The sequence below is a fragment of the Populus trichocarpa genome, chromosome 5 (assembly GCF_000002775.5).
Source record: "Populus trichocarpa isolate Nisqually-1 chromosome 5, P.trichocarpa_v4.1, whole genome shotgun sequence".
Classification (NCBI taxonomy): domain Eukaryota; kingdom Viridiplantae; phylum Streptophyta; class Magnoliopsida; order Malpighiales; family Salicaceae; genus Populus; species Populus trichocarpa.
This window is the reverse complement of record NC_037289.2, coordinates 17,729,650-17,801,738: the sequence shown is the minus strand read 5'-3', so window position 1 is coordinate 17,801,738 and position 72,089 is coordinate 17,729,650. Positions and strand designations below refer to the sequence as shown.

Below are 72,089 nucleotides of genomic sequence, written 5' to 3'. Positions count from 1 at the left end.
TAAATTGTTGAAACAGGAATGACAATACTTACCCAAACAAACCTACCCTAAAAATTCTAGTGCCTTTCTTTTGAAACAGTAGTTTACATTATCAACAGACTTCCTACACATGTTCTTCAGAACAAATCCCCATTTGAATGCTTATTTAACCAATCACCAAATTATAATAAGCTCAGGATCTTCGATTACTTATGCTACCCATGGTTAAAACCATTTAATTCCCACAAAACAGAACCAAAATCAAAACCATGTATCTTTGTGGGATATTCTACCTCTCAAAGTGTATATTTGTGCTTAGACCCTCAAACACATCGCACCTATATATCTAGACATGTCTCTTTGAATGAAGCAGAATTTCCATCCATATCTCTCTCATCAAAGCCTCCATCAGACCACACCATTAATCACTACAATATCTTCAGTCCTAGCCCTACTATTCTGCCATTACATACCACCATTAACCCCAATGTTATCACTATTACTTCCAATGTTAATCCTACTCTAGAAACCTCATCTTCAGATATCTCATCTCCATCCGTGGATACATCTGCTCCAATAACGTCGTTGCCCAATGTAGCCTCATAACCGAGTTCCTCCTTAGATTAACATACTCATTTCATGGTCATCAGAGGTATGAATCACATTCATAAACTAAAAAAGTTTTATTCCACTACTAAACATCCTTTGGTAGACTCCCTTACTCCGACTAGTGTGTGTGAGGCACTAAAAAGTCATCACTGGAGGCAAGCTATGAGTGAGGAATTCATTGCCTTGGTGAAACATGGTATTTGGGACTTGATTCCATCCTCTCCTCATATTCATCTCGTTGGCTACAAGTGGGTTTTCAGAATCAAGAGGCATCCAAATGGTTTAATAGCCACATACAAAGCCAAGTTAGTGGCCAAATGATTCCATCAACAACATGTGATTGATTATCATGAAACCTTCTCTCCTATCATCAAACCTGCCACCATCAGGACCATCTGATCACTAGCCACATCCCGCAATTGACTTCAACAACTTGATATAAACAATGTTTTTCTTTATGACACCCTAGATGATGATGTTTATATGCAACAACCACAAGGCTTTATTGATGTTGACAAACCTCATTACATCTATAAACTTCGTCAATCTTTATATGGCCTGAAATAGGCACCTCGTGCCTGGTATCAAACTTTGAGCAAAGGACTTCACTCCCTTAGTTTCACATAATCTAAGGCAGATCCATCACTCTTCATATATCATCATGAACGCAATATTGCATACTGTTTAGTTTATGTTAATGACCTTATTATCATGGGAAACAACTCCACCAAACTGGATGCTATAATTCAATCTCCGGGGCATCAGTTCACTTTCAAAGATCTCAACAACTTGTATTGTTTCCTTGGTGTTGAGGTGATCTCCACAAACACGGGCTTATTTTTAATTCAACACAACTACATACATGATCTATTATCTAGTTACAAACTTGATGGAGCTAAGCCAACCCACACACCTCTTTTCATATTATAAACTTTGCAACTTCATGATAGTTCTGTTGCCACTGATTCCTCATATGAAGTTGCAAAGTTTCATATTATGACCATTTTCAAGAGTGTCATTAGTGCCCTTCAATACCCATCTCTCATATGACCTGATATATCTTTCCTTTTCAATTGCCTAGCATAATTTATGTATAAACCAACCCACTTTCACTGGCCTGTTGTCAAGGGACTCCTTCGTTACCTAAAAGGCACCTTGTATCATGGCATTCACCTAGGCATTCTTCATCTTTTTCCCTCATAACATACTCAGATGTTGATTAGGCAGGAAATGTAGATGATCATACATCCATTAGTGCCTATATTATGTTCCTAGGACCGAATCCAATCTTGTAGAGCACAAACAAGTAGCGTGCAGTTGCTCGCTCCTTAACAAAAATAGAATACAAAGCCTTAGTTGCCACTGCATCAAAACTTGGTTAGCTCTCTTTATTATTTTGTGAACTCAACTTGACTATACCAGACATTCAAAAAATTCTTTGTGATAATATAGGATCCACACAACTCAGTCACAATCCTATTCACCATTCAAGAATGAAACACATCGCTATTGACTTGCATTTTGTACGAGACTATGTTGTAAAAGGTCTTCTTCAGGTTCATCATGCATCTTCTCACAACCAGCTAGCAGATCTTCTGACCAAAGCACTGCCTCGTGTAAGATCCACCCATCTACAAACCAAGATCAGTATCATTGACGGTAAGCCCATCTTGTTGAGGCGTGTAAAGAATCAATCCATTATAACCTTGGAAATCATCTTTTACCAAACTCTGCTTTCTACAAAAATAAATGATAAATCAATACTCCTCAAGAATTTGAATTCAAACTCTAGGTTTTAACTTTCTATCTATGAAGGAACGAAGAACTTAGCCCACAAATCCCAACATTGTATCCTTATTATACTTTAGTATGTACAAATAAAAATCTCTTCCATCAAGCACACTAGCACACGCACACACAAAAGGATTAACAAACAAAGATCATAGTAGTGGTAAATAAACAGCAGTACACAATGAAAACATGATAGTGACGAGGTGATTTATGTGGCTAATTATACAGAAATAAAAGGCAAATTGATTCATGGATAATTTGGATGTGGGCGCTATTGTTGGAAGTGATTTTCTATGATGAATAATGTATTACATGTGCAGTGTCGCAGTGAGCATCCTCTCAAACCAAGATTTTTGTGATGATAGGCGGAAAGAACAATGAATTTTTGTCTTTTATCACTAAAAAAAGGATAAAGTCACCACCTAGTATTATGGTCATTAGAAATTCTAACTGGTCTCAGAGTCTGAATAAGAGGACTGGTTATGTATAGGGAAGATATATCATCCCTAGTATATCTTACCTAAGGTAAGTTATATTATTTATATATCTGGTATAAGCTAATGTACTTTTATGTTTTCTAAATGTTGGTCAATTTAATGGTTAAAGTCGGTCCATCTTGGTAGAGTTGGCCATAGCTTTAGGGTTAAGCCTAGTCATTCTAGAGTCAAAACATATTTTTTTTTACTTTTCTTTTCATATTGAGAATATATCTTACATATAAGTTCATAATCCTTGATATTGAAACAACCAAAATAATTTTTTTGATATTTTTATAATATAGGCCAAGTTCTCATGGATTTCATAAACTAGTTATTAAATTCAAAAATGCATGCAAAGATATCAACAAAAATATTTTTCTTGAATTAAGTATTTAAGATTTTTTTTCATTTTTTAAAGACTTGGCTATGTGCAATTTAAAATGATTTGAGGTTATGGATCGACCTTTTGAGGTGTTTGGCGTCCAGAAACTACTAGAATCAAGTCTGAAGACTACTGGATGTACAAGAACAGTACTAGAAATCTTCTGAAAGTGGTGGAACATTGGCGAACCATGGTCTCCACGTGTCGCAGCTACTGGTGGTGCGTGGGTTCGAGCGTCACTGCTCATGAAAGGCCAAATGGATTTGGAGCAGCGTTTCTTGCTCTTTCTTCAAATTCTAGCGGTGAAGTTCACTATTGCAAAAACATAAAAATCCACTTGCGAAGTTTTGATTCTCTTTTCTTTTTATGTACAGATTTGCGTTTCTTCTTTGCCTCTCCCCTCTACAAGTTCTGACACAGGCAGAAAGAGTTTTGTCACAGTGTTGGCTGAAGCTGTTGGAGTTCATGGTGGAGATAGGTTGAAGAGGCACTACTGTTGAATCAATGATAAAGCTCACGGTGGCTAGACTTGTTGTTGTCGTTCATAGCTACTGAAGAGAGATAATGCATACGGTGGTTCATGATGGAATTGTTATGCATGATGGAGATTCCTTGTTTGTTGTTGCTCACATAGGAGATCTGATACTGTTGTGCTGAAGAGATGTTAGTGGAGTCAACTGATGTTCACAGTGGCTAGCCTTACTGCTGTCATCCGTGGTTGTTGATGCTGATTAGAGCTACTGAAGAGACTTGGTATGGAGGTTATGTATGGTGGTGAAGGTTACGGTGCAAGCTAGTGGGTTTTTTTAAAAGAGAAAGTGAGGTCACAATTTTTTTTGGATGGAGGTTTATAAAAAGATCGTGGGTCACGGATCTAGTTGATTGTGAGAAGGAAGAGGCTTGAAGATGTTGGCTCTTTTTTTTTTTTATGGTGACAATGGTGAACTGAAGAGAGAAGGGAGGTTGTCTAGGGGTCCTGGTTTTGGCTTTTTTTTTCTTCAGAGATTAAGAAGATGTAGTTGTATGAAAGGTTGTATGGCTAGAAATGTAAAAATAGGGTCTGGAGTGTTTTTTTATGTGTGTGAGCTGGTGAGTGGGAGAGAAAATTGGAGGGGTCATGTTTTTTTTTCTTGTTTTTGGGATAAATATTTTTTTTTTTTTTGCTCTAAATAATTCTTCCTTTTGTGTGTGAGATTTCTTTATTGCAAAATAATTTGTTCTTTTTCCTCGTAATTGCTTGGTTTCCAAGCATACTTGGTGACCAAGTAATTTAATAATCACTTTAGTCTCTTATTTTTTTTTCTTTTTTGTATTTTTGGTTCCCTTATCCAAATATTTTGTTTTTTTTTTAATTTTTTTTAAAAAGCAATGTTAAAATCAACTTGGTGAGAAAAATAAATCAATGGTTTTGAAATGAGCGCGTTAAAAATTAAACGCGTTGAAAGTAAATTTTTGAATTTTTAATTCTTTTAAAAAGACATTGAAAATGCAAAAAATAACGCAAATGCATCAAAAATATTTTTTTTTGTTGTTTTCTTCTATTTTTATGATTTTTCCAAAAAAAATCAAGAAAATTAGGTAAAAAAATCATGGTATAATATGGTATTTAGCCTACATGGCTCACTTTTAGTGAAAGGATCCTCAGTGAGTGTCTAGGATTAAATATTTCTTTGCCCTAAAACATTGTCTACAGTATACCACATTGCTTTTCCATGTAGCAAGGAGGAGGTTAAATATGAGGTCTCTAATTAGGACCATAGTTATTAAACCCGGCCCGAGGATTGACCCAGCCAAGGGGCCGGGTCCCGGGTTTTATGGGTCAACCCGGGTTAACCAGAAAATTCACTCCTTTTTCTTTCTTTTGAAAGCTGTTGACAACAGCTTCAACACCTAAGAAAATTAATATTCCCATAACTTTGTAATTTACCTTCTCTTTCCAGTAAAACATGTTTCCATATTTTCCAGCCAAATGGCTCCAGAAGCTATGGGGAATGCCCCACGTTGCAATTTAATATATTTCCTAGTCAACTAAAATTTTTGAAGGAAAGGCACACAAAAAGCTCTAAACTTTTCCCTATCTCTACCAAATAAAACAACAAGTCGCCGCTCCCCTTGGCTTTAGATTTTCTCTCCCAAAACGGCCAAAGCTTCCCTTTTAGCTTAGCCAAAACAGCTGCCATGCACGACTAACTACCAAAAATTGGAAGATAAAAGACATTCTCTTCCCTTCTTTCTTCACTCTCGTTCTAGAAGGCATTCCGTCAAGCAGCATGGAATGAAGACCCCGACCACAACTTCTTGCATCCCTTTCTCAGTCATCCCCCTGGTTTTTTGGCCAAAACTAGAGAGCCCCTCTTTCATCTTCCCCAGCCGCCTCCATCTCTTGGCCAAACCAGAGCTGCCGCCCACTGACACACCAGCCTGACCAGGCTCTCCTTCGACCAGCCTCCAACGACAACGTCCCTCACTCTCCTTTCCTCTCTGCTGCTGCTAACAACAACTCATTGTAAAGAAGATGATGAAATAAGAAGGGAGATCGAAGGACAAAAAACCACATTTGAAAAGGGAAAAAAAACATCGGGCCGGGTTCGCCCAGGTCGCCTGGGTCATGGGTCGACCCGCTGGGTCGATCGGGTTTTGCCGGGTTGTTGCACCAGCCGGTCTTTTAACAAACCCGAACCAGTCCAGGTCCCGGGTCGGCCGAGTCCCGGGTCGACCCGCCGGTCCGGGTTTAATCTATGATTAGGACAACAAAAGAACCCCACCCGAACGGCCTAAGCAACCAACAACATTGGAGACAATATCAGTTTGAAGTGATGCATCTGGCATAACAACATCGTAGATAATCAGATGATCGACAGATGCTCCAAATCTTGCGGGGACAATAAAACCAATCAACTAAAAAGGTGTGATGGGGCTTCGGTTGGTCATGTGCAATTAGATCGTGCTGTCGGGCTCGCTTGGATATACATAGGAAGGCTCCAAGCTACAAGGGGAGGCACGACATTTTCTTAAATTGCTGAAATGTTAAATATCAATTGACAAGACATGCTTTAAGCACTTATCTTGATGAGTCCAACTCAATCACATGAATGGCTAGTCCGACCCCTCCATCTGTATTTGCTACCTAGGCCCCTCCAAGCCTAGGGACCATGGATCACAACGTTGCTCTTTTATATATATATATATAGAGAGAGAGAGAGAGAGAGAGAGAGAGATGCTTCCAGTAAAAATCAGGTGAACATGAATTTTCAAGAAAAAATAGGATGGTTTTAGCTTTACCCAAACGTTCATAAACAAAAATAATTTTTTACCACTGAAAAAAAATCAAGGTAATTTAAGAATAAAAAATAGGAAAGAAAACGTTCGCTGCAATATTAAGGACAATTTTACCTTCCTCATTAAAGAAAATGGTTGGGTGAAGACTCATAAGTTTTTTTTTTTTATTTAATCCTTCATGTTATATTTTAAGATAAAATAGAAATTTCCACCAATTTTAATCTCTTAATATTTGATGTTATGTGTGAGTTTTTAAAATTATTTAGCATAATTTCAATCATGCGTCTAATTATTTAATATTTATTGTATATAATCTTACTCATGCTCATTTTAGACACCTTGTTTTGTAACCATTTTTTTATATCAAAATTTAATTTTTATGTATCATATGAGCATTATATTTATTAATATTATTTAATTTTGAAACTTTATTTATATTATTCGGTTTGAATTTTCTTGAAAGAATTGGGAAAAGAAAAAAAACTATCAAAAATTGTCAGCCAACGATTAAAAAAAAAAAATCAAAAGTAGAGAAAAGCAATCCCAAAACCCTTGGAGCCCAAACCAAAGCCACAAAATTCCCAGCTTAAAACCCAAGCCTAAGAGGCCCAAAGTCAACTACTCAAGTCAAGGGCCCAATTTGACACAACGATACATATGTTTTTTTTGGCACCTGTTGGTATTGCAGTCAAATGTCGTTTTGTACATGCAAATATCATCTATTTCATATTTTTTAAACTACATTGTATTACAATTACAATTATAAATTATAAAAAAATCTAATTCTGAAGGAAAATTCACGGTAAATTGCCTAATAAACAGTGATTTATATATTTTTTTTGGTTGTTAAGCTCTTTTTTTTTTTTCTAATCACCAAACTTTTTTTTTTTAATTTCATTTTCACACTTGCAAAATTATTTTTTATTTTTTTTCTATGAAATTTTTTAGCTCTTTAACATTTAGTTGATTACTAAAATTTGTAAAACAAATTTGATTTTGCAGCTTGAAAACTTAAAATATATAAACCAAATCTGGCATTGTCTAAAACTTTATATTTTTTATTGTTCAACTTGTTTTATTTTAGACCGGACTGAATTTAAAAACTATAAGAAAAGAGAAGCCACCACAAAAGAAACACATCCTTATCTCTCTCACATATAGAGATATCAAAAACCCTAGCCACCAAGAGATATTTTGGTTTTTTTTATTTATTTAGAATTATAAGAGTAAAAAAATAAAAACCCAACTTAGATGCGTTAGAAAGATTAGAAAGGGACACTTCCAAATTGTGTGGTTTCAACACTCTAAATCCATTTGCTACAAATATTTCATGTTTTGCTAATTTTAAAATATATATTTTTTAAAAATATATTAAAATAATATATATTTTTTATTTTTTTAACATCAAAATAATATAAAAACACAAAAAATAATTTGAAGAAAAAAAAATAAAAAAATATTTTATTTTAAAAACACAAAAACTAAACAGTTTGCACCTTTAAACTGCTGAAAAAGAGACTAAAACATTTCTCAAAAAAAAAGATTAGCATGTAAAGTGATGGGAGAATATACTCTTATGGTTGAATAAGAAACACTCAACGGTTTTTATCCCTATTGAGATTCTTGATCTGTGGGTAAATCAAAATCAAAATCAAAATCAAAATCAAATGTTAGTGACTAAATGAGCACAGGTAAACAGCAAGGAGATAATTTTCCTTGGAAAACCGAGCAAGGCCATCACCAAGTGTAAAAATGTAAACGAAAATGACAAGGCTTGAGCCGTGATTTCGAACATCATCCAAAATAACACTGGACGACAGACGAAGGGATTGTTGGAGCTAACTGTGCAAGAATGCAACGAAGTTCTGGAAATGGACATGCCATCATTACACGTAGCTTTATGATATATTAGTTTCAAAGTTTCACAGATATTTAGACATGCTCACTATTTCCAGAAGGATCAAATCATGTATATTTTCAAGCACCCAGGATTATTGCATACAAAAATTAATTTTAATGTCAAAAGAATGATGAAGCACAAGTACCATACCCTTTAGAACATCGAAATTGAGTGGAAATTCTTGAATCATGCCAAAACCACTTGCATGGATCAGAAACTCAATCTGATTGACTCAGGTAAGTGCATCAGTAGTGCAGATTGATTCTAACAAAATTCAAATAGCAAATTACAAAATACTAAATAAGATCAACAGAACCCACTTGATTAGCGAGGAGCTTTCTTCTTTCCTGGAATAGAAACTCTCTTCCCCTTCAAGGTCCGGCAATTGTTCTTCGTGCGCTGCCCCCTGCATGGCAAACCCTGAATATGCCTGACCCCTCTATAGCACTGAATCTCCTTCAACCTCCTTATATTGAGGGCATTAAACCGCCTCTGCAACATGCGGGCTCAAATTACTTATAAAAGCTGCACTCAAGTATCAAAGATCAGGCACATGAAAGAAAAAAAGATTTACCAAATCTCCTTCGATCATGTACTTCGAAACTTCATCACGAAGAGTAATGAGCTCATCCTCCGATAAGTCCTTAGTGATTTTGTTTTCCATGGTGAGATCAGAAAGGATTTGGCGAGCTATAGAGCGGCCAATTCCATGAATGTACTGAAGAGAGTATTCGACTCGCTTGCTATTAGGAATCTCCACTCCTCCAACACGGGCACATCGTATGCTGAGGCTGCAAACCTAGACATAACAGGAGAGAAATAAAGCAACACATAAATCACCAGGCAATAGCTCACATTTGATTCCTCAGCAAAACATAAAGGGAAAAATGGCTTTTAATTCTTCGATTTTTTTTTATTATACAGGACATTGCAAGGAGGGGAAAAAAAACCCAGATGAGATTAAGCTAATCACTACTGCAACGAGAGAAATTAAGTGTTGAATTACATAATTACAACATAGAAGTTATATTCCTTCAATATAAATGACCTGCCCAATCTATGCTTGATGCCTCCAATTAGAAAGGGACGAACGACAATTACTTAGCTCACCCAAGTTCATATGACACTAATTAATTGGCACACCTGTAACAACTGATTGAAGAAAATTGAAGAGAGAAAAAACATAATCACTCCCCTTTCACACATACTTCTCTAGAAAAAATCCAAATAAAAAACTGAAACTACAATAAAAACAAAAATGGGAGTGCTACCTTAGGAGGGTTTGAGACAGGGGGAGAGATGGAGCTGGAGAGAGAAGTATTCTTGAGTCCGTTGCATATTGCAGAAAGAGAGGGTACCACAGGCATTGCCAGTGTTTGCGCCATTTTCGTTTCTGTCTGTCAAACACTGCTAGTGAGACGAGTTTCTGTTTTCCTGGAGCTGAAGTTTCCAGGTGGCCAAACAGAGTGCAATGAGCTCCAGGGGTCGCTGGATTGCTTATCCTGTAAACGATGAATGATAAGCGTGCTCGCTCAGGTAGAAGAAACAGTGGCCCTCGTCTTCATCAAGGGCCACTTTGGATAACATGTCTCTAGGCCTACAACTCAGGGTTGGGCTGGCCCAATGAAAAATTTATTTCCCTCCGTAACGTAGGCCCGCATAATGTGAGCAATTAGGCCCACGTAATGTTAACGATACAAAAGTAATTTTCCATGGTAATGCTGAAGACATTTTGAACCACCTTCTGCATAAAAGATTATTACCTTTGATTTTCCAAGAATAACTTGATTGCAATAAACAGTATAGTGAATTTTCTTTCTCTGGCCTCACCTTTCCTTTCCAATTTAATGTGACGATGATACATTTTTTTTTGTGTGGTAATGGTATAAGGGTGATGGTTTTATCATCTTTTACAATAATATACTTATTTATAAACTCGTCATGCATTGTTTTCTTATTAAATTTCCTAGAAATTATTAATGTTTCTAAATGTCATATTTGATAACAATTGTACAATCTTTTTTTTGGCTTGGGTTAACTATTTATTTTTTAATATGGATTTAATTTGATTTGAAAACAATTAAGAAAAATATCGAAAGCTTGACTTTTCTTTGAATCAAGATAGTAATTTCTTTCATATTAAGATTTTTTAGTGTATTGTAGTTTTTATATAAACCTTAACCTTGTATAATTTTTTTAATATTGAATTTCAAGATGAGATTTTAAGTGTCTTAAATTTTAGGAGAAAATTTCATTTGTTTTTCATAAATAAAAATTCTAGAGCCAAAATAATTTGAATAGAGAATTTCTTTTTTAAAAATGGTGTTAAATTCACTTTTACAATATTTGTTATCAGAAGGATTTTGAAACTTATAAATAATTTTAAGAATGTAAATATTTCAAAATACATAAAAATATTTTAGAATTAATTTTGGATAGTTAAAAAAATCAAACAAGAAATAAAAATACTTCAGAATAAAAAGAAAATGAGATTTGGGTTAGGTTGAGCCAAGGCGTACCGGGTGTAAGCCTTAACACGCATGAGCTCATCTTGATTAGCTCACATGAACATTTAGACTAAAGAAAAAGTTGTCATGGAGCCGCCTAGAAAATTGAAAAAGAGAGATTACATATCATTTGCTCTTAAACAATATGTATTTTATTGCAACAACTTCAATCAACATGAAAAGAAGTTGGCCCCGCCATCCTTATGCATCTTAAAATACCATTTTCAACTCAGTATATATTGAAACCATCCTTTTAACATCAATAATTTCATTTCCAATATAAACAAATAATTTTAATTTATCTAAGAAACTTTAAAACTTAAATCAAATCAAATCATCAAATTAGAATTTAAATCCGATCTTAGTTATTGGTTTGTTTTTTTACCCCACCTACCACTTAAAATAGCTTTATCATTAATAATTAGTTTTTTTTTATTTAATACCTTTAACCATAGTGTTTCCAACCACATCAATGCCTTATGTCTCCTTCCTTCCCGCTCTCCTCAATTATTCCTTGACAATCAAGGACCAAAATGCAAGATGTTGAATAAAATTAGGGATTGCAATGAACATCATTCATAACTTTTGAAATAAAATTGAATCAATGAATATGTTTCATTGAGGACAAAAACTTGGGGCGGCACTTCATTCTTACGAGGTGTACAGCCAATAATATATTGCAATCTAAGGAGTTGTCATGCCCTCACTTCCATCCGGTTCCTCCTCGTCAACACGTGCATACAGCTACTATTTACTAACAGGCACGTTGTTGCGATGCCCACTAATCATATACAAATAAAACTAGCATAAACAACGCTAGACGCTTTGATTTTTGTTTACCAAGTCTTGCTTATTAAATAACATGGTATCTATTACAAGAAAAAAGAATTTCAAGTCATAAAATATAAATAATTAATAAAATACCAATTACATGATAACAAGTCACTTAATAAAAAAAAATATTTTTAAAATATAAAAATAAATAAGTTTGAAGAAATAATAGATATCTCCCCTTGATTTTTTGCTCTTACCCCTTGTTGCACAGCAATCCACATTTTAATTCCTTGATCATACACGTCAATTTCTTCTGCAAAAGAAGAAATTGGAGATTTTGCAAAAAGAAGATAAAAATTTGTGTTATTTAGCTACAGTGTGTAGATAGAAAAGATTATAACTGAAATGATTGATGAGATTTACACAAAAACTGGGGTTTCTGCTTTCGGAGACTCCCGTTTGGTTCCTGCTATTAATGCGTTTCGAACCCGACATCCGGGCTGCTTCACCATTTTCTTCTGTTACAATTCGCTCGTACACCCATTGCCTTTCTTTTTGCTGAAACATTCTAAGAAATGATTCCCGAATCCTAGCTGGTCCACTTGACCATTTCCATTTCTGTTCATGCATCCCTATTTTTTTTCAGAGTTTGGTAATGCCACTGGGCGTTTACAATGCAGTTACTTCTCGGAGGACATGAAAAGGGAAAGATTGGAGTTACCTTTGACCTCGGCCTAGAGTTCCGTCTGGACCACTCCATGGGCTCGGAACCAGCGCATCTTAGCTCGCTGGCATAGGATAGAAGCTGAGCCCGGCGATCATAGCCACGAGTTCCCATGGTTTTCTTGGTGGCGGGATTATGTTTTTGTTGTAAACGTTTTCTCGGAGATTCAGAGTATATGCTGATGATTACTCTGTTGGTGTTGGCCCTTGCTTTCACAATCTTATCCTTTTGATCCTTCTCTGCCTCGTTTTTGCTCATGGTTCTATTGGGAGGTATATCCATGAACAAGTTCTTTTGATGCAACAAAATCAATTCCTTGTAATGAAAAAACAGTGAAAAATGAAGAGCGTAATGGCTATTTTTGGATATTGTAACACTTATTCAAGAAATTTGCCGACCCAACTCGATTAAAACATCCAAACCTCGCCTAGGCCCAATACTGTTTTAGAATATGGAACAGGAACCAATTGACTTCTTACGTGGAATTTGATTACATCATTATGAACCCTCCTCTTCACAATTTTTTATTGATATTTTTAGATTTTATTTTAATAGTTTTAAGGTAATATGTAAAAAATATAAAAAATTTTAAAAAAATATTATTTTAATATATTTTTAATTAAAAAATATTTTTATAAAAATACATGGGAACACGTAAAAGGTTAAGGCACAAACTACAAATATATGCAACGGAGGAAAGGACACATTTAAGTGTAGAGGGCCATAATGCTAGAAGCCGTGAGAGTCATATGCTTGAACGAGTGCATTGACTATTATTTTTGGTTGGCGTCCAAGCCTACCTACCTGAACAAATTTGCAACTCTGTGCGCCAGTTTTTCAATTTCCTCGGCACTCTAGTACAATTTTTCAAGGCCGTGTCCTAATTTTGAAGGTATTATATGGCTCTAATCGATCGAAGTAGTCAAAGTTATGCCTGGACCTCTAGCCAAAAGGAGGAGAAGACAAAAAAAATTTCTTGATTGGACCCATCGGTGGGCTATACGTGTAAAGTTCAAAGAATCACTTGAAATCAGAATTGATATTACGAAATGATTCTTAATTATTGCTTGCACATAGTCATCCGATGGTTGGCCAACGGTGGGCAGTCCTCAGGCTGTGATTCTAGTAATTCTACTACTCCATGGCTCGTCTGAAAAAAGTGCTGTTTTTCAGAATCTGGATCAAATCATGAAGTATAGATAATTGCATAGATCATGGTGGGAGATGCCTAGTCGCAAACCTTTTTATTTGCTGAAGAGTATGCCACTAAAACGATTTTTCTCAGAATTATTCGACGGGAAGTATCTTTCTTCCGCTCAAATGCACCCTGTGGGCCGTGCGGAGGATTTTTAAGGGTAGGTGCTGACATGGGTTTGCGCCGGTGGGGACTTATTTTAGTTGAAAACTGGTTAATTTACATGTTCTTTGCGCTGTGGGCTTATCAAAAGTTAATTTTTAATAATAATTAAAAAAACATATGCAAGTGTTGTTAATTAGTTTTTGGGAGCCTGTCTATTTTTTTTTTAATAAGATAAAAGGTTAAAAATACTCTAACACTAATTAGGTAGAACATACAAAATGTTTCATTAATCAATCATATAGTAGCATATCTTTCCTTTTACCTACTAGTTATAATATCTCAATAAGTAAATTATACACCAAAAATCCTACCATGCCTTGCTATTTACTTTAAAAGATCATGGGATCCCAAAAAAAAAAAAACCCTAAAATCTTCACTTCCATTGCTATGCTCCTGGTTACCCACAAAGCAAGATAAGGTTTGTAACTTGTTAGCTTTAATGAATGTCTTTTCTGTTTGGGTCTTTAAATGTACTACAACAACATTGTATTTACCATTAGCTCAAATCAAGTTGCTTTTGACATACATCTAATGATATAATTATCTTTGGTGCTAGTCTTAGACTTTTATGACATGAATCTTTAGTTTATTCACCTTGTTGTTAGCCTCTTGCAATAATTTTCTAAAATGAGTCTCTTGCTTTTGGCATGTTGATAAGCTTTTTCTAAATTTTTTTTTGGCATTTTAGGTCTTCACATGCTTCTCTTTCAGACTCTTTAATTTTTCTTTTGCATTCATTACCTTTAAATTTTATCCTTTCAACTAAGTTACCTTAATGGATAACTATGTCTAAGTAGACATACAAATTTCTTCCTAGTGTTTGACATTTTCTTTCAACCATTCCTCATTTTTTTCCTGCTTGAATCCTTATCTTTCTTTTTTCTTCCAATCTTTTCTTCAACTTTTAATTTTCAAGTTCTAGTTGTTCTTCTTGTTTTACCAAGACATCTTCTTCTTCTTCTTCTTCCCCCCTTATGTTTTTGTACGCGTATCCCTTATTAAAGTTTCTTGTTCCTTGTGCATTTTCGTTATTTCATCTTCATCTGTAAGCTTTGATATAGATAGCCTATTTTTAGCTTAGGGTGGTTTATAATTACTCAATTTGTTTTGGTGGCACTTGATATATGATTTGATAACCATGGGGCTCCTTTTAGTCACTTCCAAGATAATTATTCTCAAACCTTCCAATCTTTTATAATGCATCCTAATACAACTAAGCTAAGGACGACTCTTCCTTAAAGTTTCCTATAAACTCAACTAAACTAGAGGTTCTTGGCATACATGTACCCCAATCTTTTATAATGCATCCTAATACAACTTACATACTTGATTTTTCCAATCAATATAAGTATCTTTCTTCCGCTCAAATGCACCCTGTGGGCCGTGCGGAGGATTTTTAAAGGTAGGTGCTGACATGGGTTTGCGCCGGTGGGTACTTATTTTAGTTGAAAACTGGTTAATTTACACGTTCTTTGCGCTGTGGGCTTATCAAAAGTTAATTTTTAATAATAATTAAAAAAACATATGCAAGTGTTGTTAATTAGTTTTTGGGAGCCTGTCTATTTTTTTTAATAAGATAAAAGGTTAAAAATACTCTAACACTAATTAGGTAGAACATACAAAATGTTTCATTAATCAATCATATAGTAGCATATCTTTCCTTTTACCTACTAGTTATAATATCTCAATAAGTAAATTATACACCAAAAATCCTACCATGCCTTGCTATTTACTTTAAAAGATCATGGGATCCCAAAAAAAAAAAAAAACCCTAAAATCTTCACTTCCATTGCTATGCTCCTGGTTACCCACAAAGCAAGATAAGGTTTGTAACTTGTTAGCTTTAATGAATGTCTTTTCTGTTTGGGTCTTTAAATGTACTACAACAACATTGTATTTACCATTAGCTCAAATCAAGTTGCTTTTGACATACATCTAATGATATAATTATCTTTGGTGCTAGTCTTAGACTTTTATGACATGAATCTTTAGTTTATTCACCTTGTTGTTAGCCTCTTGCAATAATTTTCTAAAATGAGTCTCTTGCTTTTGGCATGTTGATAAGCTTTTTCTAAATTTTTTTTTGGCATTTTAGGTCTTCACATGCTTCTCTTTCAGACTCTTTAATTTTTCTTTTGCATTCATTACATTTAAATTTTATCCTTTCAACTAAGTTACCTTAATGGATAACTATGTCTAAGTAGACATACAAATTTCTTCCTAGTGTTTGACTTTTTCTTTCAACCATTCCTCATTTTTTTCCTGCTTGAATCCTTATCTTTCTTTCTTCTTCCAATCTTTTCTTCAACTTTTAATTTTCAAGTTCTAGTTGTTCTTCTTGTTTTGCCAAGACATCTTCTTCTTCTTCTTCTTCTTCCCCCCTTATGTTTTTGTACGCGTATCCCTTATTAAAGTTTCTTGTTCCTTGTGCATTTTCGTTATTTCATCTTCATCTGTAAGCTTTGATATAGATAGCCTATTTTTAGCTTAGGGTGGTTTATAATTACTCAATTTGTTTTGGTGGCACTTGATATATGATTTGATAACCATGGGGCTCCTTTTAGTCACTTCCAAGATAATTATTCTCAAACCTTCCAATCTTTTATAATGCATCCTAATACAACTAAGCTAAGGACGACTTTTCCTTAAAGTTTCCTATAAACTCAACTAAACTAGAGGTTCTTGGCATACATGTACCCCAATCTTTTATAATGCATCCTAATACAACTTACATACTTGATTTTTCCAATCAATATAACCAATAGACATTTTTTGCAATGAGCAACGTAAGGTGTTGAACTCATCCAAACTACTCATTAAGTAAACAAAGTGGTCAACATCTTATGAAATAATTTGACCTACTTTGTTTCCAAAAGCATTTAATTCTAATAAAATCCAGCAAAGGTTTTTGGTCTAGCCACCAAGTTGTTCTGAAGACCAATACTCCAATGATCATATGACTGACCATTTGTACATATAAAAGATGCACACAACGTCATATTGACCCTTTACCTACTTTTCAACCATAGTTTAGAGTCAAATAGTTTTTATCAAAATTGTTGTACCTAGATTAATTTGATCTCTTTCAACCTTAACAAATACACCAGTTGCATCAAGGCAAATCAATTTGGATTTTGAGAGAAATAACACTAACCTAAAGATATCAAATGCCAATAACTAGATCTTGTTGGTACTATCATCTCGATCATTTAGTTTTTTAAGGAAAAGAATCATCCCTTACTTTTTAATGCCGACCTTCAGTCCTATTCTGTCTTTCATTATACCTATTATTTTACCAATATTAAAAGCTTTGAAATCCTTTTACAGCCTCGTCACATCATTAATGATAATAGATGGTGTACAGAAGTTGAGGCATTTGTAATAACTATTGATACTCTTCAATTATGGGTACCATATCGATAATTTTAAGAGTAAAACATCTATATGATGGATCCTAGAATTGTATCATGGCTTTGATAATTAGTTTTTATAATGGTATTTTCATCACCTCTATTATATTATTATACTTCTATTGGAATTCATGTTTGTCATGAATATTCAGCTTTTTTCCACACTTTTGAAGTTCATCAACGTCACTAATGAAAAACATATATTTTAGCATAAGTAATTCACCATAAAACCCATGACTCATATAACCACTCTTTATTTTTTATAAGGATTCAGACTCCTTCTCGAATTGCCCATAGGTATACTTCATTATTTTAATTGACTTTTCATCCATCTCCTAAAATATTATAACCATATAACATCATTTCAATATTTTATACATGTCAAGCTTGCCCAATATGGTATTATAAGGAGACGTCCTAGGAGAAGATTCTAGCTATTATGTGTGGGTAAGTTGGCTAACCTATTGGTCTTAAAAGGTCTTTCATTGCTCGGGTATACAAACTTTAAGAGGTCAATGCCTCATTGACTACAAACCATGTCCAAGTATACTTTCAATAAAAGTTCGAGGTTTCATGTGTACTAGTTCAAAATAGAACCCATCAGGGCACTATTAGTTCCCAATGCAAACCTAAAACAATATGTATATGAAAGAAAGTTATATGTAGTGGGTGCATAGACACGGCCCCATATTCAATATATAAATACATGATAAATAAAATACATGAAATATTAAACAAAAAAATCATGTAAAATACACAATCACATAAAACAAACAATATAACTAAACATAATATTTTTCATGCAAGCAAAAAAATCCTAACCGTTATTAAAGTCCACACTAAAGTTATCATTCTATCATAAGGAACATGCAGTTGAACTTAAGGTAAATATAAGAAGAAAAAAAATTACCACCTAGTTTTATGGTTACTGGGAAACCCTAACTTATCTTTTTAAGATTCTCAATAAGGGGTTGATTATGTAATAGAAAATACAACAATCATCCATATATCTGACCTAAGATGAGATGTATTATTATTTCTTTTTAAAAATATAAGGTATTTGTTGTGCTAGGGTTGCCTAAATTGACATATTTTATTTTAAAGTCAAACTAAAATAATGGTTTTGGATTTTAGCTTGAAAATGGTTTGATCCCTATTTTGAAAAATATTGAGTGTTCGGCCTGTAAGAATGGTGAGTTATTGATGAGTATTAGAACCACAAGAATTATATTGATTGGAGTAAGCACAAAGGCCATCATTTGGTCTTAATGGGCCTAAATGGGATTACGTTGATCCGATCTAGACTCGCTTATAACATTAAAAAAGATATTCTAAACATAATAAATAACACATATTAACATGATTATAAATGTGTATTTGACAACTTAAATATATTATAATCAACATCTAAGCATATGAGCAGAGAACAAGTCCTCTAATCCTAAATTGAGTTCTTGAAATAAATGACAGTAGATCACACATATATAAACAAATATAAGAATCACGCAATAAATAATGTAAACGAGTATTCACCAATTCAAATATCCAATAGTAAACATCCAAAGATATGAGCCAATAAAGGGTTCTCTAATCTTAGGTTGAGTTCTTAAAATAAATAGCAGCTTATATGTCACACATATATAATCAAACATAATAATCATATAATAAATAACATAAACATGTATTCTCCAATTCAAATACATGATAGTTAACATCCAAGGTAAGAGCCAAGAACAAGTCCTCTAATCCTAGGTCGAGTTCTCGAAATAAATGATTATAGATGATAACTTATATACCAACACAAAACAATTATTTATGCATAAAACTTTCTCACGAAAAGCAAACCATTACACCTTGAATAAACTAAAAATCAAATTTAATCCTCCCAACCCTATCACAAGGTATTAATTTCATCCTTATTCTACCTTAAAAAAATAAATTCTCAACAACTTCATGCTTTTGGGTTTTCAATCCACGAAATGGACCCATAACATTTCAAAAAAAAAAAACACACACACACACAATAATCAATAATGCATTACAGATTATTTAGAACAAATCAATGCATTATGGTTTGAAAATGATATTCAAAAGCTGCTAATGTCAAACAATAATTGATGGAACTAGGACTATACAGTGGTGTCACATGGCAACCATGCACTAGTTTTTGAAGACGAGCTTGACAATGATGACGTGTATATCTCACACTTCAACACCAAAACCTAAAAAAGAAAAAGAAAGAAATGAGTTTAAAGATTGGCTTTTTAGGTTTTGTTAATGGTTATTGTTTGTTTAGCTAGGTGAAGGTGAGCTACTAGCTTTAATCTGGTTTTGGTGGAAAAGGTTATATTTTAGCCAATGATTCTGGAGTAGCGGTAATGATTTAGAGAGGATAGAAGGCTAGTATATGGTTTTGGTAATAAGGGAAAACAAACTACTATTGTGGAAGTTTGGGTGGAGAGAGAACGGGCAAGTGAGTGGTTATAGTTTGGAGAAGAGAGAATGGATTGATGGTTGGCTTAAAAAAGATAAGGGTTGTTAGTTACTAGATGGTTTTGTGGTGGTTTTTGGTGATGATTATGTTGTTTTTCAAGTGGCTATAAGAGAGGATTATGATGACTGATTGGAGAGAATAGAGGTTGTATTGGTTTCGAGTGGGGCTAGTAAATTTGGTAAAGATAGGGAGAAAAAGAAAGTGAGTTTGAAAGGCCGTAAAGTTAAGAAAAAAAGTATAAAGCTTTGGATTGTTGCTAATTTTTGAAATGGGAAGGGAAAGATATGTAGCAACTAGATTCTGTAGGGTAGGCTACGATTGCGTGGCTAGGTTTTTTAATACTAAGAGAATTTTTGGCTTTTTTTTACACCTCTTCTCATTTTACGTCAGATTGATTATTATTGTTTTTTACAAAGAGGAGTTTTTTTTGTAGCATTTTATGATTTTCTCTAGACCTTAATATATTGTGTTTGGGTTGCTATCAAAACTTTTAAAAAATAAAGAATTTATATTCTTTTCTTTTTGAATGAGGATCTTTAATTTGGAAATTTCATGGTAAAAAAGTGATTTATTTGATTTCCTTACCTGTGAGAATATCCTTCAAATATTATCATTGAAGTCATAACTTTTTAATTTTATTTGATTCTATATTTAATTTTCCTTTTCTTTTTCTTTTTCTCATTTGTATAATTTTTTTATTATAATATTTGATCCTACACTTTCCTTGTTTATCATTTCACTCTCTATATTTTTTAGTTATTAATTTTCTTTTTCTTTTTGAAAAAATAAGGGTTAAAAATTTGGTTATTACAAAGAAAATGAGAAAATAAACAATAACCATAAGAAAACATGTCTAAAACGATTTGGAAGGATGCCGAAACATCAACTCCTAAAAAACTAGAGTGACGAACCCACAAATGCATGAGAGGACCAAATCGTTAAGCATTAATCCGTGCATTCATTGCGCTCAAGTGGAGCTACAATGAAATGACATTAAAACTAGTATAAAACTCAAACTAAAAATGAGGCTAGAGGTCAAATAAGTGAAAAAATGAGTACAATATCTTGTATTTAATAAAAACTAGGCACACTTAATGGGAGAGAGGAAAAAAAAGAAGAGACATAAGAAAATAACTCCTAAAAAATGACTTAATTATAGTGTAATGATATTCATTATTCCTCAAAGTAAAAGTAAAAGCTCTTCATACCAGATATTTTTTTTTAAAAAAATACACATCTAATTAAGAGTCCATCAAGATAAAATTGAAGGAAGGAGAATGAATTGCAAAAGTGAAGAATAAAATCTGGACAGAAAACATGAAAATCAATAACATCCAACATAACAATAATAGATAGAGTTTAACAAAGTTATTCCTTAATAAACTTGAATCTAAAACACAAAAAGGAAAAGAGAAAAAATGAATAAGCAATAGAAAATAAAGAGGCAACAGATAGGGAAAATGAAACCATTAAAGGACATATGGTTTGAAATGAAATACCTAATCTAAAAATCTTATGAAAGCACTAGATTGAGTTAAACCCATAATTGTTTAAATATAGGACAAAAAGGCAACAAAAACAAATTGTAAAAAAAAAAGATAAAAGGAAGAAATAACACATGGGCATTATTATAAAAGGAAAAATGACTAGAAGATCTCAAAGAATGGAAGAGAAACACAAAACTAGCAGATAAAATAACCCATAAACCATATTTAAGAAGAATGAGAAAGATGCAAAATAATGAGAAAAAAGTAAACACTTAACAAAAAAGTGGAAAAGAAGAATGAAGAACCTCGAAAATAGAGATGGGCCCTAACAATGAAAAAAGAGAAAAAAATATTCTCGAAACAAAAGCCAACGAAGTCCATGAACATTTTTTAAAAGAAGCTGCCAAAGAGAACCAAAGTTAAAGACGAAGCAACCAACGATTTTAAAAGACAACCACACAAGAAAAAAAAGAAAAAAAATATATAATGTGCAATAGTATACAATATAATAAAAGAATATTGTGATAAATAAACAAAAGTCCAATAAAGGCTACAAAATGCAGTTATAATAGCAACCTCGTAAAAATTAAAAAAAAAGGACAAAAATAGTTGCTAACCACAAGGAAAATATAAGATTCAAAAGCATAAGGAGTAGGATAAGAAGAGAAGAATCTACCTAGGGGTGAGCAAAAAAACTGATAAACCGATTAAACCGATAAAACTGGAAAAAAAACCGAACCGAAAAAAAAAACGAATTAACCAATTAAAAAATCATAAAACATTTTCGGTTCGGTTTCTAAAGTCTGAAACCGATTGAACTGAACCGAACCGGTTCAACCAGCCAGCACTTAAAAAAACGATGTTTTCTAACCCTAAATAACATTCAGCCGCCGCCCCCACCCCCCTCCCTCCCTTTGCTCTCTGCATATCTTTCCCCTCTCTTTACTCTTTGCATCTCTCCTCTTTGACTTTTCTCACATCCCTTTACTCTCTGTAAACTTAAAGTTACAGGCTTTATGGGGTGCATGTATAAAGTTACTGAAGGATATTCTGATTCAAGCTCTGAATAAAAGCTCATTCTTTTCTCTATTGTACCCTCATCGGAGTGACGCGGAGGTATCACCTTAACTCTCTTTCCGAACCTACTCATCGAAAGATGCCCAGGCTCTTTGATAGAAGAAGCTTCAAATGCGCAGTTAGGAGAAAAGGTTGTTTGCAAGAATAGGCTCTGGACTTTATCAAAAGGAATGATTGGATAAAGAGAAGTCTGCGGCCTCTGGTTTGACAACACAATAAGATCTGTAATCATGCTTGTACAATGCTGATGTTAAAAGAGTGGTGGTCAAGGGCTTGCTCCTCTGGGTTGTGCTCCCCACTACTTGTGGCTACATAATAGCAGAAAGAAATGGAGATGATGAGAAAAATCGTAGGGATTTTTTTGGGACTGTGAACAAATTTTGTTTGCAACTGGAATAATTTCGATTTGAACCGGTTTGGAAGGGAAAAAAACCAAACCAAACCGAAATTAATCGGTTTGAACCAGTTTTCGGTTCGGTTCGGTTCAAAAACTAAAAAAAAATCGGTTTGATTGTTTATTTTGATCCAAAACCGGACCGAACCGAAAATGCCCAGCCCTAAATCTACCAAGACTAATGAAAGGAAACCAAGTTTTTGAAACATTAGTTACTTGGATAGAAAAAAAATGCATAAAAGTCGTTGGCCATACCTGGAAAAAAAAAAAGCAACAACATAAAGTAGTAGCCTTAAGCCCAAATCAACAATGCACAAATAACAAACAATCAAAACACAAGGAACTTTAATCATCAGAAAAAAAAATTACAAAAAAAAACATAAAGTTAAAATAGAAGTTCAAAGTCTAAATCAAAGTTACACAGAAAAACAAATAAGTATAAAATGGAAAATAAAAAATAAAAATAAAAAATAGGACATAACCTTAAGATGTTAATAAAAAAATACATGAAAAGAGTAGAAAAACACCTAAAAAGGGCAAATGGATAGATCAAGAAAATGCATAAATAACTGAAAAAAACATAGAAAATGCATCATAGTCATAGGCTTATCTAAAAAAGAAGAAGAAGAAGAAGAAGAAGAAGAAGAAGAAGAAGAAGAAGAAGAAGAAGAAGAAGTTGCCACTAATACAACGAAGGAGTACAATCTACATCGGAAACATGAAAATAAAAATATAACAATTTTATAAGCAAGCGAGATACATAATTAGATACATAAAAAACATAACAATAACATTATAAATAAGAATGTATATAAAGGACCATGTGAGATAGGTTAGAAGTACAAACCAACAAAAAACACAACAACACCTTCGAATTAAGTAGAAGAATTGGTTTATGAAAAAAAAAACAGAACATAAAGAAACGAGCAATATTATGGATGAGAATAGAAAATAAAAACCCAAATATTAATAAACAAACTAAACAATTTTTATGCCAAATCTTGTGATTTTTAACTGTTTTCACCATCCTTTTTCCCATTTCTATCCTCATAACCATTAACCATAAACAACATAGAAATTCCTTTAATCCTTTATTTTTTGCTTCTGCAACTGAAGCTTCTCCTCCTGAGCAATACAAACATATCAATCTTTACTAACATCTATATTTAAAACCTAAAAAATAAATTAAAAAATTGCAATAATCAAACTTGCTTTTTTGTTGCTATTCTAACATCTCCTTCATTCCTCTTCAAATATATAGCACAACAACACTAACTAATATTTTTAACAACATTAACCCAAATAATCATAAAAACAACCCGATCATTGCTTACCAATAATTAATATAATAAGATTGGTTACAATACATCAAAGAGTAAAATAAGTACATGAATCATCAAGGATTTTTCAAGAAACCCTAAAAATTTACCTCAAGGAAACTTAACCTGAATTGAAGGAGATCACGTTATTACAATCCAAGTTGTTTGTTACTCCTCTCCCTCTATTTATTGCTTCTAATGTTGCAAAAAAGACTAATTCACAAAGCTCTTTACTTCTTTTTTAAAATTCTTCTCCCTATATTTCTTGCTCTTAAAATTGTAAAATAGAATGAAAATTATTGGTCTGTACCTCTCTTTTTACTCCTATTTTATTTTTGTGTTTACGCTCTTAACATCTCTTTACAAGTCATCCTTTCTTTATCCCTCTCTTTTTTCCTCTTAAAAAATAATAAAAGAAACATGGTGTAAAAAAAAAGGAGAAAGTCAGAATAGGCCATAGTAAGGCAAAACCCCCCAACAAAACTTATGCTTATAAAAAATCAAGGATAAAACATATTGGCACCATTATAAACCATGATTGCATTAAATGTGTGTCCATATTACACCAAATAGTAAAACCAACACATGAATTTTGATTTTTGGTAACCTAATAAGGGTATAGTTATCTTTGTTAAAATCAACTAGCCCTAGTTACATGAATGTGCTTTTTTTAAAAAATTCCTCATTCGCACTCTTGTATTGAATTCTTATAAGGTTGCCTTTGTCTACAGAAAAATTGCATTTTTTTTCTCTATTTTTGTTTATTTTCATAATAAAATCTACACACACATACACACACAACCTAATTAGGATGATGTTATTCTCATTTTATTTATTTGTTGGGATTTTTAATAAAGAAATGTATACACAATAATAAAAGTAAATTCCTCATTCGCACTCTTGTATTGAATTCTTATAAGGTTGCCTTTGTCTACAGAAAAATTGCATTTTTTTTCTCTATTTTTGTTTATTTTCATAATAAAATCTACACACACATACACACACAACCTAATTAGGATGATGTTATTCTCATTTTATTTATTTGTTGGGATTTTTAATAAAGAAATGTATACACAATAATAAAAGTAAATTGGAAAAATGTGATTTGAAAGTGTTTATATATTAGCAAAACTTTGAAGATTTACTATTGCAATATTGAAAAATTAAATTTTTTTTTTATTTTTAACAAGTGTCAAATGAATTATCTAAAAAAAAATGTAAGCTATTATATGATTATAAGAGAGAGTAAGATGATGAGATTCAAATTTATAATTGTATGGTTATCAAAACTCTAATATCATATTAAAAAATTATCTCACCCTAAATTTAAGTTATCGGGTGAGTTTGTAGAAATAATTTTATATTATTATCTAACAAGTAAATTCATTTTATAATTAGTTTATTTTTATCTTTGTATTCTTAAAAGCATTTTTCAACAAGTAAAAAAACATGTATCCGCTTAATCTCTCGAGTTAATTTAGGCAAATATTTTTTTTCCAATGAAAGACAACAAAAATGTTTATAAAGAATTTTAAAAAGAAAAGAGTCTATATAAAAAAAAATCTAAGGATGAAAAATAATTGAGTAACCATGTGGGCGATACTAGGGAACATATAGGAGGAACTATTGATTTGTTTTGCATTAGTTTTAAGAGTGAGTATAGATTCCATTATAAAAGGACTAAAAATATTGTGCTTTTCCCTGAATGAGAAATGAAATGTGATTTATATGGGTATTTCTCAAGAAAACAACCTAACAAAAAGTACTAGAAGTAACAACACCAAGTTGTTCCATGTAACTAATGGTCTATAGATTAAATTGATTATCACAATTCTTTAGTCTATGTAACATGCATAAGAAACCGAACAATTTAATCTTGCAATAAAATTAAACAAGAAACTTAACATGCATTCTAGGCATACAAAAAAAATTATATTTAAACTTGAAACCTAGCAAGCAAACTACCATTAACATATAAACTAAAAGCAAATAAATCATAATACTTGTTGAAGAAACTCGAACAACAAAAGCTAGCAAGTTATTGTTGTCAAATATAAATTCTATGTCCTTAAGATTTTTTTGTTTGTCACTTATGCAAGCGAATTTATGCAATCAACCTTCTAGGAATTAAAAAACTTTCTTTAAAATGATTAGAACCAAAGCTCTAAAAATAAGTGAAAAGACAATAAAAGAGTAATAGAGATTGAAAGCAAAACAAGCTAAAAAATGTAGAGGAGGATAAGAGAAGTTCTACAAAAATATATAGAACATCTCTTATTCCACCTTTATTTATACTGAATTTTTAAACCAAAACTGGTAAAGAATCAATTATAGCAATTACTATAATTAATTCCCTCCATTTTACCATAATTAGCAAGCTTAATCCAGACTTTTTCATTTTAAAAAAAAAACTGAATGTTCAGGTCTTTTATTCATGGGCTGAATGTTTATAAATGGAATGACAAAGAATAATTTTTTATAAGTTAAATAATTATTTTATAATAAACTAAAATCCAAGCCTAGAATTGGTCAGCAAAAAACAAATCCAAGCCCATGACTCGGAGCTCGAAACCTATATTACTTTGCTTAGACTCATTTATGACTCTTCAATTTCCCTTTATATAAACTAAAAGAAACTCTATTTTCTTTCCTACATGGATAGAGGATATTAGATTTTATAAAAACATGTTAACATAGAATATTTTTAGATAAATATATCATTCATTTATAATTTATTTTAATCATATAAAAGAATAATTTTCAATAAAGTTTTAAATTTAAAAGTAAGTATACCTCATTTTAAATTTAGCTTCAAGAATAGCATTTATCCATGTTTTAATTTTTTTAAAAAATTCCAATCTATGGCATTCTCATACAAATTCCTAACAACAATATCTTTGAATTTATTCTACTTTATCTTATTTTAATTGTCCTTTTTTACTACAATCACAACACCACATTGTGAGGAGCAGCGTCGAGTTCCAAATACTAGGTTCTGATTAGCTAGAAAATAAAACAGAAAAGAGTCTTTGTGAAGTTGGCCCTCAATGTACGGACCTTATTCAAGTTTGACAGAACTTTTTGTCTCGCGGAAAAGAGAACAGAGAGAGAGAGAACGAGGTGGCTCAAAGGTTCCCCAAAAGGCAGCGTCTCCTTAGCCCCCTCGGTCCCGTATTAGCCGCCCCCAGTTGCCACTCATGTGAAGCTGTGACTGGTGACCCTTTCCATTTTTGTTCTCATAACGTGACCCATCTCTCTCTCTCCTCCTCCTCCTACCCCTCTCTCTCTCTCTCTCTCTCTCTCTCTCTCTCTGCATAAAAATCCGCCCCATGCTTTTGTTCATTGGCCATTGGAGTTCCCATGCGCCACTTCACAGGCATCAAACCGTCCCCCAGTTTCATTGGCTTGACTATTCTGGATCCCTCAAGTCTTAACTTTTACCATTAGTCGTCTATCATTGTCATAATAATAGTGCATTAATTATTTCTCCAGCACAAATATCAAGAATCTTTCGCATATTTATTCCAATAACTAATCTAACCTGGATCCCTTAAACAGGTTAATGGAGTTGATAACTTTGTCTAAAGCTTGTCTCAAAGCTGTCCTAACGTGGATAGCCATATTTAATTAAGATCTTAATCACTCTGGCGAATTGCTACACCAGTTTGATTGCCAACCTTCTTTAAAAAAGTCTTATCTCTCCAACAAGTCCTGTTGATTTGCAAATATCCATTCATAAAATACAATAAACTGTTCAAGGAAAACAAAATATCAATTCCACTTCAATCTTTTCCTTTCGGATTAAATAGCAGAGGATTGAACTCAAAAACTTTTTAAATTAAATATGCGATTAGAACAATGTTTATATTTTTCTGTGTCAATGTTATGTATAGTAAGGTCTATTTTCAATATATGTACAAGAGCCCATAACCGTGCACGTATATTAAAAGTTTTTTCTCATATATTTTACAAATGATCATATTAAAATAATAAAAAATATCTAAAAGGAGTAAAGAAATCATCATGTTTCAAGACATAGTATAATGTGAATTCACGTGTTACCGATGTTCTTCTTCTTCTTGTTTTGATCTTTTAATTTTTATTTGATTTTTTAATTTATTTATTTTTAATTTTATCATTTAATATCATATTGATTTGAAATTGGGGTTCTTAATTTATTTTGATTGATTTTCTATGAGATTACCACAAACTCAAAAACATATCTCGATATTGAATTGATACTTGATTTTGAAAAAAATAATTTGTTTTTGTTGTTTGAAAAATAAAAAATAAAGGAATCAAAATTGACAATGAAAAAACAAATATGCATTTTTTTTTATTTTTCATTATTGTTGATCTAACACATTTTTGAAAATAATAGTTTAAGGGGTTTTTAAAATTTCATTTTTGATTTCTTTATTTTAGAACTTTTACCTTTTTTGTACCAAAGTTCATTTTATTCATTTTCAGTTTCTAAATTTGAGAAAGAAGAGAGAAAGTTGTTAAGAATTATCAAGGAGAGAGAAAGATGTTGGATGTCAATATTTTGGGCACCAAAAAAATGATCTTGATGTTAATGGGTTGGAGTTCTAGAAGTGACTCTTTCCTCTCACAATATCAGAAAGAATAGATTAGGTTTGTTGAAGTTTTTTTTATTTGATTATTTTAATTTTTTTTAGGGGTTATAAGTTGTTTAGTAGTTGAAAATGAGTTTTAAAAGGCTTCTTACAGTGTATTTTAGGTGCTTTCAAATGAAAACAAGTTTAAATGAGCTTTTGAGATCCTAAAACTTAGACCTTGATTTTCTAGTCACAACAAATGATTGAGAAAAATTGGATATGACGACAAGTCATTTGCCAAGATTATCATTCGATAGATAAAAAAAAATATGAAAGGGACAAAGTGTCGTGCTCTCTATATAAAAAAAAAAACCCCATCTTATATGTGCCTAGGCTCTTTGGTAGCTGCTCAGGGCGTGGGAATGGCCTGCCTAGCAATGCATAGCTTTTTTTAAAAAGTTTGATTAATACCCTCATTTTCTTATAAATGATTTATTTCACATTTTTTTTTGTAATTATCTTGTGTTTTTATAATATTTCAAAAAGATTATTGTAATTTATCTTTAAGTGTTTTTCTTTCATATTTCATAGAAATAAATTGTATTTGCATTATGTTCTTATAAAATAAAAATTATTGTCGTTCTAGGATTAAAACAATAATAAGGTGAATTAGGTGTTCCATAAATAATGTCAAATAATGCAAATAATCACGCTAAGCATATATAACATAATAACCGATAATATAATGAAAGTGATTAAATTAAAGAAATAAGGATAAAGAGATTGCAAACTAAGTTTTTAACGTGGTTCTACAAGCTTACATTCACACTTCAAGTACCAACCGCACATAAGTATTGTACTCTTTTACTAATCTAAGTAAAAAATACAATGCTCTTAATGAATCTACACCAAGCAATTTTACCACTTGAAGATGTCCCCTCACTAATTGCTAAGAGTTTATTCAAACTCTCAAGTGTTTACAATTATTATTTTTATACAACAAGATGCATTCTCTCAAAGAGTATATTATACAATTGAAAACTATAATCTCTATAGCTCACTCAATAGCACTCAGGATGATTGGAGGTGTGTAAGTATAATGAGAGTGAAATTTTATACTCTTGTGGTAAAATATGAAGATTTAATAAAGCACAACTTAGAACATCTTAGCATTGACAATTTCTAGTAGGTTTTTCTTTTGGAATGGTTTCTATATCATGTATGTTCAGAATCTTCATTTTTATTATTGCATAAAAGAGAGCTATATATATGTTTCCAAAAGAAACTAGCTATTTATAGCCGCTAAATGTCTCTGATAGCTAAAGCGGTCAACCGGTTCAAATGACCACATTATTCGGTCAACCGATTCCTGTAAAATTCTTAGGTGTTCATTATGGATGAAAAATGGTCGACCGGTTCACTTGGTATGCTCAAGCGGTCGATGGATTCAGCTTAAAAACTAGTTTTAACAATTTCAAACCTGATGAAACTTGAACCGATTAAAATGTATATCAATTCTATTTATGCATGCAATGTAAAGTGTGTGAGTTCATTTTAGTTTGCTATTATGTAAGATATGAAGATTTAACAATAAGCTCTAAAATGAATCCTTAATAGCTAAGTCTTCATTTGCTTTGCATCTTGGATTTGATAATGAATTTCTTCATTCAATTCCATATGCTTATTGATGTGATCTACATATAAAACATGTTTAAACTTAATCTTATCCAAGCATATCATTAATTTGTTTTTCATTTAATTGTTATCATCAAAATACAGGATATTATAAATATTAATATATGACCTATAGGTCAATATATTTTAGATACTTTATGATGAAAACAAGTTTGAAATGGGCTTTTGAGGTTCTAAAACTTAGGTCCTAATTTTCTAGTCACTAGAGATGATTAAGAAAAATTGCACATGATGACAAGTCATTTGCTAAAACTGTCATTCGACATATATATACAAAAATATGAAAGGGACGAAGCGTTGTGCTCTCCATAAAAAAAAAAAAAACATCATATATGTGCCTAGACTTTTTGGTAGCTGATTAAGGCGTGGGTTTGGCCTGCCTAGAAGTGCATAACTTTTTATTTGATTTTAAAAAAAGTTTGATTAATACCCTCCTTTTTCTTATAAATTATTTATTTTACATTTTTTTTCTTGTAATTATATTGTATTTCTTATAATATTTCAAATAGATTATTGTAATTTATATTTAAGTGTTTTTCTTTCATATTTCATATAAATAAATTTTATTTGCATGATATTCTTATAAAATAAAAATTATTTATTCGTGGAAAGAAAATATAACCTCTAAGATAAAATAAAAATAAATAAATTAAAAAGAAAAGTTAGGGTTAAATATTACATACTCATTTATCTTTTGCTTTTAGGAGAAAAAATAGCTCTCCATTTTAGTTTTTAATTAGAATTAACAACTCTTTATCACCTTATCAATTCATATATTTTTTAATTTATTCTATTAAGTATAAATAACATCTTTGTATTTTTCAACTAAAAAAATTCTTGATACTTGAGAATGCATCCATAATATTGCCATGCACATCAGACCTATTTTTTTAAGGTCATAAATTGGTCCAGTATGCCAAAGCTATTTTTATGAGTCCTTATTTGTTTTTTAATTTTAATTTTAATTTTTTAAAATAAAATAAATGAAATTATTTTTAGTATATTTGTTTTAATTTACATTACAGAAACATTACATGAATCACAAAGCATGTTTTGACCAAAAAAAAAAACATTTTGGTTCCATAATTTTATTTGTATTCTTGCCTGAGAATTTTTTTTAATCATATGATTAGTTAAAAAATAGATTCTAATAAGTTTTTTTGTGACAATTCATGAGTAGTATATTATTTGTTTTCTAATATATTCATTTCAAGAATTTCAAAACATAATCTTATCTTTACTAAAACTTACTTTTATAGTTCTATAAATTGTTATTTAAAAACCAATTATTATGGTAAAACAATATCGTAAAGAAAAGAACCGCATTAATAAGACAGAGGAGATTTTGATTAAGATAACTTTCTTATTCTTATTTAAGATCTTTAATTTTTTATTTATTTATCCAAATTATTTTCAGTTTTTATCGAACAAACAACATGTCTTGAAAATATATATTTAAAAAACAATTATTATAAAAAAAAAGAGGAATTATACTATAATTTTTTTTTCCAATTATATCTAAATTAGTGCTCTTCTTGCAAAGAAGAAGAAGTTTTTGACATATAATTAGATAAAAAAAAATAAAGAGCTCCATGTGACATTGAAATAAGATATCTTAATTTGCATCTCTCAACTTTTCAACTTAGTCTATGGTTAGCATTTGCATCTTTTTATATATATTTATTGACACAAATAATGATCAATTAATTTTATTAAATGAACAAATCAACTTTTTATTTTACTGTTAAAATGTTTCTTGATACACGACAATGTCTAAACATTTTTTTGTTAGGTCAGGGTGTATATTATTAATTTTAATTATTAATGAGTTTCTTTGCACTTGTATTAAAAGAAATAAATTTAATAAAACAAATTGTTTATTATATTAAAGGAAAAGGCTTTATTCCATCATAAATTTGCACAAATGTCTTTGTAAAAAAAGCTTTACATCTTAATACTTTAATAAGTTTCTACTTCAATGACCTCACAAATATATGGATTAATTTATTTGTTTTTAGACGTAATATTCTACTTGAACAAATAAATGAATTATCATTGTCCGACTCCTCATATAGAATAATATTAATGACAAAGTAATAACAATTTAGGCATACTTTAAAGTTTAACCTATTAGTTTCTGTTTCTTAATAGGTGGATTCAAGTATAAATCATAATTTTAATTAAAAAAATTAATTTATTATTAATTTGATAATTGATTAATTTATATTTGAATGATTAATTAATTTATATTTGAAAGTCAAATGCAATATCTAGCAACCTGTCATAATCTCCTAAATATTAGAAAAAAAACATTTGTGAGTTGACTTAATATTTCAGTAATTGGTTTATCAATGTAATGTTTTAATTTAAATATTTGAGTATAATGTGTGTCTACCTTTTCAAATCATATCATTTCTTTATATGTTAGTCATTGATTCTTTAAATAATATTTAAAATTCTTCACAAATCTAATTCTACCTTACACAAGGATTTCATAAATATCAACTAATTGGAGTAAATTTGAAACATTTTTTTCAATTTACCTTAGATAAATAAATTCTTTTTTTATCACTCAAATATTTTTATATATAGTTTCTGAGATACCCAATGTCTACTCATTTGTTACCTTTGATTAAAGTCATATGTATTTAGGATCAAATCATAACAGTTTTTATATAAGATAACTTAATGATTTTAAAATCTAAGAATCATTTACATAACTATCATAAAAGCTTTTATATAGACAAAAGTAATCTCTCCATATAGAAATTATAAATTTTATAATTATAGTAACTTTATCATCTTTTCATAAAACACTTTTTTCCCGATAACTTTATATTTAATCTAAACTCATGAATTAAACTCAATTAAATATCAAAAATAAAAACAATATCCACATATATAAAGTCAACGCCATGTACAATCATTAGGTTAGCTATGGAACACACATGCTAACATGCACATATTTCAATTATATAAAAGAAAAAAAGTAGTTGGAAAATAGTTAAGACTAGATTTTTTTACCCGCACGACGCAGTGAGTCGAGTTAATTTTATTTAACATAAAAAAGAAGATATATAGGCGATGATAACATGAGTCAATTCAGGTTAATTTGACAAACATATGGTATATGATATTGAGATATCTCATAAAATGGAAAGCAAAAAAAACCACAAAGCTCAAGACCCAATAACCTAATTTTAAATGATAAAATTGAAAAAAAAATGAAAAAAGAAACGTCGATAAAAAAACTCAAGTCAACTCGGGCTCACTCTATTAACCTGCAACTTGCAACATGAGATCAAGATAAAAAAAAAATATTTTTTTTAAAATATAACCTAGAAAAAAGGATTGAATTTAAGTAAATAGAAAAACATTGAAAAAAACCATAGTTCACCTTGAGATAACTTGACTAACTTACAATTTAGGATAACCCCATAGAAAGAAAAAGCATAAAAAATCATAAAGTTGAAGATCCAATAGCCTAATGTCAAAATAGAAATAGAAATTTTTTTTTTAAAAAAACCAAAACAACTTGAGTTAACTTGACTAACCCACGACTTGGGATAACCTAAAAATAAGAAAAGGATAAAAAAGAAAAAGAGAAATTAAAAGAATGAGGACCAAAATTGAATTAAAAAATAATTGAAATAAAATAATGAGGAACAAAATTGAAAAAAAAAGATTAAAAAAGAGCAATTAAAAGAATGAGGACCAAAATTGGATAAAAAATAAAATATTGAGAGACTAAATTGAAAAAAAAAACAAATTAAGAAAATGATAAAAAATGGAGCAATTAAAAGAATGAGGACTAAAATTTAATAAAAAAATAAATGAAATAAAATGTTGAGGGAAAAAATTAAAAAATAAAATCAAGAAAACAATGAGGACCAAAACCGAATAAAAAAAATTAAAAGAAATAAAAGGACAAGGGACAAAATAAAAAATAAAAAAAAGGTAAAACAAAAAAAAAACAATAAAAAGAATGTAAACTAAATTGGATTAAAAAAACTAATTGAAATAAAATGCCTAGGGATGAAATTAAAAAAAAAACTATAAAGATACTGAATAGGAAAGTATAAATAGAAAAAAAATAAAATTAATTTAGAAAAATATATATTTTTCTAAAAACATCTCCCCCATCGGTCTCCTCGAGTTGGAAGAAACTCGTCCTCAAATTTAGACCTTAGTTAACAACCGTTCCAATAAACATTCTTTGTGTGTAGGTCACCATATCATGGATCCTTAATTAACATAACACCTTTGTACAGGTCAATCCTATCGTGAATTTCTAATACAATATCTTTGTGCAGGTCATTTTATCGTGGGTTCCACCACTAGGATTTTTAATATTAGCAATCAATGCAAATAATGACAACACATTAGTTTCTAAATATCTTTTTTCTAATGGAGAACCTCTTCATCACCTCTTAAACAATTACATGGTATTTTGCAACCTTGTCCAACCATGGTTATCCAACAGCACACAATAACTAACTGCCAAGAACATTGAACTCTGATATAAATCCTCTACAACCTCAAACCAAAACTACTAATAATTCTTAAGATCTAATACCAACTAATATAGACGGTAGTGAATGATAACCGAGTTTGTTACATATCAAATCCTTTAAATACCAAAAACACCATAACTATTTGAAGACTTTTAAAATACTGAATTTTATTTATTTATGTCTGTACTTGTCAAAAGCTATTAACCCTTTATATAGAAAAACTATAGAAAACCGTATTAATAATGAATAGAAAAATAAAAATAAAAAAGTTATTCCTTTTAAATAAATAAATTAATAAAAAAAATAAACTGGAGAGATTGATTTGATTTGATCAAATTTGAATACATTTTCTCAACCAAGATATCAATTGCCTCACTTTATTTTGGTTAATGAAAAAGAGGTTATAGTAAGTAATATTTTCCATAGTGTCTTCATTATATTTTAAGACTTCTAGATTTGATATTTTTTCTTCAATCATCGAAACCAAAACTTGATATTTTACCAATATTTGGGAGTTGAAATATTGAAGAATTCACTTGATTGTATTTATTAAAATAGTTTTTATAAATGAAATAGTAACATCTTTCACGGGCTGAAGTTGTGGTTAACAGTACCGAAAAAAAAAAAAAAACAGCACGAAAGTAAAAATATCTGAAGACTACACAGACGGGAAGTATGGGAGGATATCAGTTTCGATCCCTGTGGATGTCCCTTTATACTACTGTACGTATGGCTCTCAAAGCCATGGTCTCTCAGTCCATATCCACCACTCGAACCACAGCTAGCTCAATTCCCATAGCCGACACCACCAGATTTATTTTCCTTTTTTTTTTCCTCACTAAAGTAAATAACTATCAATATTACCCACTTTATTATAGAATAAAAAAGAAAAGAACAACAAAAGCAACGTCACTAGCTACTGTTATTTTGTCTTTGATTTCCACCCAAGCCCCAACGAGGCCTATATAAATCGTAACCACATGCAACCTCAATTTCGCAGAAGGATCATATAGATAGGAAAAAGGAAAAAAAAAAAAATCTCTCTTTCTTTTTATTTCCTTTTCTTTCTTTCTTTTTAGGCGCTTCTAATGGCGGCTTCCGTCGACAACCGCCAATTCCACCTCGAGCCCAATCTAAACGGGGTGGTTCGTTCCTTCAAATCCGTTCCAACCCACCAGCCCAACTCTCCGGTTAGAACCTTCAACTTCTCGAACCAGGACTTCACTCGCTCCGACCAGAAACCAGTCCCAACATTGGAGGAAGAAGATCGTTCAAGTGACGATGAAGCTGATTATAAGGATCTGATCCGCAAAACCAACAGTGAATTAGAGCCGTCGGTTATTGATTCACGAGATGAAGGAACTGCTGACAACTGGATCGAACGCAACCCTTCCATGGTCCGTCTTACAGGGAAACATCCCTTTAACTCTGAACCGCCATTGGCTCGTCTCATGCACCACGGGTTCATTACACCGGTCCCCCTTCACTATGTTCGTAACCATGGTCCTGTCCCAAAGGCCACATGGCAAGACTGGACAGTTGAGGTTTGTGGTCTGGTTAAAAGGCCAGCCCGTTTCACCATGGATAAGCTAGTCAATGAATTCCCAGCCCGTGAACTACCTGTTACTCTAGTTTGCGCAGGTAACAGACGCAAAGAGCAAAACATGGTGAAACAGACAATTGGCTTCAACTGGGGTTCTGCCGGGGTGTCTACTTCAGTGTGGCGTGGTGTACCATTGCATTTGCTGCTCAAGAAGTGTGGGATCTATAGCCGTAAAAAAGGGGCCCTCAATGTTTGTTTTGAAGGTGCTGAGGATCTGCCAGGTGGCGGTGGGTCCAAGTACGGGACCAGTATCAAGAAAGAGTTCGCTATGGATCCATCTCGAGATATTATTTTAGCCTATATGCAAAACGGTGAGCCTTTGGCCCCGGACCATGGGTTTCCAGTGAGAATGATCATACCAGGTTTTATTGGTGGGCGTATGGTGAAATGGTTAAAGAGAATAATTGTTACCAGTGTAGAGTCAGATAATTATTACCACTACATGGACAACAGAGTACTGCCCTCTCATGTTGATGCAGAGCTAGCCAATGCCGAAGGTACTATGCAACTATTTACTAGATTACTCCATTCCATATAAATATATAGCATATATATCGTAGTATTATCGTCAAAATTGAGGAATGTAAATAAAGTAAAATGCTAATATATATTTGTTGTTTTATAATGTGTAGCCTGGTGGTACAAGCCGGAGTATATCATCAATGAGCTGAATATAAACTCGGTGATAACGACGCCGAGTCATGAAGAGATACTGCCAATTAACTCATGGACAACTCAGAGCCCGTACACGCTGAGGGGTTACGCATATTCTGGTGATTTGTTTTTCTTTTCTTTTAAAAAGATATAGATATATCAAATCGGATGAATTCCTCTTTTAGGTAGAGCCCTCTTGAGCTGAAAGTAATCTTTCGTCTTACGTGCTTTTTTCTGTCTCTGTTAAAATGAAGGTGGTGGGAAAAAAGTGACGCGCGTAGAGGTGACTCTGGATGGTGGAGAAACGTGGCAAGTCTGCAGCTTGGACCATGAAGAGAAGCCCAACAAGTACGGCAAATACTGGTGTTGGTGCTTCTGGTCCCTGGAGGTGGAGGTGCTAGAGCTCCTCGGAGCCAAAGAGATTGCCGTCCGGGCCTGGGACGAAACCCTTAATACTCAGCCGGAGAAGCTCAATTGGAATATCATGGTATGTATGCATGTCCTTTTATCAAAATCGTCAACTTTCAACCAATGTTTTAATTTACAGCTTGAATTTCCTGCCCAAGTGACCTGAATATATCTCTGATCAGTGCCTTTAGCTTCGGAGTCTAATTCTATACAGTCTAATTCTCTGATGTGTGCTCTTAGGACCCACATGTCACTTTCATTATAGGACTAGGACGTTCAAATATAGTAACCCACCCACCAACTTCATCTTATTTAGGCTGAATAGTCAACGTGATTTATTTTTAACTTTCTTTTTTTTATATAAAAAATACTCGTTGGCTAACCTAAACAAGGTAAGGTTTATTTTTTTACACTCACATTTAAAAGAGTAATTAATTAATTTCTTATATGAAATTGAATATATATTAATGCCCTATATTCTACCTGCTTTAGTAATGTGAAAAATAAAATTTACACTCCCTGAAAATTTTGAGGTGTAATTGAAAACCAGTATTGACCATGAAAAACTCTGCACCGTATAAAAATCTCTTTTTAAATTATAGTTTCTCGTAATGTTCTTAGACTATATATATATATATATATACATACATACATACAATTTTAGTCAGTTGCCTAATTTGTTTTTAAATATGGTACCATCATGAACAGGGAATGATGAACAACTGCTGGTTCCGGGTAAAAACAAATGTCTGCAAACGTCACAAGGGTGAGATAGGGATTATTTTTGAGCACCCCACCGTGCCAGGCAACCAGTCCGGTGGGTGGATGGCCAAGCAAAGGCACCTAGAGAAATCATTGGAGAATATCCAAGCTCTGAAGAAAAGTGTTTCAACACCCTTCATGAATACTTCTTCAAAAACTTTTTCAATGGCTGAAGTCAAGAAACATAATTCGGCTGATTCGGCATGGATAATTGTTCATGGTCACGTCTATGATTGCACTCGCTTCCTTAAAGACCATCCCGGTGGCACTGACAGCATTTTAATCAATGCCGGTACTGATTGCACTGAAGAATTTGATGCTATACACTCTGATAAAGCCAAGAAAATGCTTGAGGATCATCGGATCGGAGAGTTGGTTAGTTCATCAGCTTACACATCTGATTCAAACGCTTCCTCTCCTAATAACTCAGTACATTTGGCTCCTATCAAAGAAATTGCCTCAATAAGAAATGTTGCTCTTGTTCCACGTGAAAAAATCCCATGCAAGCTTATAAAAAAGGAAATTCTCTCTCATGATGTGCGTCTCTTTCGATTTGCATTGCCATCAGAGGATCAGGTGCTGGGATTGCCAGTGGGGAAGCACATATTCTTATGTGCTACTGTTAATGATAAGTTGTGCATGCGAGCTTATACGCCAGCTAGCACCGTCGACGTGGTGGGGTACTTTGATCTTGTGATCAAGGTTTATTTCAAAGGCGTGCATCCAAAGTTCCCTAATGGAGGGCAGATGTCACAGTACCTTAACTCACTATCACTGGGGTCTGTGATAGACGTGAAGGGTCCATTGGGTCACATTGAATATGTTGGTCGTGGTAAGTTTTTGGTTCGTGACAAGCCCAAGTTTGCCAAGAAACTGACCATGTTGGCTGGTGGGACAGGAATCACACCAATCTATCAACTGATTCAAGCCATTTTAAAAGATCCAGAAGACGATACTGAAATGTATTTGGTCTATGCGAACCGCACTGAGGACGATATTTTGTTGAGGGACGAACTTGATTCTTGGGCTAAGGAACATGAGAGATTAAAGGTGTGGCATGTTATTCAAGAATCTATTAAGGAAGGATGGCAATACAGTGTTGGGTTCGTTACCGAGAGTATCCTGCGAGAGCATGTGCCAGAAGGATCAGATGATACTCTGGCTTTGGCTTGTGGTCCTCCGCCAATGATTCAATTTGCCGTGCAGCCAAACTTGGAGAAGATGAACTATGATATCAAGGATTCCTTGCTAGTTTTTTAGATGAGAGAGGAGCGGATCTATTTAAAATAATATGAGGTTGTACATATGTTAGCTTGATCGATCGATGCATGTGTTACTCCATTCGTTTCTTTGAAAAGAGCAGGAAAAAGAGAGGCTGTTTTCCATGTATTATTATCAAGTTGGAGCAACAGTTGCTTAATGTAGACTACTTTGTAGAATAAATGAAAGGTTTTTCCAAATATTTATCTTCTCTAATTTTTGTATGCATGGTTCTTTTTTAGTATGTTTTGATAATTATTGATAATTATGAGAATATTGATAATTATGAGAATATTATACAAGAAATTATTTTTTTAATGATAATCGTTAAGTTATTAAGCAAATATTATTGGTGAATTTGTTTCCCTTCAAAATTTAAAGTTATATGTAGACCACTGAAGAAGAAGTAAAGCAGAAAATGCATGCGTGGGAGAGTGAGAAGCACGCAACCCTTTATGAAGCCAACAAATTTAAAACAAGGAAGGTGATATCCGACATTTTGAAAATAATATACGGGCTTCGTATAAAATGCACCCCCTATAATGAGATATTAAAATATATTACAAAACATAATAAAATATCTATATTTTTTTACCATGAGATATTAAGATATATTACAAAACATACTAAAATATCTACACCATTTTTGCCATCCTTAATATTTTTTAATGAGATATTAAGATATATTACAAACATACTAAAATATCTATATCATTTTTTTTACTATAGCAATCCTCAATAAATTTTTTATTTTTAATTTTTTTTTTCAATTACAGTCTTTTATAATCAATTTAATGACTAATTTTATTTATATAAATCTCATATCCTCTCTATCCTCGAATGTTAATATAATAGGCTTGTGTCAATGGATATGAAAGATGAGAAACACCTATTTTACATGAGTCTCTCTCTCCTAACTAGAGAGCCTCGTGACCATATTGATCTCAAACAACACTTTATAAGCTATGTAGGCCTTCAATTTTCTTTTCTTAGGCTTAGGCTTATAGTTAACCCTTATTGATCAAACCCCTTACCTTCTTTTTTTTTTTATTGTAGCAATTGTTTGTGCCGTGTCTCTTATCTTTATGAAATTAATAATTTTTAGAATTACGCGTGTGTAAGTCGCCTTTTATAAGGGGAGGGTATTACATAAAATATTTCTTTTTAAAGACAACAACAACCTATGTTTAAGGTAGTGTTGAGGGATATGGATTATATTTTAAAAAATGCTAGATGACTATGGGGGAAGGAACTAAATTAATAAGGTAATGTATATGAAAATCATGAAATAGATTTATGGCCTTGATAGTTTCTAATTTCAAGTTATACAACAAAATTATTCAACACAAAAGTGATAGAGATAAAATGGAAATGGATTGGCCTGAGAGAGATAGTGGTGTGTTTGGCAAGAGAAATGAAGGATGGTGGTTGTTGTGTGTTGCGATGTCGCGGTCGCACAAATTAATTACCCTAGCTTCAAACACAACACACAAGATAGTATAGAGCAAGCAAGGGGTCGATCCTACGAGGAAGATTCCAGTCAGATTTTTATGCTAGATGATATGCAATTTGGGGGGGTTTGGACGTTATCTAGGCTAAAGCAAAAGAAAACAGAAAACTATCAAACAAAATTTAATAAAATCAGAAAATTATCAAGAGAACAAACCTTGGTCACAAGCACACATCTACCTACAGAAATCAGAACTGATCATGGAACGAAACATCAATTTATATTCTGAATATTTATCTCTTCTTAATATTGGTTAGTTAACGAATCCACCGTATAACTAACCCTAACCGTCAAACAACCACAGTGTTCACACTAGTAATTTAATTCAATGGCAGCCTTAAGAACTAGATAAGTTGATTAATCAAGAAAACATAACTGTCTGCAGTCTATGTTTGATTTGATTGAATGTTCTCCCCAAGATTAATAACGTAGATCCGCCACAATTATTAAACTCAGTTGCTTCACAAGTTCATATACCACAACTCCGGTTTTGATATCAAACTTAGCAATAGATTGTCTACAATAATAACTTAGAGTCCGCTCTACCAATTAAAATAAACAATCATAGAAAAATAAGCATAGGAGAACAAACTTATTCATCATATAAACTGAAAAGAAAAGGTAAAATAAATCTCACAGTTCTTGAAATCCGAAGGTTTTCGTGTCCTTGCAACCAAGAAAAAGTGTTTAGCCTTGCATGTTTGTTGAACAACTAATAAAAAAGAAGGAAGAATGCATAATTTCATGTTTCTTAGAGGAGGGGGGCGTTTTTCTCCTCTTGGCTGGCTGCCCCCCTTCTCTTCTCTCATTCCTTTTATATCCTAGGAAACCCTAGGTCTCTATTTTACAAAATAGTCTTCCATTAAGTAGACTGTTTACATTTAAGTACTTCAATAACTATTTTCCTAAAAAAGGAGAAACAGCCTTGCATGAAATCTTCAAGCTTTCACTTAGAGGAGCTAAATTTCTGAAATAAAAACTTGGATATCGGTTTAGATGATTCGGAACATAATTTGGACTCGTTTCTTCACGAAACCTGTTTGCTGGCAGAATTCAGATGTCATCTTTGAAAACTCATATCTCCCTCATATGACATCGTGTTTGTCTGAAATTTGGAGCGTTTATAGAAATTTGAGTCATGACTCCAACAAAATTGAGTTTGCATCAATTGTACTTCTGTAGCTCCAGATATTCAAGTTGGAATGGCCGAAGGTCAACACTAGCAGATTGCGAGATTTGACTTTGAAGGCTGCGATTTCCATGCTTTTCCTTATTTTATTTTCTTGCCTTAGATGTCCAGAAAGGTATGGATGTTAGCTTTTTAATGCCACTTGAATCACTTCATTTCAACCTCTAGAGCTCACGCTCTGCACACAACATCGACCGAAGGTCAAATCTGCCAATTATCTCCAATTTACTCCTTTTTGCATCTTTCATCCAAAAGTGCCTTCAAAACATAAAACAAAGAACATCAAGGCATTTTATATATAAAACATAGGCAAAACACTAGTTAAATGTGGGTGAAACTATCGAATAATATGGTTGCATCATTGTGTTAAGTAAGAAAAAGGGATGATGATGGCTACTATTTTAGGTGAGAAAGAAGGAGGAGGCTGGTGCTATGCTTCTTAGTTTTGTGAGAGAGAAGAATAAGGGTGGTTATTGTGTTGGGCGAGAGAGGGGGGGAGGTGATATTATGCTAGCTTGCTATATGACAGGGAAGGATAAGGGTGGTTGTTGTGTTGGGCTAAAGAGGGTCAGGATGGGTGGTTACTGTTTACTTTTAGGGTTTTAGTTTTTAGGTTTGGTTTCATATAAATTTTTTATATATTCTAGTTTAATTTTGGTTTTCTCAACTCAGTGTAAGTTTGATTTGGTTGATTTTAGACTCTCAAAATTAAAATCAAACCAAACTAGATTTTTTTTTGATATTTTTTAATCATCTGTTTTGCTTTTTATCTTGGTTTCATTTTTTTTAATTATTTTGTTAAGTTATTTTCTTTACTCGGTTATTTTGCTCACTCGTAACAATACCTAAAACAACAATGTTGTAGAATTTGTAAAATGAATTAAAACATCTATGACCGTGTTACATTGACTTCTTTAAAAGTTAAAATCTTACCTTAAAAGGAAAAAAATTAACATTTATATTAAAAGAAACTAAAATTCTTGGGGTTTATAATAGTAATCTCACAAATTACTATAGACTACATTAGTTGTTTTTTTTTCATTTTAGGCATCAATTGTTTTTTAATTTCATCATTTTGTGTTCTTTTTCCTATGTTTTTTCAGTTGTGTGCTTTTGTTCTTTGTATTTTTTTAAGATATGAAGGTTTTAATAAGATTTTAGAGCTTGATTGTGGGTTAATTTAAGGAGGTATAATTTTAATTTACAGCATTAAGACAAACTGAGAAACAAAAACCATGGTGGCCAATCTCAAATTTGCATGGAAAAGTTATCTTTAATCCTTATATTATGCTTTGAATTTATCTTAGGTCCCTTTAGTTATAAAATTTTATTTTGGTACAAAACTTTATTTTATCCATATTTCAATTCTCGGATTTGAGATAGGTGAGAGAAAGTCATCACAAAAAAGGATATGAGAGAAAGTTGATGGTTATCAACATTTTGGTAATGAAAAAGATCATTATTGGTGTCAATGGGTTCGTCTCTTGAGATAAGTTTAATGGAAGTGATTTTTCCTTATAAACATGTTGTAAAAGTAAATATGCATCCATTTAAATTTTTTATTTAGTGGATTTTTGTTTCTTATAATGACTTTAGGGTTTTTAAGGTCGGGAATGAGTTTATCACGATTTTTATGATGTTTTTAAGTTGTTTTCAAGTGAAAAAAAGTATATAAAAACTAGGTTTTTAGTGTTCAAAAACTTGGATATTAATTTTTCGATCATTAGATGTGACCACAAACCAATCAATTGGGCAATTGTTTGCCGCAGTAGGCGACAAATCGACTATTAGAAAACACCCGCTCCTTCAAAAAAGAAAAAAAAACATCGCTAGACACGCAAGCTTGGACTCTTTGATGACTGACCAGATTTTCCTATTAGAAACTAGTTAACAAGGCAACAAGTCTTTAAGTGGATGACGCTTCTTAAAAAAAAAAACAAAAAAAAAAAAACAAAGCTAGGTGCGCTAGCCTAGACTATTTGATGACTAGTAGGTTCGTGGGCTTGACCTAGCAGCATTTGGTTTTTTTTTCTAATTTTTTTGTTGATTTTTCCTACTTAAATATTGATTGATACTCTCTCTATTAGCTTTTAAACTATTTGGCTTATTTTTTAAAATGTTGATTGATATTTTTAAATATTCTTTTAATTTCACAATACTTCAAAAAAATTATTATAATTTACCAACAATCCTTTTCTCTTATATTTTATATAAATGAGTTGTATTTTAATTGTGCACTTATAAAAAAGAAAATCTTTTGTTATTAACATCCTAACTTAACCTTTAATATAAATTAAATTAAAACGTGTAAAATAAAATAGGTAGTTGATATAAAATATTTATATTTACATCTATCTTTATTTTTAACTAAGAATATTAACTTCCCGTTTTATTAGTCAATTAACATTTTAATTTATTCTATGAAGAATAAAAAATATCCTTTTGTTTTCCAATTAAAAAAAATTATCTTGTCTTGAAACAACCGTTTTATTTTTTCTACATAAAAAATTAACTTAAAATCTAAGGCACACAGTATAGAGCGAATAGGAGGCTAGTATATACATTTAATAGAATAAGAACAGACTGGAACTGTACAATCGATAAAACGGTTGATTGTCGCCCCTGGGAACAAACAACGGAGGCACAATTTAGAAACTCAAGTAGGACAAAGAAAAGGTTCCTACTTGAGGTAGCCAACGCCGCGTCCAAGGGGATAGTGCCTGCCTCTCTTGTGGCGAGCCAAACCGCCCATTGTTTGGCCCTTGCTCGGCCACCCTCCCTTCTTGTTGTTTGGTGCATGGAAAAGTCATATTTACATTTAGCTTCCACATTCAACTACGATGGCTCCTTTCTTGAATAATAAGAGTTCTCTCTCTCTCTCTCTCTCTCTCTCTCTATATATATATATATATATATATATATATATATATATATATATATATATATATATATATATATATAGAGAGAGAGAGAGAGAGAGAGAGAGAGAGAGAGAGAGAGAATAGAACTCTTAATTAGCATATCCACAGGAACGATCATAAAATATTTAATTATATTGCTCTTAGTTAAGTGCAAGCGATTGTAAAAGACATATTATATATTTTAGCTTTCTATTGTTAAAAAAAAAAACTAAAACAGAAAGATATATAGCTATAGATTCATTCACTATAAATTATAATAATGAAATCATGATTTTGTCTTTAGAAACAAAAATAATTAGCCCTGCTACCAGGGATAATTAAATCTTTTTATATTTTTTTGCACAATAAATAACTAACTTATCTTTAAAAACAGAAAAATATTAAACTGATGTCCAGAGACTGTTTTGACTTTTCATTGTTTAAAACATAATACTGTTTTGACTTTTCATTGTTTAAAACATAATAAATGACCCAATTATCTTTAAATTTAAAATTTATTTAATTAGTGTTCAGGGGTAATTTTGTATTTTTCTTTTAATTTTTTATGTTATGATCAAATGGGTTGAGGGAAAAATTGATATTTTAATAGATATAAAATATTATTTGAAATTGAAAGTGGTTGGCATATGCAGTGCATATTGGCAGTGTTAGAATCATTTGAAGAGCCTTTCTATCTTTAGACAGTGTATGTGGACAACGAATCTCTATTATGACGCCGATGATCTTTTTTTATTTTTCTTTTTTTCTCTATCCTTTTTAATTTTCATGTATGACTCTCAAATTATTTCATAGCAACACTTCAATTTATTTTTCCTTTAGATTTGACCCATATTTTTTTGGTTACTATTTTTTTATTTAAAGTTATTTATAAAATTAGATTTTTTTTAATTTCATCATCTAATTTGTTTTATCTGTCAGATTTGGTCCCTATTTTTTTTATTGATATTTGTTTAATTTGAGATAATTTTTAATTTTTTTTATGATTTCATCCTCATTCATTTTTTTTTCCTATCATATTTGATCTTCATTAATTTGATTGCTATTTGTATAATTTGAGATATTTTTTTTAATGATTTCAACCTCTTTCATTTTTTTTCCTATCATATTTGATCTCAATTATTTTGATTTATATTGTTTCTTTGAAAAAAAACTTAAAAAATGATATATTTTTTATTTCATCGTTTTATGTTGAATTAATTTGGAATTGAGTTTCTTGATTGAAACTAAGTTTAGGATTTCACGGGGTATGAATTTAGGAGATTAACACAGGTTTAAGAGATTCGCTCAGGGTTGCTTGTTTTTTTTTTCATGTTTTATCCTTCAGCATTTATTTAATTAAAGATTAGGCACCATTATTTCTTTTTATTTTCTTTCCCTAGGATTTTTACTAATTTTTAAAATGACCTAGGTTATCTTGGGTCTTTTTAATTGTCATTATTTTATATAAATTTAGCTTTTTTTTTTAAATTAAATTAAACTGCTTGATTAATTATAAGCATGAGATATTCATTTCATGATATTTTGCTTTGTTTGCTTTCCAGGTCGTTGCCTTGAAGGCGCGTGCGACCTATTTCAGTGTTGTCACGCAGCTTTTTATAGTGACATTAAAACCATTTTGGTGAGTTTTTTTTGGTGGTGAGGTGATGTTCACAATGAAGTAACATTGAGTCTTCAATGAGCTTTTCTTCTTTCTCTTCCCAAGTATAATATTGTCAGCTTATGTTTTATAATTAATTATTGCTTTTTTTGTAATTTTATTTGCTATCGATGCCTTTTTATTAAATCATGTTATTAAATTAACTAAATTTATTGAGCTCAATCAAGTAAATGACATGTGTTTAATATCTTTATCCTTTAAAAATATTGGTATCATCTTTTTATGTTAGGAAAAAATTGACCTGGTCTACGACATAACATGATCAATAATCTATTATATATATAAGATGCGACAAAATCTCATAGTTTAGACTAAAATTATTTTGTTACCTCTTCTCCATGATATCTATTGTACTTTGTTCAATATTCTGATACATCATTTTTCTTTTGGGATTATATTCATTTTTTGAAGAATTGCTAAGAAACTTCATTTTCTGGTATATATAGTTTAGGCCACAACGAATACTAATAGCCAGTAGTTTATAGGCTTTTTCTTCCTCTCTTTTTTGACATGGAATGTTCAACACACTTGTTTTATAAAAGGTCAACTCACTGTAAACAATTGCGGTCTTTTTGTTTTTGCCTAAATTAAGTTTGAAGATTGTTGTTTCAGATTTTTCTTTATTCCTCTTGTTATTTTTGAATTTCTTTTCTAATTACATTTTATATATTTATTTAATTTTACTTTTATTAGTTAGGTTAGTTTAGTTTATTATTTAAAATAATTTTGTACGATATTGGCAATCAAATATTGATATTTAAAGTTTATTAAATCAGAATTCCCTTTATAGTTAAGCTCTAATTTTAGTATTTTGTTACTATCTCTGGTCGGAAGAGATGAAAATAATTGAAACATAAATGTATTTAATTAGTTGCGGAGATAAGATATGTTTCATGGATAATTATTTGTATTCAATTTCTATCCCTTAAAAAAAAAAAGGGAAGAAGGGAAGGGAACAAAGACGGAGACAAAATCAAGTTAATTTTTTTTCTATAAAATTCCCCTTTAAAAATATCATAATTTCATTTTTTTCTTTATTTTACTCATATATATATATATATATATATTCAAAATACTTCTTAGAATGTAATTTTATTAAAAGTTTGGCTTTTTATTTCATCAAATTGATATGAAAAAATCAATCATCAAAATATAAATATAAATTATTTTATACTATTTAATAATTTGTAACAATAAAAAATTAACAAATTAGAGTAAATTAATTTTTTTATAAATTGAATAAAATTAATTAACAAAAGAGTGATTTTTATTAAAAAGTATAACAAAAAATGCTTTATTGAATAAATGAGTTTTTAACATTATGGAAGAAAATGAACATCATTATTGAAAAAATAATATAATAATTAAAACATACATAGTATAGAGAATTGGAAATTAGTTATGTTCCTAAGAAAATGGATTTAATGATGAAGAGATAAGGATTGAATAATAAACAAAAATGTATATGCATGTATGAAGAAATTATTATCTTGCATTTTCAACTATGATAAGTTTTAACTTTGTGTTGGTGTAAATATTTTATTTGACATATAATTGTTTAATTGTTTATTGTATTAATAAAGAGATGATTTAATGACAGGTTAAATCATAATTTAATTAAATTATATTCTTAGCATTGAATTGTCTTTTTTACAATGATTACAAATAATTTTTTAACATAATTTGATGAACAGAAAATTATTATTTTAAGTTAGTTCAAAAAAAAAAAAAAAAACTTGTTATAAACTAAAGTGAAAATAATAATATATATATTTATTATTTCAAACATTGCAATATCAAGAGCAACATATATTTTCCTGCAATTTATGTTTTTCATCAACTAAATTATCAGTCCCATTCCATCATATCTTTGATTCAGAATCTCATTCCCTCGCTGGTTCATCATCTGATTTGGAATCAATTCTCCAGGACTTGTGTTAGTCCTTTCAACCTCTTGACTTCCAGCTGAATTAGTCTTTAGAATCGCCAAGATCACCTCCAAATGTGAATTGACTTGATCAAATTTCTTGTTATGCTTCCTCTGTCAATGCTTGCAACTGATGAATTTGTTCATCTAGTTTCCTTCCATGTTCTTCAATAGCCTTGATCTTATTGTTTTCTACAAATTTCTTTACCCCAAAAGAGGCTTTGACACCAATTGTAAGGAGTTTCCTTACAAGGTACTAGAAAAAGAAAGGGAGAAGTAGAAGAAATTGTAAGGAGAAGAGTTTATGCAGAATTCTGCAAATTGTTCATTAGTTCTTACTTGAGTTCCAAGGAATTGATACGCCAGCATTTATACAATATTGTCTTCTCATCCAACTAACTAATCCAACTACTAACTACTTTGCTAACAAGTAACATCACGTGTGAATTAATTCCTCCACATGCAAAACGTGTTGCTAACTGTCAGGTCTTTTATTCTGCTGCATTCTTCTCTATTGCTTCAAAACTGCCAGCGAACCGTCATGCTGTAACACAGACATATCCAAAACGAGGTAGTTGAGATTCGAAGCCAATTATGCACACCAGACTTTGACATCCCGAATGTTCAATATAGACTGGGTATTTCAAGTTTCAACAAAAAACATGTAATTCATAGTCTGTCTTGCAGATGTTTAGTAGTTATGTGGAGTTGCTACCATCCTTAATTTGTGCTCTCCAGTTCTCGAGTTCTTAAGCAAGAAGCAGGAAAGGATGGACCTGAAAATCGATATGGCATCAGGACAGCAAGTTATAGTTCTTTTTTTAATCTAATCCTTGCATTGAAATACTAGAAATTCTTCTTGAATAAAAGTGCTAATGACTTTGCCAGTTTAATTAGGTTTGAACTATGTTTCACCAGGTCAGTTGTATATCCGAAGAAATATCCTTGAAAATGTATTAGCAACAGGAAGAAAAGACGTACTGACCAGAAACAGACATAATACTTGAATCTTCAGTCCAAGCTGTACAGGATACAAAATGATGGGAGAATCGTGGAACATTAACAAGGAGGAAAGAAAGAAAAAACATCAACCACGAAAGAAATATATCAACAACGAAATACTCAATCTCAGTTCAAATTACTAACTGCGCAGATGATTGCCAATTCATACACCTAAAGGAACTGGCCAATTAAATGCTTTAATCCTTGTCAGAACTAATGAGCTAAAATCGAAGGCCCTCAAACTATCATTCCTCCTATCTGTTGGAAACCATTATTTGACACCAATCACAGCACCACATCAGGGGTGGCACATGATGGAAGTGGAAAAAAAATGTTGAGAAACCAATTTGAGATGGTTGATCAGGGTCCCTATTAACCCCAATTCTGTTCAGTAACTTTGACCTCTACTACCTCTATCTATACCACCGCCTCCTTGGTCTCTCCAGCAGTATCCTGTGAAAACCAAGTCCAGATATTGCTGCAGAACCCATAGCCCCAGATCGGCGCATCCCATAATCCTCCTCATCCAGTGACTCATAGTCCTGGTGATATTCATTACGAAAGCGGGTGCCACTACTCTGCCCTCTATCAAACGACCCCAAAGATAAGAAACCATCATCCAGGGATGAATCAGAATCAGAATCAGAATCAGAATCGTACTCATTATGAACACTATACCCTGGCTCGATCACATAATCACCAAGTACCAGCGCCCCCTGGTGTCGATGACATAATTGTGCTGATTACATCGTTTCGCTCTCTTTCACATTCAAGCTTCTTCCATTTTTCTTCGAGTACAGGGTCCACAGCTCGGGGTCGTGCCAAAGGGTGCTTTGCCTTAACATGCTTCCTGAGCTGCTTATAAGTTCCAGCAAATGAGCACTTATCCGGCATGCAGGTTCTTTTCTTGGCATTGAGAAGCTTACGAGCTGGTTCCACCACTGTCCAACCCTTAACCTGCCCTCGACAAATTGGGCATAAAAGTTCTGGAACCTCCACCCTCTCATAGGTTGGCTCCGCATGCAAGCTGAAACTTGAATGATCCATTGAACTGTTTTCTTGCCGAACCCCTTCTGTAGGAGTTACTTTTGTATGAGATTTCTTGTATTGTTCAAGACAGTTGGAAAAACGGCGACTAGTGGCACACATATATGGACGGCAGCCCTTGTTATAAGAGGAGCAAAGGAGAAGCACTGCATTGTGAGGATGCTCCAGAAAAACAGAGCAGGTTGCACCTTCCCAATCTTTTTTCTCTGAAGCTTTTAAATGTTTTTTCTTCAAGTGGCAATCTTTACCAGCCTTCCGGGAGCAAGGTGACAGCACATATGGCATCACTCTCTGCCGCCGGGAATCGGCCTTGCATCGCACCTTATTAACTTTTGCCATTCCCAAGGTAAACCTAAAATGAGAGAGAGAGATCAGATCAAAATCATTCATATTATATACGCTACTGCAATTTTATCCAAATCCATTTATTATATGGCACATGTTAAAATACAGAATTTGTGTTTAAACCTTCAGTTTTACTCTATGCAGACCTCAGAATACAAGAGGTAACCATTCAGCAAAAAACAGTCATTGGAAAAATACAAAAACATCAGTAAAAAGAAATAGAATACGAAGTTTCTAGCACCTTTATTGTCAAAGACAAATACTAGGACACATCCGTCAACTGAATGAAGAATATATCAAAATACATTGCTACTCCTTTGAAAACTCGGATCTCAAAATGTTCAGCAGTGTACTCAGTTATTGGTATTTTGAGAATGATCGGCACGCAAAAAAAATGGACTCCTTCAACTATTTATATTTTCTAAACAATTGACGCTGAAAAAATAGGATAACTAGCACATCCACCAACGTTCACTCATTGCATCTAATTATAAGCTTTTCCAGGAAAGAAAACACAATGGAAATGACTCCACAATGTAAAAGTGATCATTCATTGCAGCAGTTTATGGTTGTGGTGCTGCTGTTTAGCTCCTTAAACCTGACAAGAACCATAAAACACTTACTAAGGGTCAAACCTAAGGAGTTTATTACAGTATTGGAAACAGAAAACAAGAAAGTAACATTTCCAAAGACAAGAAGAAGTTGATCCACCAAACAGATGGAAGTTTTTTTAAGCAACTGGAGCACCAATACAAAACAAAAGCATAATCTCAAAATAGCTTGCACAAGAAACTTATGCACGACAAAGATCCAACTCCTTCAGAGCCTATTATTGCCAATAAAGGATACATATGCCATCTCTAATCCATAAAACAACTAGGGAATTTTGTTTTCCTCAAGGAAATTGAAAAGAATGCCTAATCTCATGCAGTCAGGGCTGAAATGTAACAGAATGTAAAGTTTAAAATACTCCATCCATGCCTTTTTTTATAATTCTTAATTATATTATATAGGCTTGCACCCCTCTACCTTGCCCTCAATCTCACCTACACTAACCTTTCTGAAGAAATTTAAGACAGTGTTTTACAGAAAAAAAACTTCAATCGTATTACTGTTCTATTGTTCTATACATGTACATATAGCAGGAAATTATGTGGTGAGGAAAGACAATCTTGCACATAATTTCTCCAAGAATCTCGCTAGGATTTCAGACTAATAATAACAGAGCATAAAATCATGTCTAATCTAGGTAACAAATAAATTACATTAGGGAATATTATAATACTGGAATATCTGCAGGATCTCTGTATCAATAGTTGCAGTTGGAATATCTTCTTCAATATCTGTTGTATTTTCTGCAGTATCTTCAATACTCCCCTTCAAGCTAGATCGAGCGGATTGGTAGATCCAAGCTTGCTCAACAACCAGTGAAATTGAGTAGATGACAGCGCTTTCGTGAGCACATCAGTTAATTGATCATGAGAACGAACATACTGGGGTTGAATAAGTTTGGCTTGAACCTGTTGACGAATGTAGTGACAATCAACTTCGATGTGCTTTGTACGTTCATGAAATACCGGATTGGACGCAATATGCATGGCAGCTTGATTGTCACAAAACAATGTTATGGGAGTAACTGACACGACCAAAAGATTGATGTCTTCTCCCAAGTGCAGGAGTGTCGAAGTAATAAATAACCCGGCAAGACCGGGGTCGAACCACAGAGAGGTTAATTGTATAAATTATAGTTAACAGCAACACAATAACAACAACAATAATAGTAATAGTAATAATAATAATAATAATAATAATAATAATAATAATAAAGAAGAAGAAGAAGTTGATGAGAACTTTGAGATGGAAGATTAACGTAAGGATTAAACAATGATAACAACAAATGTCAAGGTTAGAGGATCCACTAATGGTATTTCAAACAAGTATAGTATAAACCTTTTTTATTCAATTGGAAACCACACACAAAGGAGGTTCCAATCAGATTATAAATTGTTAACATGATTACATTAGTTATCTTATTCGAATAATGCTAATACTTGTAAATGTTGTCAGGCATTCATGATTATAACTTATGTTAACAACAAATCAAGTTCCTTTCATAGCTCAGGTGTCGGTTATACCATACAGTATGGGCTATGAAAGTGCCAAGTATTTGTTGTACCAAGTGTTATACAACATAAATCTAGATTAACCATATAACAAGCAAAGTATTAAAAGTGAACAAGATAACAAATATAAAGCATGTTAGTATCCAACATTAAGGTCCATGTTAAGTTTATATTATACTTATTCTTACACCATTAGTGTACCCTTTTCACCTTGACATAATTAACTTAGCAACACATAATGAAAGAAAGAAACATAAATAAACAAGGAAAGGAAATGAAAAGCATAAACAAGAAATTAATATAAGCAAAACTTAAGCATTACAAAATATAAAGAGAGAGCAAGAGCATGATCTTGATCTGAAAACCAAGATGCCTAAATACATGGCAAATGCCTCCTTTTATAGGCCAAAATTCGGAACTATTGATTTGTTGACTAATTGATGAGTGGGTGGCCACATCTTGACTTGGTGACAATTCTTATCTTCTTGTCTGCCAAAAACGTCATTGATGACGTCATAATTTGAACAAACTTAAATCATGAAAGTTCTAGGGAATTGTCTCATCTTTCCAGGATAAAAATTTGAGATCATTTGGACTTCTAGAACTCGAGATATGGGCTGAACACTGAACAGTGTCTGGGTTGCAGGACAGATTCGGGCTTCTTCATTGTTGCTACAATTTGGACTCGAAAACGGCCTTATTAAATCTTGGGCTCCGCATAAAAGTTGTAGACCTATGTCTTACCTTTCCATCCATATAAAGTAGACCTAAATCCGAGATCTACAGCTCCAGATATAGCCCGATTACCGAACAATGTTCCAGTTTGGACTGCACCAACATCTCTTTTCTAAGTTTGGCCATCTCTTTGTCCTTTCAATTTCAGTACTTCAACTCATCAATCAATTCTTTCATTTATGTGATAGGCCTGCATTTAAGATGAACATTTACCATAAATTAAAGGTATCTTATATTATTAGATACGTTATTATAAAACATGCTTTAGTTAAGGAGTTATTGATACTTCAAGTGCAAAATAATGATATAAAACCTTGATAAAAATGCACTTTTAAGTACTAATCACACCCCCCAACCAGCTTATTACTAGTCCCTAGTAATCAAAGCGTTAAAATAGAAAAACTATTTGCAAATTTCACAAAGCAAGGCATTCATCATTCAACTTCCATTAATCTATCCAGATAAACAAACTCTCATTAAATTTTATATATCTGCTCAATACCTCTTAAACAAAATATTATTAAACCTTCCTTTTTATGTGCTCAATGTATGAAAACATAGATGATGGGGCTTTTATTGGAAGAAAACAATATTCTGTTCTAATGTTTAAGGTTAACTTCCTTGGGTTGGGATTATTATCTTCTTTTTTTTTTTTTTTTTTTTTGGTATTTTTTTTTCAATATATATATACATATACTTAAAACACAATGCATCTTTAACCCATGTAACGAGCTTTCGGCTAATGACTCCCAGACCAGTTGGTCTTAGGGCATTAGGTGTTGAGACACCCCTACGAGCTTAGTAACTCGGGTTGCAGATACTGATACGTAGATAGTGCAATGTTTGATTCCCTTAAGCTTTTCTCCTTAACCCATGTAACAAGCTTTGGGCCAATAGCTCCCAAGTCAGTTGACTTTAGGGTATTAGGTGTTAAAACACCCCTTCGGGCTTAATTGCTTAGGTTAGGGAGGCTACGAAACCAAACTTATCTACGCTTTTATTATCATCAATTTTTGTTGTTTTTTTTTTTTTTTTTTTTTAAATTATAGACTATCCTTATCCCTTAGTTGTTACCTTTAACAAAAGAACATAAATAATGTAATAATCCAATGTGCAACCCACAATCATATGTTAAAGTGTGTGTGTGAAAATGAAGGTTTAAGAATACTTGTTAAATGAGTATATGAGCAGAATCAAGTGATAACAATGCGAGAGTTTGTAAACCTGAATATTTCAAGAAGTATTCTAATAGGCCTTGTTATGAATATTGCAAATGACCATTAGAAAATGTTTACTAAGATGCGTCTCAAGAGTCAATAAAATTCCCCCTTACTCTGCCATCCTAGTAAGAACAGTTTAGCCAAATGGTTTTTTTTTTTTTTTTTTTTAAATACTACTACCCTCTCCCCCCAACCAAAACGAGACATTGTCCTCAATGTCCTAAGGTAGAAAGATAGAGTATAGAAGACATCACCTGAAACAACGAACACTGACAAACCTGAAACATACTTAAACAAATATAAGAAATAACAAAACAAAATAATATGCTAATAATAAAACCAAAAGACACAAGGATTCACAAACGAAGGCTCAAATCCAATCTAAGCTTTTTACGGCTTTCTGTAGTTGACCAATTTATGCGACTCATGGAAGGATCAATTACAGGGGTGAAAGATTGTAGTTTGTCGATCAATTGTTCAGCAGTAGCAGCAGAGATTATGATTTGTCGTGCCGAAGATGTTAGAAATTCCTGTTCCACAGCTTGATCAAGAAAAGACAACAAATTATCATAAAAACCATTAACATTGAGCAAACCTATAGGTTTATGGTGAATGTGAAGTTGGGCCCAAGAGGAAATATGAAAGATCTCTTCCAATGTGCCCAAACCACCTGGTAAGGCAATGAAGGCATCAGCATGGTTAAACATTGCATTCAATCGCTCAGACATTGTGGAGACCTGTAGTTCCTCTCCAATTGTTCTTCCAATGATGTCCCCTTTTGTTAAAGCTTCGGGGACGACCCCCATTTGTTAAAGCTTCGGGGACGACCCCCAAAACTTGACTACCTCCTAAAAATACAGCTATTGCCACACCCCCCCATTAACCCAAGGCTGCCTCCCCCATACACTAAATGAATCTTTTTCTCAGCTAGTACCTGACCAAGATGATTTGCTGCTTCCAAAAAAGCTATTTCCTTCCCAGGACTGGATCCACCGAAAACACAAATATTTTTTATGTGATAACTTGAGGGACCTGCCATTTCTACACACTTCTATATCTGTCTAATGTAAGGGTTGAGTAGAAATGAGGGGAAGGAAGAGAAGATTTTATAGATGAGGATTTGAAAATGCAATCATAACACCTAGATATAGGCCAGCTGGAGTCTCACACACTCTCTCTCTCTTTATGTATTTATTTATTTATTTATTTTGAAAAGCATGTGTATGTACAGGTAGTTGTGATTGTGGCTCACATCTTCCCTTGGTTTTACGTCCAAGAACGGCTTAAACGCCCTCTATGGGTCGGGGATAGGCTTCCCATCCAGTTTTCTTAAAAACTGGCAAACAGGGTCTTTTTTAGTCAGATTCCCAAGACTAAGTCGATCATGTTCTTTATGGAATTGTGGCCATAAATCATGAATAACACGATGCACATCTCCACTAGGATGCGTCTCAAGGGTTAATAGAAGATTATCTAAAGACCCCTTACTCAGGCCATCCTTAATGAATTGTATTTTATCTTCACGGTTTATAGATACCATTCCTAAAGAACGACATGTTGCATTACAAGTCCATCTGGCACATCTGTGACAGACTTTCAGTCGTTTTGCACGACGTTTCTTTGCAAAAGTGCTTTTACCTGTTCCAGGCATGTGTGAAATGAAAGAATTGGAGGACTCACCTGATAATCGGACCTTTGCTTCAATCAGCCAGCGAATATCCTCAGGAATTCCATGATTCATTAACAACCTCAATCTTGCACACCTAGCATGGTAAATTTTTGTAATCGCATTCTGAGGCAAAGCGGGAAAGTACTTTTTCAATTTTTCAAGAGTGGTGTCCATTTTCAAATGAGAATTGGAGAAGAGATTCAAAGAAGAGATAAAGAGCAAGGAATTGCACAAATATATACAGATATCAGTTATTATGGGAAACTGAAAGAACCGACTGAAATCATGGAGTACCGTTATCCGCCATTTGACCGAGGTGAGAGAGACTAACAAAACAAAATTCACACCAAAAAGAAAACACAAAAACAATGTGAGAAAAACAAAATAATCAACCTTTATCTACAGGATCATTCAAACCAATGGATTCATTTTCACTAGGAAAATTATCAAAGTAAGCTTTCAAACGATGTCCATTTCCCTTAGAAACATTGTCATTCTTTGGATTCTCAATATCAAAGGCCCCATAAGGATACACATGTTTCTCAATAAATGGACCGCTCCATCTTGATCTTAGCTTTCCAGGAAATAAATGGAGTCGAGAATTATAAAGCAAAACTTTTTGACCAGTATCAACTTTTTGACAATTTTCACAAGTTTTGCAGAATGCATGTGTGTCCTTGAACATGGTGGGCCAATAAAATCCATTTTGTAAAATTTTCGCAGCTGTCTTTTTTGACGAGAAATGACTCCCACATGCTTCAGAATGACAAAGTTTAATGACATTACTTACCTCATTGTCAGGAATGCATCTTTGAAATATTTGATCAGGACAATATTCGAATAAGTAAGGGTCATCCCAATAAAATTTCTTCACTTCGTTCAAAAACTTACCTTTGTCTTCGGTACTCCAGTGAGTTGGCAAATCTCCTGTAGCAAGAAAATTGATATTTTTAGCAAACAAAGGCATTGAACTAAGAGAAAGTAAGGATTCATCAGGAAAGTAATCATCGATTGTTGTGATGTCGGATGTCGAATCTGTTGTCACTCTTGACAAAAGATCCGCATTAATATTTTCGGTGCCTTTTTCATCCGTGATTTCTTCCTGAGAAGACATCATTTGCAAATCTTCAGATTCATCCAATTCAATTTTACTCAAAGTAGATTCAAGTTGATCATAAACTAATTCTTCAATAGAATCTACTTCTTGTAAATCATTATCATCTCCAGGTTGTTTGCAAATGTTGAAAATATTCATCTCCAATGTCATGTTTCCAAATGATAGCTTCATCAATCCATTCCTACAATTAATCAATGCATTAGAAGTTGCAAGAAATGGACGTCCTAAAATAACAGGAAATGAATTACATGCTTCAACAGGTTGTGTATCCAAGACAATAAAATCCACAGGGTAAATGAATTTATCGACTTGTACTAACACATCTTCAACTATTCCTCTAGGCACTTTTACAGATCTATCGGCAAGTAAAAGAGTCACAGAAGTTGGTTTTAACTCACCTAGATTGAGACTTTGAAAAACTGAATATGGAAGTAAATTCACACTAGCTCCAAGATCAAGTAAGGCTCTTTCAATTTTATGTTCTCCAATAAAGCAAGAAATTGTAGGACAACCAGGGTCTTTATATTTCAAAGCATTATTGTTTTGAAGAATAGCACTTACTTGTTCGGCTAAAAAGGCTTTCTTTTTCACATTCAGTTTTCTCTTCACAGTGCATAGATCTTTCAAAAATTTAGCATAAGAAGGAACCTGTTTAATAGCATCCAGCAAAGGTATATTGATCCTTACCTGTTTGAAAGTTTCAAAGATTTCAGAGTTGTGATTAACTTTCCTTTGTTTGGTCATGGCATGAGGAAATGGAAGTGCTGGCGGAGAATCAGTCTTTTCTTTGCAATGATCAGATTCAACCCCTTCCTTACCCTCAGAGATTGACTCATCATCATTCTCACAAGGTTCAAGAATGGGTTTTTCAATAACCTTACCACTGCGAAGAGTGATGACTGATTTTACATGATCCATGTGTTGGCTTCCCGAACTACTTGCATTTGCATGGTACTGCCCCTTGGGATTTTGTTGTGGTTGAGATGGAAACTTACCTTTCTCTTGGAAACTGAGAGCAGATGTGAACTTTGCAAGAGTATCTTTAAAATCTGTCATGCTTTGAGCAAGTTGAGTGTTAATTGCCTCTTGCTTTTCCATAAATGCATGCAATGTTTCCTCAAGATTTCTTCTAGGAGGCGGAGCATAAGGAGGTGCATATCCATGAGAATTTTGGAAATTATGGTGTGCTTGAAACGGTGGCTGTGAAGTTTGAGCATTATTGTTCTCACTCTTCCAATTGAAATTTGGGTGATTTCTCCAACCAGGGTTGTATGTTTGCGAATATGGGTTATGGTTGGGCCTTTGGAAACTGTTTAATGCATGGGCTTGTTCATGGAGACATTCTTTAAAAGAAGGCAAGGTTGGACAGTCATTAGTTGAATGTTCGTTGGTTTCACAAATTTGACACGCAATGTCTTGAACAGATTTTAATTGACCACTCTTTTTCAATTCTAGTGCTTCGACTTTTTTAGCTAAAGATGCAAACTTGGCTTGGAGGTCATGATCTTCCCTAAGGTTGTACATACCCCCACTAGATGTATGAGGTTGGGTTTTACTTGGTGCCTCATAAGTACCTGTGGTGTCCCAATTTTGTGCATTTTCAGCTAGCAAATCTAAGTACTCCATTGCTTCATTAGGGTCTTTATCTTCAAAAGTTCCATTGCACATCAATTCAACCATTTGCCTATCTCTAGGTGTTAATCCTTCATAGAAATGTGAAACTAATCTCCATGTTTCAAAATCATGATGGGGGCAAGTATTAAGCAAGTCTCGATATCTATCCCAACATTGGTAAAATGTTTCTCCTGGTTTTTGAGTGAAAGTGATGATTTGTCTTTTGAAAGAGTTTGTTCTGTGGGACGGAAAAAACTTCTTTAAAAATTGTTGTTGCATTTCATCCCAAGCACGAATGGATCCAGGTCTCAAATTTTGTAGCCATGTTTTAGCTTTATCTTTTAGTGAAAAAGGAAAAAGCTTTAACCTAATGGTGTTCATGCTACAATTTGAGTCATTATACGTGTTGCAAACCTCCTCAAATTCCCTTAAATGCAAGTATGGATTTTCTAAATCTAAACCATGAAAAGAAGGTAAAAGTTGAATAATGCCTGGCTTAAAATTAAAATGAGATGCATCAGGTGGAAAAACTATGCATGAGGGTGCACTTGTTCTTGTGGGATTCATGTGGTCTCTAAGTGTTCTAACCCGAATATTCTCATTATTCTCATTATGAAGCGATTGGTTATCTTCTTCGGCCATATTTTCTGAAAATGATGAGGATACCCTACAAAGTCTACCACTTAATGTACGTGACCACACTCTCATGCACGTGCAGGAAGAGAATAAAAAAAAGAAAAGAAAAACAATAGAAAAAGAAACAACACAAAAGAAACAAAGTTAAATACAAGAAAAGTAAAAAGAGAAAATAAAATAAACACTATAATTTGTACAAGAATTTACCTCCCCGGCAACGGCGCCAAAAACTTGACACGACCAAAAGATTGATGTCTTCTCCCAAGTGCAGGAGTGTCGAAGTAATAAATAACCCGGCAAGACCGGGGTCGAACCACAGAGAGGTTAATTGTATAAATTATAGTTAACAGCAACACAATAACAACAACAATAATAGTAATAATAATAATAATAATAATAATAATAATAATAATAATAAAGAAGAAGAAGAAGTTGATGAGAACTTTGAGATGGAAGATTAACGTAAGGATTAAACAATGATAACAACAAATGTCAAGGTTAGAGGATCCACTAATGGTATTTCAAACAAGTATAGTATAAACCTTTTTTATTCAATTGGAAACCACACACAAAGGAGGTTCCAATCAGATTATAAATTGTTAACATGATTACATTAGTTATCTTATTCGAATAATGCTAATACTTGTAAATGTTGTCAGGCATTCATGATTATAACTTATGTTAACAACAAATCAAGTTCCTTTCATAGCTCAGGTGTCGGTTATACCATACAGTATGGGCTATGAAAGTGCCAAGTATTTGTTGTACCAAGTGTTATACAACATAAATCTAGATTAACCATATAACAAGCAAAGTATTAAAAGTGAACAAGATAACAAATATAAAGCATGTTAGTATCCAACATTAAGGTCCATGTTAAGTTTATATTATACTTATTCTTACACCATTAGTGTACCCTTTTCACCTTGACATAATTAACTTAGCAACACATAATGAAAGAAAGAAACATAAATAAACAAGGAAAGGAAATGAAAAGCATAAGCAAGAAATTAATATAAGCAAAACTTAAGCATTACAAAATATAAAGAGAGAGCAAGAGCATGATCTTGATCTGAAAACCAAGATGCCTAAATACATGGCAAATGCCTCCTTTTATAGGCCAAAATTCGGAACTATTGATTTGTTGACTAATTGATGAGTGGGTGGCCACATCTTGACTTGGTGACAATTCTTATCTTCTTGTCTGCCAAAAACGTCATTGATGACGTCATAATTTGAACAAACTTAAATCATGAAAGTTCTAGGGAATTGTCTCATCTTTCCAGGATAAAAATTTGAGATCATTTGGACTTCTAGAACTCGAGATATGGGCTGAACACTGAACAGTGTCTGGGTTGCAGGACAGATTCGGGCTTCTTCATTGTTGCTACAATTTGGACTCGAAAACGGCCTTATTAAATCTTGGGCTCCGCATAAAAGTTGTAGGCCTATGTCTTACCTTTCCATCCATATAAAGTAGACCTAAATCCGAGATCTACAGCTCCAGATATAGCCCGATTACCGAACAATGTTCCAGTTTGGACTGCACCAACATCTCTTTTCTAAGTTTGGCCATCTCTTTGTCCTTTCAATTTCAGTACTTCAACTCATCAATCAATTCTTTCATTTATGTGATAGGCCTGTATTTAAGATGAACATTTACCATAAATTAAAGGTATCTTATATTATTAGATACGTTATTATAAAACATGCTTTAGTTAAGGAGTTATTGATACTTCAAGTGCAAAATAATGATATAAAACCTTGATAAAAATGCACTTTTAAGTACTAATCAGTAACCCCATGAAAACCAAAATCAGCAAGAAGTTGTTTAAGCCATATCAATTCACAAGCAGCAAAGGCCATAGCACAATATTCTGCTTCAGCACTGGACCGAGCGACGACAGATTGTTTCTTACTTTTCCACGACACCAAATTACCACCAACAAACATACAATAGCCAGTGGTAGATCGACGATCAAGAGAGTTTCCTGCCCAGTCAGAATCAACATATCCCATGATGTTGTTATGACCATTGCGAGTCATAACTATGCCACGACCAATGGTGCCTTTCAGATATCGCAAGATACGTTTTACCATACCAAGATGTTGAACTGTTGGAGCATGCATATAACCACTGACAAGACTAACAGCAAATGTAATATCCGGTCGTGTGATTGTTAAGTAAATGAGTTTTCCAACAATTTGCTGATAGTAAGTGCAAGAAACAAGAGATTCACTAGAAGAGTCCAATGTTAATTTGCTGTCTAAAAGGTTGGCAACAGGCTTCGTGTGCAGCATATCGACATCCTGCAATAAATCAATGATGTATTTACGCTGATTGAGAAAAAGTCCTTTACGGGAGGCTGCCATTTCAATACCTAAGAAATATTTCAATGAACCAAGATCTTTGATCGAAAATTGCTGCTGGAGAGACCGTTTAAGCTGGGCTATGGAAGCTTCATTACTCCCTGTTATAATAAGATCATCGACATATATCAGTACAGCCAGTGTATGATCAGAAACAATTTTAATGAACAAAGAGGAATCTGCACAGCTTCTTGTAAAACCGAGACTCTCAAGAGCAATGCTTAATTTTGTACGCCAAGCACGAGAGCTCTGCTTCAAGCCATAAATAGATTTGTGAAGCTTGCAAACCAACATAGAGTTTCCACTGTGAGGATGTCCGGGAGGAAGTTTCATGAACACTTCCTCTTCAAGATCTCCATGTAAAAATGCATTGCTGACATCCATTTGGAAGAGAGGCCACCCCTGGTTGATAACAACTGAAAGTAAAACTCTAACAGTGGTCATCTTGGCCACAGGAGCAAATGTCTCCTTGTAATCAACACCAAATTTTTGAGTAAAACCTTGTGCTACTAGACGAGCTTTGTGGCGATCAACTGTCCCATCTGATTTAAACTTTGTCTTGAATATCCAACGACATCCAACAGCTTCCTTTCCAGCAGGTAATGAGACTATAGTCCATGTGTGATTTTCAGTAAGAGCCTTTAATTCTTCATGCATGGCCTGCTGCCATACGGGCTGTGATTGAGCTTCTTTAAAGTTTTTCGGTTAATGAACATTGGATATAGAGGTAAGAAATGCACTATGTGTTGGAGATAGTCGATGATAAGACATTAATTTGGAAATAGGGTACCTCACGTTGTAGGTGACATAGTCTTGCATGCATGATGGCGGTTGATGTGTTCGAATAGAAACTCTTTTAGGGACTGGTAGAGCATCAAGAGCACCAGGCAGTTCTGAGTTACTAATATGGTCAATTGTGGAATTGCTGGAATCAATGGCAGACTTGATGTGAATCTGTTGGTCAATCTGCGGAATATCATTGCTGGGATTAGATGCAGGATTAGTTGCAGCTGGAAGTTGATGTTGTCCCAGACCATCATTGCTGGGTGTGAATCCAGTGGAAGACTGAGTGTGTTGGTCCGGATTGGGAAGAGCACAATCAATACTAGGAACAATAGACAGAAGATGATTAGTGTTCTCAATACTGGGCAAAGGAAAAAAATTGGACAAAACTTCTCCTTGTTTGCCTGCAGTAAAATATGGTATGCCTTCAATATATCTAACATCTCTGGACACATACAATTTCTTCAACAACGGGTCATAACATTTATATCCTTTTGGGTTATGGAGTAGCCCAAAAAAATACACTTGCTTGCTCTAGGATCTAATTTATCCCGGTGAGTAGCTGATAAATGCATGAAACAAGTGCAGCCAAACACCTTGATGTGTGATATATCCGGAACCTTATTCTGCAAAACTTCAAGAGGAGATTTAAATTCCAGCACTCGACTGGGTAAGCGATTGACAAGATAAACAACAGTAAGGATTCTATATGACCAGAAGTGTTTTGGAACATTCATTTAAAGCATGATGGCACGAGTTTTTTCAAGCAGATCATGATTTTTGCGTTCAGATACCCCATTCTGTTGAGGTGTACCAACACAACTAGTCTGATGCACAATTCTATTAGAATGTAAATATTTTGACATGTCTTTGGACATATATTCAGTGCCATTATCAGATCGAAGGATTTTAATATGAGCAGAATACTGATTAAGGATGAATGAATGAAAATCCTTAAAGCAATCAAATATGTCATGTTTAGTTTTCAGCATATACACCCAAGTGACTCTAGAGAAATCATCGATGAAAGAGACAAAATACTTAAAACCATCAATAGAAGCATAAAAGGGTCCCCATACATCTGAATGAATAAGTTAAAAAACATGAGTGGTTTTCGACTTCGAAAGGGAAAAAGGAAGTCGCGTAGATTTCAAAAAATGACAAATCTCACAATTAAGAGGTTCTTGTATTGGGACGAATTTTATTTTACTGAGAACAAACTCTGAAGGGTGCGCTAGTCGACGATGCCATAAGAGGTGCTCATGTGAATGATTAATGGTTGCTTGAAAACTCCTGGGGACTGGAGATTTATGAGAGATATAATAGAGACCATGTAGAAAAAATCCTTTACCAATCATCTTCTTGGTGACAAGATCCTGAAACACAACCTTGGATGAGGTAAAAATTACTTCACAGTTGAGAGTAGCTGTAATTTTACTAACAGAAAGCAATTGAAATGGGAAAGAAGGTAAGAAAAAGACATCTGATTCTATCTTATTAGACAGTAGGTTGATCTTACCTTTTCCCTTAACATAAGCATTTTTTCCATTAGCAACAAACACAAAAGTGGGACGAACGAATGATTTAAAATCATGGATGCTGGTTAACTTATTAGACATATGATCAGTGGCACCAGAATCAATTATCCAAAGATCATGCAAATTTACAAGTTCTAACGCAGTCATGAAAGCAAGCAGTTTACCTTGACTGTTTTTCGGGTCTGTCTCTGCTAGAAAATCAACAAAGTGGCTAAGGAGTGCAGCTGATTGCTTCTGGTCCTGACTAGTTTGTTGATCAGGTGACTTGCCCTGGACTTGCTTGTCTTGCAAATAATTTGCAAAATCAGATATCAAGGTTCCCGGAGTAGCAGGAAAAATCTCGGTGTGGTTGGAATTATTGTGGGCAAGGTATGACTTAGAATTGTTTGCACGTCTTGGTTACCTCCTGAAATCCTTTGCAAATTTAGGCTTGAGTTCGAGGTGTAGAAGCCAGCAACGATCCACATGATGACCAATATTGTGACAGTATTGGCACTTGGAATCAGGTCATTTCCCTTTGTAAGCTTTATTCTCAGATAGTGACCTGTACTGACTATAATCAGCATTTCTAGAACTCATGTCTTGCGGCAGCAACTTGGTTTGATAAGCACGAGTATCTGATACACCAGCTTCCCGAGTCATTACTTTTCTGCGTATTTCTTCACGTTGAATGGTGGCACACACTGATTTAAAAGTGGGCAGTTCTGGGTTCATTAGAATGTGGCTTCGCAGATCTTCAAAATCTGGACTGAGACTCGCCAATAGCTGAAAAATTTTATCCTCCTCAGTCCTTTTTCATAGTATGGTGGCATCTGTAGTGTGAGGTCTGTACATTTCCAATTCATTCCACGAGTTTTTAAAACTACCCAACAATTGAACAAAATGTTTGTTTTCTTGGTGAAGGCTGGCAACTTCACGATGGATCTGGAAAATCCTGGCAGAATTGTTTTGATTCCCATACATGTCACGAATAGCATCCCAGAGATCAGAAGATGATTCTGAGAAACTAAATATTTCAACAAGGTTTCTTTCCATGGAGTTGAGAATCCATGACATAACCAGTTGGTCTTTGGACAACCATGCTTCATATTCCGGATCATTCACTTCAGGAGAAACAGTTGAACCATTGATAAAACTCAATTTAGATCTTCCACCAAGGGCAATGGTTACAGCCCTTGACCAAGGAAGGTAGTTGAACTCATTCAATAATACAGAGCTTAATTTGTGGGAGGTGTTTGTGTCGTCTGAGTTACTAACTGGTGTAGAGAATTTGGAGCCAACATCAATGGCTTCTTTCTAGTGGCCTTCCATGGTAACACAACTGACTCTGCCTATGGTAAACAAAAAATTCAGAGAACCAGCTCTGATACCATCAAGAAATTTAAGACAATGTTTTACAGAAAGAAAACTCCAATCGTATTACTGTTCTGTTGTTCTATACATGTACATATAGCAGGAAATTATGTGGCAAGGAAAGACAATCTTGCACATAATTTCTCCAAGAATCTCGCTAGGATTTCAGACTAATAATAACAGAGCATAAAATCATGTCTAATCTAGGTAACAAATAAATTACATTAGAGAATATTATAATACTGGAATATCTGCAGGATCTCTGTATCAATAGTTGCAGCTGGAATATCTTCTTCAATATCTATTGTATTTTCTGCAGTATCTTCAATTCTTTCCCATCCCAATATAAGGGCTGAGAAACTAGAGGGCTATATTTACCCCCAAGACTTTAAAGCCTTGACCTCTCATCAAAGTTCTCCCAACGTTTCCAATTAAACAAGTGGCAGTTGGCATGAAATGCATATTTACCAGCAAAGAAACTATTTCAAAATACACTTGGAAAGAACATGTTAATAGCGTTTTTAGAAGTGTAGTTGCGGTTGTTTTTTAAAGTATTTTTTATTTAGAAATGTATCAAAATAATATATTTTTTTAAAAAAATTATTTTGATATCAGCGCATCAAAATGATCTAAAAAAACAAAAAAAAATATTAATTTGTAGAAAAAAAATACAAAAATTTTAAATTTTTTAAAAATATAAAAATAAACATAGCATAAATATGATTCAAAAGGGTCATCAATGTCATGTGCCAAATTCAATATATGGATTAAGAAAAATCACAGATATCTGCACGGCACAATAATAACCAGGTAACATGTATTCGCCTTTGATTTCCCCGTCAAATCATAAGAAGTCGCAAAAAAAGTATCCACGATTGTTAACACTGTTGAACTTGTCATTTCCATTGTCAAACTCCAATTATTTAGAGAAAAATACATGCTGATTAGGCAAGAGTTATGTGGCTAATCGGAACATGTCTGAGGTTAAGGTTGCTTCACAGATTTGGATAAAAGACGAAAACATACATCAAAAAGGTTTTACCAAAAAGAAAAAGTGAGAAACAAATGGATTCAAGCTTTCACACATCCTGACTGAAGCAAATCATAACAGTACTATAACTAAATCTATTTGTTCCTTCATTTAATTTATTTTTAACAATAACCTAAAATTATATTTCATAAAAATAACTTTAATTTAATAAAAGGATGTTCTGTTAGCCCAAAGTTCATTATGTGTCTATAAATTATTTGTTTTGATAATAAAAACATATTAAGTGCATTTAATGTGTATGTCAAAGTATTGTTATTGTAGGAATTATTTTACATCAAATTAAAGATATGGACTTCTTAGATGCAAGCTTAACTGAAAGATTTTCAAGCTTATACTTTATATAATCAAGTTTTTATAGGATTTAATTTGACATTATAAAATAAATTTCATTCATAATCTCTCGATGACCAAACTTTATCAATCAAAAAAGATTTTATGGCCAAAACCTACACATAGTGAAAAATACCTCATGGAAGAATTATTTTATCATATGCTTTGGTATTTATCACGAATATGCTTTTATATAGATAACATATATTTAGTTAACTATGTCCTTTCATTTTTTTTTTTATCAAAGTAAAAGTTTTATATCCATTTTTAGTTAGGTGATAATGTTATAATTTTTAAAAGAAGTGTGTACTAAACAATCAAGAGTTATTTTATCTAAGATGTTAACTCATATTTTAGTATGATCTTGCAACAACTCTTTTTCCCTATAAATTACCTTTTAGCCATTTCTCATGGAGAGAAAGAACACTTGAAAGAGAAAAATTTCTTATTCATTTTAACAGTTAGTTTGGGTGTTTTCTCTATAAATACCTTTTTTTTCATGTAAAAGCTCTTTCTCTCCTACTTTTTTATAATCTTACATATTTGATGCTTTGGATCTTACATATTTCTTATTCTAAAAAGCTTTCATTCATTTTTGCATTCTCTTGAAATGCTTTGAATACTATATTGCATCAAATCAATTTCTCACCTTCATGAGTTAGATTACATTCTATAAAAACTTGAGCTTATGCTATTGTAATCTTATCATCTTCTAAAGAGTGATCTTTCTCTTGTGAAAGATAAACTAATTGTGAAAGTGTAAGTGACACTTTAACCACTTGAGTTTATGATTTGGGTGTGAGCTAAAGAGATATTTTCAATCTTGATCAATGGAAAAGATTGTGAGTAAGGTTTTCTAATATTTAGCCTGTAAAAATATTAGGTGATTGGTTTGATCATAAGCTCGGAAAATGATCGAGTTTGATCTTGAGCCCATAAAAGGATGGGTTTAATATTAAGCCTAGAAAAAGAATGGGATATGTTTGATCCTTAGCTTGCAAAAGAATTGAGTTTGATCACGAGTCCGTAAAAGGATTGAGTTTGATCTTGAGCTCAGAAAAAGGATTGGGTAATCGGTTTGATCTCACTTATGAAGAAGACCATCTGTGACAGTGAATATTTGAACAAGATTTTCAAGAAGTGGAACAAGCAATTATCCGAACCACTATAAAAATTGATGTATGTCTCTTTATATTTATATCTATCTTTAAATATGTGATCACTAATATTGCTTCAACTTTTTGGCCATCTTAGTTTAATTATAGATTAATTTTTTTAAAGTTCCATAAAATTAGATAAAGCCCTAACTCAACCCCCCCCTCTTAGGATTTTAATGTTCTTAAACACTTCATATATGTGAGAACATGAAAAGGAAAAATATCTTAACATATAAATTGTTATACGTGTGTAGCATCACGGTGATCATCCTTCTAGCTCGAGATTTTTATGTGGTATGGAAAGAACAAGGAATTCTTTTCCTTTGTCATTAAAAGGGATTAAAGTTGTCACCTAGTATCTTAGTCACTAGAAACCCTAATTGGTCTTCAAAGTTCAAATAAGGAGAGTGATAGTGTATAGAGATGACAATATCACCCCTAGGACACCCTACATAAGGTAAACTGCATTGTTTATTTGTTTAATTATTATTATGGCACTGTTGTGTTTTTCTAACCATTAATCTATCTATTAGTTAATACAGGCTCACCCTAGCAGAGTGGATAATGACTTTATAGGTCATGTCTAATTATTCTAGAGCCAAAACATAATTTTTGCATTTTGTTTCTATTAATACTAGAAATACATTTTACATATAAGTTCATAATTTGTTATCTTAAAAATAAATAAATTGGTTTTTTGGTGGTTTTAAGTTTTAGGCCAAGTTCTTATAGCTTTAATAAACTTATTATTAGACATATGATGCATGCGAAATGTAGAAAATATTTTTTTGGTATTTTTAAAGGATGTTAAATCATGCAAAATAATTTTTTTTTTGTTTTTTCCTTTTTATTTCAATTTAGGAAAAAATGATTTTTTTTATTTGATAAACTTGGTCATATGAAATTTAAAACATAAATATAATTTTGTTAAAGAAAGATTTTTTTTGTTATTTTTATAATTTTTTAAACAAAAATTGGTTTATTTAATACCGAGAAAAACCTTACATATAAGTTCACAATCCCATAAATAAATATGAAAAGGTAAAAAAGTATTTGAAAAAAACCAGAATTAATTCCAAAATGGTTCTTTAAAATCTGAAAAATAATTAAGGCGTGTTTGGCAAAAACAAAAACAAAAAATAAAGGCTATGAAAAATAGGTTAGGGCATGTTTGCCAAACACGTCTTTAGCTAAAAAATATAGGCTTAAGATTTGCCTTAAATATGTGTTTGTCAAACACACTTTAAGAACCCAAAAATATATTTTTTTCTTTGACAAATTTTAGTCTTGCCAAACATGGCCTTAAGCCTTTAAAAGGCTAAACCCATTTGCCCGAAACCATCGCGGGTCTTGTCCAAGGAAATTGAATAGGCTTAAACAATAATGGACACAAGCCTTTTTCAAGAAGCCAATGGGGTTAGAAAAACAAAATTGACAAAGTTTAAAAACCAAAAACCTCAAGGCTTGATCCATGAACAAAACCAAAAAGGAGGTTTTAGGCTTTAAAGCAAAATATAAAAAAGATACTTAACCAACACTTCAAAACTAAGCACACATACACCATCTCATTTTGGTATCCAAAGACTAAAAGAAAAAACATGGGTATTTCATGTTTAAAACAAAATCTTAACCAAACCTCTTTTTGTACAAAAACAAAAAAACCAAATGCTCAACCTGATCCATGGGTTTCTTTCCCAAAATCACACTCAAACCTTGTGTTCTAATGCATGATTTTTTTTGAAATTTCTCAACCTTTAAATGAGAATATATCATTGTTATACCAACACAAATGTTTGGTAAATAAGCTTTCTATCATAACCTGTAGGTGTTCCTTTCTCTTTCCTTATTTTTCATGGTAGTTATTGTTTTGGAGCCGTGGAAGTTGAAAAGTCATAGAAGGGAGGCATGGTGAAGGATCTAGATGTTGAGGACTATAATTATTGGCGGTTGGGAGGAGTGATGGTGAAGGATAGTCTGCGATGTGGTGGTGTTTGGGGAAAAGAGGTAAGAGATATTAGATTAAAAAGAAATAAAGGAGAAGAAAAGGAAAAATTATGTTAACGGGTTTATGAGCTAGGACTTTAAGTTGCAATGGTGTTTTTTTTATATAAAAAAAATCAGGAGGTAGGGTATCCTTGGTAGTGGCAACATGGTTATAGTCCCTCTTTTTTTTGTGACCTTTAAAAGGTTATTTATGGATTAAAAAGACAGTTCTCAAAAGTGTGAGTTAAGGGATTTTCATCTCTTGATCTTTTGGGAACCAATTTTAGCCCTTTGATCTTGGTGGACAAGTTTTGAAGTGTTGGTTAAGTCTCTTTTTTATATTTTGGTATCCAATAGCATTTCTGCTTGTTTTGATAGGTGGACAAGTTTTGATAATGTTGGTTTTAAATGGCAATTTTAAAACTACCTGAGTTTGGTTGTTTCAATAATAATGGTTTGGAAACAAAGAAAACCAATGTTCATATTTGTTGAACATTTCTGGCTACTTTCAGGGAATCTTTCTTAAAACATTCTTTAAGATACCTTTATGATATTTCTGCATGTATTTTACCTATTTTGAAATATAGGTCCCCCTTATTTTCCATATTTCTATTACTTAATGGATAAGGTTTGTAATTTCTAAGATGAATTCTCTTGATCTTTTGACTCTTCAACCCACTCGGGTTTTTCTCGTGTGATTAATATACTTCACTACCTCTTTGTCATGTAGCCTAAATATTTAGGCAATAAATGAAGCTTCGCTCAGTTAACCATTCATTGAGTAGTGACAAACTCCTTTAGCCATGATGTTGCCCCCTGGTCAGACGATGCACCCTAATTTATAGTATTCTTGCACCATTGCCCACTCATTTGTTTTTTATGAAGAAGCGGTGCTCTATTATTCTCACTTTTTAAAGGTATTTATCAAATCATCTATTATAAATGATTATTGAAAATTGCCCTTAGTTGATCAAGTTATGTGCGTCCTTTTAACATTTATCAAAATACACTTATGTGATAGCATTTTTCAGGTATTAAAGCCATCATTTAAAGGGTAAACTTGACTTTTAGCCATGAAGATGCTCTCTTAGTGTAGTGTTGCTCTCAACTACTAATGAAGTTCATCAAGTCTACTATCATAAACTGTCTTTGAGCAACATTTTCAATTAGCTGATATGGATATTATCCATTACCCTTTATAGGGTCCATAACATTGCCCCCTAACTTCTCAATTTTTCTAATGACAACTCATAAGAAGAGTCAACGTCATTTTTGTTGACTTTGCAAATTCGATCAATGACCCTTTTTGTTTGAAAATTATTTTTTTATATTGTAATCAAATCGCAAATTCTAAGGATCATATCAATTCAAGTATAATTGTTATAAATAAAT

The 72,089-nt window shown here is 32.7% G+C and overlaps 3 protein-coding genes and 1 pseudogene across 3 annotated transcripts; 1 reads left to right on the top strand and 3 right to left on the bottom strand.

The window, feature by feature from the left end:
- Positions 1 to 8,467: 8,467 nt before the first annotated feature.
- Positions 8,468 to 9,961, bottom strand: LOC7469127 (30S ribosomal protein S13, chloroplastic). Its single transcript, XM_002306573.4, has 3 exons — positions 9,691 to 9,961; positions 8,994 to 9,218; positions 8,468 to 8,911 (listed from the first exon to the last, which is right to left on the bottom strand). Exons 1-3 carry the CDS (start codon positions 9,802 to 9,804, stop codon positions 8,744 to 8,746), a joined length of 507 nt encoding a protein of 168 aa, XP_002306609.2. The 5' UTR covers positions 9,805 to 9,961; the 3' UTR covers positions 8,468 to 8,743.
- A 1,525-nt stretch (positions 9,962 to 11,486) lies between these two features.
- On the bottom strand, positions 11,487 to 12,863 carry LOC18099511 (uncharacterized). Its single transcript, XM_006383416.3, has 3 exons — positions 12,422 to 12,863; positions 12,124 to 12,318; positions 11,487 to 12,013 (listed from the first exon to the last, which is right to left on the bottom strand). The coding sequence occupies exons 1-3, from the start codon at positions 12,704 to 12,706 to the stop codon at positions 11,954 to 11,956; spliced, it is 540 nt and encodes a 179-aa protein (XP_006383478.2). The 5' UTR covers positions 12,707 to 12,863; the 3' UTR covers positions 11,487 to 11,953.
- A 22,861-nt stretch (positions 12,864 to 35,724) lies between these two features.
- Positions 35,725 to 39,620, top strand: LOC7469126 (nitrate reductase [NADH]). The gene is made up of 4 exons (XM_002307379.4): positions 35,725 to 36,833; positions 36,969 to 37,109; positions 37,245 to 37,477; positions 38,107 to 39,620. The coding sequence occupies exons 1-4, from the start codon at positions 35,822 to 35,824 to the stop codon at positions 39,418 to 39,420; spliced, it is 2,700 nt and encodes an 899-aa protein (XP_002307415.1). The 5' UTR covers positions 35,725 to 35,821; the 3' UTR covers positions 39,421 to 39,620.
- Positions 39,621 to 49,928: 10,308 nt separating this feature from the next.
- On the bottom strand, positions 49,929 to 51,640 carry LOC18099512 (uncharacterized; annotated as a pseudogene).
- Positions 51,641 to 72,089: the final 20,449 nt, after the last annotated feature.

What these genes read in the sequence shown, in the direction of transcription:
- LOC7469127 (XM_002306573.4), bottom strand. Translation starts at nt 9,804, where the DNA reads ATGGCGCAAACACTGGCAATGCCTGTGGTACCCTCTCTTTCTGCAATA. An exon ending in CTGTCTCAAACCCTCCTAAG is followed by an intron (nt 9,219 to 9,690) that starts GTAGCACTCCCA and finishes TGTTATGTCTAG; the next exon opens with GTTTGCAGCCTCAGCATACG. An exon ending in ACATGATCGAAGGAGATTTG is followed by an intron (nt 8,912 to 8,993) that starts GTAAATCTTTTT and finishes CGCATGTTGCAG; the next exon opens with AGGCGGTTTAATGCCCTCAA.
- LOC18099511 (XM_006383416.3), bottom strand. Translation starts at nt 12,706, where the DNA reads ATGGATATACCTCCCAATAGAACCATGAGCAAAAACGAGGCAGAGAAG. An exon ending in ACTCTAGGCCGAGGTCAAAG is followed by an intron (nt 12,319 to 12,421) that starts GTAACTCCAATC and finishes ATGCATGAACAG; the next exon opens with AAATGGAAATGGTCAAGTGG. An exon ending in GCAGAAACCCCAGTTTTTGT is followed by an intron (nt 12,014 to 12,123) that starts GTAAATCTCATC and finishes CTTCTTTTGCAG; the next exon opens with AAGAAATTGACGTGTATGAT.
- LOC7469126 (XM_002307379.4), top strand. Translation starts at nt 35,822, where the DNA reads ATGGCGGCTTCCGTCGACAACCGCCAATTCCACCTCGAGCCCAATCTA. An exon ending in AGAGCTAGCCAATGCCGAAG is followed by an intron (nt 36,834 to 36,968) that starts GTACTATGCAAC and finishes TATAATGTGTAG; the next exon opens with CCTGGTGGTACAAGCCGGAG. An exon ending in GAGGGGTTACGCATATTCTG is followed by an intron (nt 37,110 to 37,244) that starts GTGATTTGTTTT and finishes GTTAAAATGAAG; the next exon opens with GTGGTGGGAAAAAAGTGACG.